Source organism: Nansenia antarctica (genome assembly GCF_963989245.1).
Source record: "Nansenia antarctica genome assembly, chromosome: 9".
NCBI classification, from domain to species: domain Eukaryota; kingdom Metazoa; phylum Chordata; class Actinopteri; order Argentiniformes; family Microstomatidae; genus Nansenia; species Nansenia antarctica.
In genome coordinates, this window is record NC_137679.1 from 25767190 (window position 1) to 25839278 (window position 72089).

The 72089-nt window shown below is 44.4% G+C and overlaps 2 protein-coding genes across 3 annotated transcripts; one reads left to right on the forward strand and one right to left on the reverse strand.

The window, feature by feature from the left end:
* Positions 1 to 958: 958 nt before the first annotated feature.
* LOC308165511 (uncharacterized protein) lies at positions 959 to 9555 on the reverse strand (the record flags this gene model as incomplete). Its single annotated transcript, XM_080539662.1, has 9 exons — positions 959 to 1111; positions 1274 to 1344; positions 1484 to 1637; positions 1911 to 1982; positions 3146 to 3244; positions 6284 to 6430; positions 8071 to 8134; positions 9112 to 9155; positions 9538 to 9555. 9 exons carry the CDS (start codon positions 9553 to 9555, stop codon positions 959 to 961), a joined length of 822 nt encoding a protein of 273 aa, XP_080395788.1.
* A 2075-nt stretch (positions 9556 to 11630) lies between these two features.
* On the forward strand, positions 11631 to 15083 carry arf5 (ADP-ribosylation factor 5). 2 transcript variants are annotated; one of them, XM_080539082.1, is made up of 6 exons: positions 11631 to 11756; positions 12514 to 12594; positions 12839 to 12948; positions 13050 to 13121; positions 13309 to 13434; positions 13532 to 15083. In XM_080539082.1, coding segments are annotated over exons 1-6 (477 nt in total). In that variant the 5' UTR covers positions 11631 to 11755; the 3' UTR covers positions 13619 to 15083. The 2 variants fall into 2 exon arrangements, with proteins under 2 accessions (XP_080395208.1, XP_080395207.1); XM_080539081.1 differs by having other exon boundaries at positions 11672 to 11865.
* The last annotated feature ends 57006 nt before the right edge of the window (positions 15084 to 72089 follow it).

A 72089-nucleotide genomic window follows, 5' to 3' on the forward strand; every position in this document is an offset into this window, starting at 1 on the left:
CTGAAATAAGGCACCTCAAGACTCACCTTCTCATTTACATACAATCTATAGGCCTACAACTTTTTATACCAATTTAAGCACCAATGCCTCTCTCTATGTAAGCTAGCTAACTATGATTGGAAATGAAGTAGTATCCAGTTGTGGAATTATATTTAGTAGTAGCGATATTCAGGGTCTGGGGCAGTTCTTATGCGCTCTGTGCTGCAGGCTCTCTCACTGCTGATGCGCGATGCAGGACAGCTGTGGGAGGAGATGGTGTGGGTGCTCCGTAACGCGTCTATATCACAAAATGTACATTTGATAAGTAAGTAAGCTAGCTAAGTAATCTAGCTAACTATGATTGGAAATTAAGTAGTATCCAGTTGTGGAATTATATTTATCACTACTTTGACTGATGTGATGTGGGTTAACTAGCAAACTCCATAACATTAGCGGAGCAAACCAAAAGTACAAAGTGAGAAACTACTCGCTGTGATGGGTTAACTTGTTCCACGTGAAAACGTCTTCCGTCAGACATACATAACCATACATAACCAGGCAATGTTCAGGCTTCTGTTCACACCTACGCCTTCCCTGTAAATTACATGGAATCACACAAGGTCCTGACCAGGGTAATTTCCCTGTAAATCTCGTTAGGGGGGTTATGTGAAATGGGAATGAGGAACTGACTTGAACTGTTATCTCTCTTAAAATCACAAGAAATGCATGTAAACATAATATAAAAGTTCATTTACATTGGAGATCATAGACAATACAGGAGAGCAGTCATTGAAGGGATTGTCCATCCAGTTTCCATGCTCAAGGTCCCCTCCTCTCTGCACTCTCCAATTGTCCAGTGGTTCAATGGTACAGAAAAGGAGTTGGGGAGAGTGAGCTTATCATAGCTCTGAGCCTATGTCTAGCTTCTATCCACACAATAGCAATGTCACAAGGGTCAAGGGAGTTCGTAGGTTCAGGGTCAGAGCGAGTTCTCCTTTAGTGATTCGTCAAAAAATGCCAGAGGGGCATGCAGCAGGGGCATCCTCTCCCCCAGAGCGGCCTCTCTGAAGTTGGGTCGCCTCCAGGCGTAGACGATGCTGTTCAGAGAACCTTGCAGAGACACTGTCACAGCCTGAAACATAGAAGGAGAATCAATAGAACAGACACTCACTGTCCAAGAAACACACAGGTGGCTAGGTATCTCCAATCCACTTAGGGCTGGGGTGATGAATATGTAAGCAGGGAGAAGGTATGGAAGTAAGAGTAGAAAACTGGTATTACTACAATACTATACCTGTATGACATAGAGAGGGAAAAGGACCTCTCGGGGTATCTTCGTCACAGACAGCACAAGAAGAAGAAGAGCTATGAGGTGAAGGAAAAAAGAAAGAAAATATGTCTGATGTGATGATATTGAATTTAAGAGGTGGTGTACGTGAGTGTGTGTGTACAGTGTGTGTGTGTGTGTGTGTGTGTGTGTGTGTGTGTGTGTGTGTGTATGTACCTGGCACCCAGCAGACGATGATGACCACGATCATATATTGAGCAGTAGATAAGATTCCTTTGAGTCTCTTTCTGGAAAGCCCATCTCGCTCTCCAGCAAACAATCCCTCCTCCTCATATTTACGGTACCAGCTGCCCACCTTGTAGTACAACACCTAGAGTACACAAGTACACACAACAACACAGAGATAGTATTACTACTAACCTATACCTTATAGTACACCACCAACAGAACACAGATACACACTAGTACCATTAGACAGCGACTACTACTACTACAACTACTACTACGACTACTACTACGACTACTACTAATACTACTACTACTACTACTACTACTACTACTACTACTACTACTACTACTACTACTACTACTACTACTACTACTAACCTACAACATTCAATTAGATAAGATCTATGCCACTTACTGTGCTGCACACAAGCACTAGTATAACAGCAATGAAGAGAAAGCTTCGGGTAAAGAGGTCATGGCTCTGCTCCTAGAAAACAAACAAACATCTCATCGACCTTGTATGTGTCATGTGCTGTTTATCATTCTGTATGAAAACATAGGTGTAGAAGTTGCTTTGCTGCTGAATCACTCACATCCTCTGAGCAATTGTCCCTCCAGGTATGCTGGAAGAGGATACAGCTAGGAGAAAAGATAATCAAGGGTGTAAGACAGTATCTTTATTTGATTTCAAACTGATGTCATTGATTTATTTTCATATAACTACAGCCTTCAAGCCCTTAATGACACATTTTTTGGTTGTTGCTTCAAACAGTTCCAACAACCTAGAGAGGGCGGTGTGTGAGTGTTCACCTGGTGCAGTATGTGATGGCATCACTGTTGATGGCGTTAGGTGGCCCCTGAACGGCTGGGAGCAGTGTGACGGTGGTAAGATGGGGACGGAGCAGCAGGTAGAAAACCGTGGGCATCAACCTGTGATATCACAGAGTATCTTCAGTCCACTGGCAGCAGAGACAGTGGGGCTACACGCTTAGCTAACAGGTTAGCCTATGACGCATACTGTACACTAGTGACCAGAGAGCTGTACACTACAGGGACAGAGAACTTCTGAATTAGGGACAGTGAAGAAAGTTAAGAACAGCAAACACATCTTCTAAGCAGTGGGGGGATAAAGGTTGAAAATCAAATAGCCTTACTTACCACACAAAGCCATATACTGGCACAGTCCCCATCCTCTTTCTCCAGTGGGACTGTGAGTAGAGAAAAGGAGAGGAAAGAAGAGGGAAGATATAGAGAGGGAGAAGCACATATCAAACGCATGTTGTAGGAAAGGGTGTATGGGGTACATTATTATGCATTATACAATGGTTTGTTCAGAACAAGGATTATGATTGGCAGAGAAGCATTCGAAGCCACGTTACCTTGACAGCAGCAGGGTTAGGGCAGCAGGGCAGACACTACCACATATAACACAGTTCTTTGTTTTGTTTTGTAACCGCTGTATTAAAGCAATAAGGCACAAGAGGGCATGCTTTATTGTGAATAAAATCACTGCTGATGGATTGCCAGCCCCCTGCTTTGCGTTGGGCCTAACCATTCCCCTGAGCTATGACTTCATTCATGATAAAGCATGGCCTCTCGTGACTTATTGCTTAAATGAAGGAGGAGTGCACAAGATGACTGGATCCTCACCTCTTCACCCTCTCTGGGTCCCTCCCTCCATCCTTGAACTGCATACTTGGACTCCCAGGCATACACCACCACCAGCAGAAATGACACGCAGTAAAATGTCTGGAACAGAACGGACACACACACATGCACACACCCATACCCACACCCACACCCACACCCACACACACACACACACACACACACACACACACACACACACACACACACACACACAGTTACGAATCTCAGTACAACTTTGCTTTGTCATGCCCAATGCATTGTTTAGAAATTCCTTATTTATGACCACTAGCAAAAACAACACAGTTGTGTCGACATGACATTTTACTGTGTGTTGTTTTACGTGTGCGCACACACACAGGGACAGTTACGAGTCTCAACTTTCTTTGTCATGCTCAATTCTTTACTCTACAAATTGCTTCTTTATGACAAGGTGTACCCAACCCTGAACCTAGAGACCAGTTCATCCAGCCCATATGTACAACATGTACTATGAGTTTTATACTGCACCTGTCTGCTGTGATGTATGTGTGTGAACGTGCATGTACTGTGTATACAATGAATAGTATCATTTGCTATAATGAATAGCATAATATCAGCAAACGGCAAACTGTCATTCAGAGCACTTTGTAGCCCACTCTACAACACCAAGTACATTCTGAATGCTGCCTGTCTTTAGCGGTTAAAGTTCAGTTAATCCTGGGAAAAAGCATCCAAAGTCAAAGATCCTATTGAGACCTTTCTATTCATTTGCTTGTCAGTGGCCTTAGCATGACTCTAGAGATGCCCCTCCTCTTCCCCTGCTGCTGCCTTACATACAGGAAACAATGTAATGCAATGTGAAGGAACAGGTTTTCTTTCTTCATTGTTTTACTGCATCGCATAGGTGATGTTGCATTTTAGAGCTGCAGTTACTCAATGGTGATTCAAATGGCGAGGTCAAATTAAGCAATTACACACAAGAGGGTGGGCTACATCGTGGATACCATATCAGAAAGGCTGTATCAGCAGAGTGCTGTCACAGCCGTTCCTACCCTTGAGTGTGTTATTGGTTTTATACAATGGGGAATTCTGTCAAGTGCTAGTGTTTTTCATGATATATTGTATTGGTTTATGCCCCATGTCTATAAAAGTTCTGGAATGAATGGTCTTTATTGTCATTGCTATAGTACAGGTACCAAACAACGAAATTTGGGAGGGGTGGCTCCCCTGGTGCTAGGAAAGAAAAAAAAACTAAAAAAACAAGAAGGGAAAGGAGCTGGTTTACATAAATAAAGGCTATGTACACTATCCACTATACTATACTGTACAGATAAGACGACTAGGGTTGTCATATCGCACATAGTGTTATTGCACATTCATTTAAAGTGTCGCAGTTTGCAGGCTTGAAATGTACACATTTGTGCCTCAGCACTACACCTGATTTTTTCAATCCAGCAGCTGCCATCAATCCGTCCAGACTGTCCAGGGCCCAGAACCTAGGTCTTTGCTGTGTTCAGGGCCTGGATGGCCCTGGGTTAGAAGCTGTGCTTCAGTCTGTTTGTCCTTGCGGCCATGGTCCTGTACCGCCTTTTCGAGGGCAGCCGGGCAAAGTGTTCGTACCCAGGGTGGGTTGGGTCTCTGGAGATCTTGGAGGCCTTCCTGAGACAGCGTGTGTTGTACAGCTCTTCCAGAGAGGGGAGGGGGGCGCCGGTGATCTTCTGGGCTGTTCTCACGACTCTCTGTAGCGCATTTCTCTCCGCGGTTGTGCAGCTGGAGAACCAGTTGCAGATGCCGTAGGTGAGGATGCTCTCCACTACGCCGCGGTAGAAGGCCACCAGTATCTCCTGCTTGTTGTGTTCCTTCCTGAGGACTCTCAGGAAGTAGAGCCGCTGTTGTGCCTTCTTGATGGTGGCTGCTGTGTTGTTCTTCCAGGACAGGTCATCCTGTATGTGCACCCCCAGGAATCGGAGGGTTGAGACTCTCTCCACGCTCTCTCCCTCGATGAGCAGGGGCTGGATCTCAGATTTTTTCCTCCTGAAGTCCACGATGATTTCCTGGGTCTTTGACTTGTTCAGCAGCAGGTTGTTAACCTTGCACAGCTTGCTCAGCTGCTCTACCTCATCCCTGTACGCCGCCTCGTCCCCCCCCGAGATGCAGCCCACCACGGTGGTGTCGTCTGCAAACTTTACGATGGAGTTGCTGGGGTGGACGGGGGTGAAGTCGTAGGTGTAGAGGTTGTAGAGGATGGGGCTTAGCACGCAGCCCTGGGGGGACCCAGTGCTGAGTCTGAGGGCTGTGGAGGTGTGGGAGCCCACCCGCACCCTCTGGGGGCGGTCGGACAGGAATGCATGATCTAATATGATTGGCATGGCAACCCAGTAAACAAATCTCTACCTGGAATTATCCATTATTGTCAGGATCCTTCCATTGGTCTAGCAATGTTTTCATTAATGAAAACAATGTTTTAAAAAAGCTACAATATCCTGAAGAGTGTTTATGGCGTATGTGTACATATCATGTATATCGGAAGGGCTGGAATGCTTCTCAGCCAATCACATGATGCATGATCTTAATTTGATCTACCTGTTGTATAATGATGCATACAGTATGCTAATATAGACTAAAGGATACCTTTGCAGCTCCAATGTTGTACTATTCACAAGTCTATTTAGTATTCGGAGCCTCAGGGCCAAAACTCAGAGGCTAACCAAGCTACTTCCTACTTCTCAGGCTCATGAACAAGCCTACTGTAGACAATTGACTATCATTCACAAGCACATCCCATGCATACGGACTACCAAAACCTTAAGCTCACAGTCACTTTACTACTCTCATTTATGTCCTGTACTATTGACACTTGTATGTCCTGTACTATTGCCTTATTGTCTGCAAATTGTCTGGATACTGCTAATTGTATCTTATTTGTCACTTATGTCCTGTACTATTGTCACTTTTTAAATCTTGAATTATGCCTATTGCCTTATTTCTTGTGCTGCAATGTCAGGAACTGAAGCCTAAGATTTTGACTCTCTTACACTTGTGTAATGTGACATAAGAATACACTTGAAACTATTCTACAGTATCAATTAACTTAATTTAAAAATAAGCTTCTTTTTTTTTTTTTGGTTTCCTGTATATGAAAGTGACAGTGTATCTTACCAGTGACAGTGGCAGTGCGTTTTTACAGATCATCACACTGTTGGTGAGGTTGTGTGTCACAGACTGGGTGAGGTTCATACTACTGGTGAACATGAGGATGAGTGCAGCCAGGAGGTCTGCTAGCGCAAGCTGTACCAGGGGCAGCCTCTACGGAACAGAACAAGGGAAGTAAGTAAGTAAGTAAAGCTTTAAATATATAGCACCTTTCATACAAGAAATGCAGCTCAGTGATACAGGATAAAAACATATACAAACATAAAATGAATATAAAAGCAGGGGAAGTATATAAAACAAAAGAAGGTATAAATAACATACAATAAAAGAAGAGAAACAAATACAACAACAAAGAAATATAAAGATAAAACATGAATAACATGGTCCTCTAGGTACTGTACAGACACACATTGTTTGCGTTACCCAGCGCAACCTTCTCCTCTTCGGAGAGACTGTGATTGGTTCCCACCCTCACACCAATTTAAAAGTCCCTTGCTTTCAAATATTTAAGAATCACTCGATTAAATATTAAGACTTGACTTTATGGAGCTATATACGTCCCTTGACTTCATGAATTCGTTTAAGAGTCCCTTGCCTTGAAAATATGACTGACTCTAAATGATCAACATCTAAATGCTATCAATTTAACAATTTAGCAATGTACAACCTAGCATCCTTAGGTACTGTACAGACACACTGTGTTAGAAATATTAGAGATAAATAGATAAAACGTTTAATGTGCAGCAGCTGGCAGTTTTTCAGTGTCTTTTTGGTTTATAAGTGGTCTTACTTTAGCAATGTTTCTAAGGTGGAAGAATGATGTTTTCACCACCTTGTTAATATGGGACTTGAAGCTTAGATCTGAGTCGAAAATAACACCTAGACTTGTAACCTCAGGTTTAATCCACGATGTCAGGAAGGAGAGAGAGACAGTAATGTCTCTGTGTGTGTGTGTGTGTGTGTGTGTGTGTGTGTGTGTGTGTGCGTGTGCGTGTGCGTGTGCGTGTGCGTGTGCGTGTGCGTGTGTGTGTGTGTGTGTGTGTGTGGTATAGAGTTAGAATTAATTTTATTTTCTGGCTTACAGCTGTTAGGAATTGTGTGGGTTCAGGTGTGATGTGCAAAGTCAAATGTTGACACCACTGGAGTCTTTCGATAATTGAATACAAAGGGCACAAGGGAGAGATACAGTGTATATGGTATATAGCAAGATACAAAGGAGCTCTGAGCTACTCAGGGGTTTTAACATTACTACAAACTACAAGCAAGTACAAGTACCAGAGACAACAAATCGAGTGACCTCACTCAGCCCCCCTCTTGCTCTCTGTCTAATCTTATGAGCTGCCTGTGCCCATCCTGTGGTCACCAGGTTTGCCATGCTGACAATAGGAATGGCAGCAGGACAGAGAGAGGTCTAATTGAGCAGCCTATAACTGATCAGACAACTTCATCATGTAACTTATTGATAAACTACAATCACTATTCCCATCACAGTCCAGTGGCTCAAAGGTCTTAGCCACCAGACATTGTGTAGCAGAGATGATTTGGAATCACACTATTGTGATGAGATATATAGCCTAAACTCAAGTTGAGGACATCAAGGATGTCTTCTTGGACTAATAGATGCCTGTGTCTTCCAAATGGGAGGCCAGGGTTCCAACCCCCGACCGTCACACGCACGCACGTGCACACACACACACACTCACACACACACACACACACACACACACACACACACACACACATACACACACACACACACACACATACACACACACATGCTCTCATTGACCCACCTGTTCCTGCAGATGCCTCCACCTTGCTATGGAAACCACCAGGACAGAAAAACTCCCAATTAAACTGCAAAATAAAACAATAATTCCGAAACAATAATATAATGCATTATTAGAGCCCCTATGCCATTCAGTATGTTGACAAAGATTGAAATGGAAAATAAAAACAATCAAACTCAATAGAAAGCGATGTAATACATGACCGAGAGGTGTTCAAAGCTCTGGTTTGTTCCCAGATAATGTAACACAGATGAAGCAGTTTAACCTGTTAAACTACATGAGCCTTTCAAATATCTAGCAGGTCACCAGTGGCAGATCTAGATAGTTTTATTTGAATGACCTTCCCAGTCATAGTATCTCTACAGAAGAAGTCATAATATAGTCATATTATAGTTATAATGTATTATACGTATATTATACGTAGTATCTCTACCTCTGTCCCCCCTCCGCACTTTTTAAAAAGGTATATTAAGGGAGCTGTCCAGAAACAGGTGCTGGAATGGGAGGCAGGGGCTTGGGTGGGTAGGCGTATGGGACAGAGCTGATGCATTAAAATGCACATACTGACTCAGATAGATCACAAAAAGTTCAACCGTTCAAGTATGTTGCGTTGAAAGAATCAAGAACTATAAGCACACGAATTAAGCAAGGCCATATACGGCATGACGTTTAGGCGGGTCTTTCAGTGCTGGACAAATCAAGCTGTTCGCATATGCGGCATTGAGAGTGAGGTAGTGCGCTGAAAGTCTACGGTTAGTCCTATATTATCACAGTAACTTGTACCAGCCTGCTTACGCGATTAAGCCTATGATATGATAACCACATAATTATGACTCAGGTCGACTCATGTCGCTCTACTGGTTTTCTCACACAATGTGAAAAATGTGAAAACTAAAAGGTAACTTTTAAACTAGCCTACAATATGAGAGGCTAAAATGTGTTTATTATGAAAAAAGAGACTCTCTCTAGTCTAATAGGTGTCTGGTTTACTGTACACTCTAAGATACGAGTGTGTACATCTATGTACAATTTAGGTTAGCTTACCTTAAAGACAGCGACACCAGATACACAGTCGAGAGAGCTTTGATCTAAATGAAGAGATTCAAAAGCATGTCACTGATTAGATGGAAAACCCTTACTGTGAGTATATTACTTCCTTAAAATTCCTACAACGTCATATTCAATCACTAGTAGCCCACGCAGACAAAGGAGCACACGATTTAAACAGCTATCTTAGTTGTAATATGAATAGTACTTAGTGGGTAAAAGATTCCATACCTGGTCTACAGTTAGTGTGTCATTCTGAGATGCCATGGTAAAATATCCACTAATTCAAAGACAACCAATATCCAACGAACATCCCTCTTCTGTCCGTGAGAAATCGATGTGCCGCACAGCTATGACTTTTTTGTTTGTTTATAGTCCTTAGTGTTTTATTGACAGACCCAGGGCATGAGTATGCGGCTGCACCTTGAACAGGGTCGTCATGTGCCGACTTTATACCTGCACAACGAAAAGTCCCCCCCCTCTCTGAAATATGTACTTTCTTGAGTTCCTATGAGTACGTACGCGCATAGTTGCTGTGTGAAGCCCATGCAGGGAAAGTTGTGATATTCCCTCTTGCTGCCTGTCTGCCAAATAATCGTATGTATTCAGGAAGAGAAGGAGGGGAACGCACACTTGGGGATTCCAAAGAATTCTAGGCTCATTAGTCTATCTTCGTTTACAGTTCAAAACTGGTTAAATTGTGGCCATGAATGTATGTCAGCAACAACACTCAAATAGGCTGTGGCATTCAAGCTATGATTGATTGGTATTAACAGGTCCAAAGTCTGTCAAGAAAACATTCCCCACACCATTACACCACCTCCACGAATGAGTTGTACATATTATATTCTGTGTTCAGTGAGTGTACATACTACATGTGTAATTCCACTTGGACTCACTCTGAAAGTAGCTGGGTCATTTTAATGAGGGTGCCATTTGGACTCCATAATTTGTGAAAAATAAATTGTTGATTTACCTATATTTTAATGTTCTATTATATAAAGGACATATCTAACTTGCTGAAAAACATAGTGGTCGAGCTCAGGCACTTAAATTGTATATTATTTAGAATACACTCTGTTAGTTGAATAGGGCTAACAGAGTGGACACTAACAGGGTGGACACTAACAGGGTGGACATTTTGAGTTAAAGTTAGCCTTTAGCCTGTCTGTGTTAGCATAATGCCTAGCATGACCATGAATACTTGATGAGGAATATCATTTGCACTTAACACTTTTTTTTTGAAATTATTCAATTTGATTGATCTCCTCAATACTTAGGCCTAACAGGGTGGACACCTTATGGTCAACCACATTAAACTTACTTGATAAAAACATCAGATGGTAAAAGAGGTAGAAAATCACACAGCTTACCACATTTGAATTTCCCTCCACTGATGTGATGTCACCTCATGAAAGTGATGTGATTGAGAAATATGTTTAGTTTTTTAAAGGGACATTAACACAGTTCAACAGAGTGGACAGTGACCGCAGGGACCAACACCTTTTTTTTTTAACCAAATTAATTTTGGGGGGATAAAAACTATATTTGATTCAATAGATATTGCTCAGAAAAATGTAATAATAATAACATCTTTGGAAAAAAATGTATTCGTTATTTTTTAGATTGAAGTTGAATGAACAACACTGGGGACAAATCCCTGGGGACAAATCCCATTTACATCGTTAACCAAAGCTTTTACACAACAAATTAGAAGCCCATATCATTGTATTCATAATAAATAACAATTGACTATACATAATAAAAACTAATGGAATTACCCAGCTAGCTCCTGACCTGCACTACTTGCTTCTCACCTGCTGCCCACCTGCATTACCTGTTTATCACCTGCACCTAAGACAATTTGAACTGACTGTCGGCACATCAACCAATACACACCATACACATGATGCCGTATCTCTCGATGAGACGAGTAGAGGCTTGTGACATTGCAACTATGTCATCAGTCACCCTGAGAGCAGGATTAGATTATCTCAGTGAATATACACAAGCACTCTCACTTTTTATTCACTTCTCATGCACATGTATTATTATTATTATTATTATTATTATTATTATTATTATTGTTATTATTATGACACTTGATAAACAAACAGGCTTTTTCACTATTATTATTATTATTCACAATAATAACAATAATAATAATAATTATTGTTATTATTGTTGTTATTATCGTTATTATTGTGAATAATAATAATAATAATAATAATAATAATAATAATAATAGTATAATACAATTGTTTTCTTCTTGTTGTATACAGCGTATTGGGTTCAAGAAATGAAATACATCTCTATAAATCCGACCCATTATTGTTATTACAATACAATTTGCAACAGTTTACCAAGAAACGTTTACTGGACTTGACTTGATTAGGTAGGCAGGCTCATAGCAAATAAACGGTATTACATAGACCTCTAGTGGCAAGTAATTTAACTGCTACCCACAAAGCTACTGTTAATAAAGTTGGTCTAAACTGATGACGTCGTTGGTTCCACGTTGGCCCCGGACGTGGCAGCAGCAGCAGCAGCAGCAGCATCATCAGAGGACAGAAACGGTGCTTGCATTTGGGAGTGATACACAAAAGAATTCAACCTTTTGACCTAATACCAGTAACGTTCAAGTAAATATTTCCTTACTAATTTCAAGAACAGTAGCGCACAACATGGGGCTCACCATCTCGTCCTTGTTTGGCAGACTGTTTGGCAAGAAACAGATGAGGATACTTATGGGTAAGGCTCAGCTGCTTAGCTAAAAGGCTAGGTAGCTAGGTAGCTAGCAGCAGCTTTGGCTAACTTTGGCAGCAGTCGGGTTGCAAACGTGAAACTTCATGTAGTCTTCATTCCTAATATGACACGTGTAATTTAATCATTAGACAAGTGGTTTAGAATAATAATAGCCAAATATTTGCTAATTGTTGTCCCAAAAAGTCGACTGAATATAGTACAATATTATCTGACTTATGTCAACAAAGTTGCAGGAAGTTCATAGATAGCTAGTAAGTTAGCTGTCTTTGATAATTCCATCTATCATATCTAGCTTTAATTGTAAAGGAGTAAACAATATCATAAAGTTGACATGCTAGCTACTTGTAAGCTATTTGTGTGGTGCTAGACTGGCCAACACCTGTTATCAGACATTGGGCCGTGTCGTTATCTGCAGGTGATATGGAGGAAGACTTCCAACTGTTGAAAATAAGGCGAGAAATGGAGTTAGCTAGCTATCTACCTAATATATAAACGTCCATGATTCTAATAGTTATAGGCTATCTAATTATGTTAGTAATCTTACCTATTATTATAAATACAATGTTACATCTTAGTCTCAACTAATTAGTTGAATATCTATTTTGATCATTAACATTTTTTTTTTCATGGCAGTGGGGTTGGATGCTGCAGGGAAAACCACTATCTTGTACAAGTTGAAACTGGGAGAAATAGTGACTACCATCCCAACCATCGGTAAGATAGCCACACCCACAGCATCAATTCAGCTACCATGTTACCTGTTCTTGCTCTCAAAGCCTGTTTGTTTATTTTAGAGAGAAGTATTAGGCTTGACAACTGATCCCGACAGTAAGCATTGATGGTCACATCCCACATTCAATTACAATCTTCACTCCATTTTGTGTGTGTGTGTGTGTGTGTGTGTGTGTGTGTGTGTGTGTGTGTGTGTGTGTGTGTGTGTGTGTGTGTGTGTGTGCAGGCTTTAATGTGGAGACAGTAGAGTATAAGAACATCTGCTTCACTGTGTGGGATGTGGGTGGCCAGGACAAGATCAGACCCCTCTGGAGACACTACTTCCAGAACACACAGGTACACGCACACAGACACACATATTCAAGTTGGCAAACTGAAAAGGAGCGAGCACAAGGCATCGTCTGACTGATTTTACTGTGTTTGTTCTCTTGGTACAGGGTCTGATCTTTGTAGTGGACAGTAACGACAGAGAGAGAGTGGCTGAGTCAGCAGAGGAACTCTCAAAAATGGTATGTAGTCCTCCTATTAATGAATGGTATGTTCAACTGTAACTGGCATGGAATCAAGCCTGAGTCAAGTGTCATTATGTTGATAGTTATGTAAGTAGTGTTATGGTTTTTCACGCCTACTTGACAGTTGTTAATATACAGTATAGTTTTGCCAGTATTTGACATTTTCTAATATTTCTTTCCACAGCTGCAGGAAGATGAGTTGAGGGAGGCGGTGTTGCTGGTGTTTGCTAACAAGCAGGACCTTCCCAATGCGATGGCTGTCAGTGACCTCACAGACAAACTAGGCCTACAGAGCCTCCGCAGCAGAACTGTGAGTAACACACACACACACACACACACACAAACACACACAGACAGACACAGACAGAACCTCTCTGTTTATCTGCCTCTGTTCTCTCTTTCCTCAGTGGCACGTGCAGGCGACTTGTGCAACCCAAGGCACAGGGCTGTATGAAGGACTGGACTGGCTATCCAATGAGCTGTCTAAGTCCTAAAGCTGGATCGACTGGAGAGAGACAGAAAGAGAGAGAGAGAGAGTGAGAGAGAGAGAGTGAGAAAGAGAAAGAGAGAGAGAGAGAGAGAGAGAGAGAGAGAGAGAGAGAGAGAGAGAGAGAGAGAGAGAGAGAGAGAGAGAGAGAGAGAGAGAGAGAGAGAGAGAGAGAGAGAGAGAGAGAGAGAGAGAGAGAGAGAGAGAGAGAGAGAGAGAGAGAGAGAGAGAGAGAGAGAGAGAGAGAGAGAGAGAGAGAGAATCAAGACATTCAATCAAGACATGTTTGATCTTGAAGCACCTGTGGCATAAAAGGACAGACCTTGTGGACAATGCAATCAATCCCTATTGGAACATCTTTATTATCCTTCTCTTTATCTTTCTTTTACTTTACTGTTACCATAATTTTTTTTTCTCTATTTGTCATTTTTCCCATTCTGATATGACAGAAGTTAAGTGATGCTTTCAGTTGCATGTTTAGCAAATGGCTACTCAGACACATAATTGAAACAGTGAAAAGAATCATGGGAGTTGTATTTCTCATGATCCTTCCCTTTGCATTGTTCAACTGGAGTTGGTAGAAGTTGCCCCTAACCTCTGACACAAGGACATTTGTTGGGACTCCTAATGGTTATGGTCTGGACTGGGGTATTGGATCACCTGATCCTAGATCTTTGGTTAAGGGCAATTTCCAAGTCATGCAATTTCCAATTTACTCTCAAGTCATGTCATCTCCAAGGGACAGGAGCATTAATAACAAGATGAAGAAGGATTAAGACAGCGATGTCATATGTTATGAATTTCTAGTGGAAGAATGGAGCCAAACATTGTGGAACTCCCAGTAGATGGAATTAAAGGAAACAATTGGTTCCAATATAATTCCTGGCATCTTTTATGACTGTTTAATTCTTTCTTATCTAATCTTAGAGCTATCCCCCTTGAAGAGGACAGAATCTTGAGTGTTGAGAATGTTTTTTATTTTTATTAGTTTTTTTAAGTCAGACAAAATTATGCAATAAAACCCATTTCCTTATTTGCTCTGATGTAAGTTGTGGTGAGTTGTCTCCAGTGAGAATAGGCACTCCTGAAATCAGAATGTTGCCCTGTTTGAATACTTTAAAATGCTTCCTTCTTTTCTTCCTTCTTATCCAATATCAGAGTAGTCAGTAAAGAGAGGAAGGATGTACCTTTCAAGTATTGACACAGGGTTGGCGTTAGCATTGTATAGTTAAGTGGCATACATTGATTTAACAGCGCTTGCTTTTGGCTGAGCTTGCTCTGGTATTTGATGGCTGATGTTGCTTGCTTTATATGCCCCCCCCCCCTTCCCACACACACAGACCTGCCCAGTAACTAAACTGGGCAGACATTCCAACCAACACTTCCAGAAGCTGCATGGAGCTGCCCCGTTCTGAATGACGTGATAACTAATTATGTTTTACAAAAAAGTCAAAATAAATAAATTCACTATATAAAGGACTGAATCTGTCTTTGTCTGAAGGTGTATTGAGAAGATGACTGCCCTGAATGAGAAATTAGGGCTCGAGAATTGTTTTGAATGTCCTTTTCTCTAGGGAGATGATGTTCAAGCAGGGTAATCCAGACAATGCAATATATGGCTCTGTGGTTCTCAAGGCCCTATGGTTTCAGAACTGCTAATTAGATTTTCTCCCTGGTAGTGATGCATGATTGGCAATACCGAATACTACCACACTCTCTTCGCAAACCCACACACACACACACACCATTTTTCAGGCCTGACCTTAGAGATGTGTCATAAGGGTGTTACCACATAGCACATCCTGCCACATCGCTTACATCCTGTCCGTAGCAATGCATCTAGATAGCTTCAGGGTGCTTAACGTTTAACTAGCCCTTGTGCTGCATTCTCTTACAGGCCAGGTTCAACTAGTCATCGATTAACCAATATAGGTATTACTTATTCAAAGCCTATGAATAGTGTCCTTGAGTACATTCATTTTGTAGTATTTCACTGGTTGCTTTTGACTAAAGCATAATTTTTCTTCGTTTTTAAACATTGATCACATACATTCAAACGTAGAAGGGATTTCATGTCAAGTTGTCTTGTTGGCTAGCTTCTAATGGAAACTTGAAATCTAAACTTAGTTAAGAAATGTACAAGGTCTAGCTAGGCAGGTCTCCATAGTCAGAGAGATCATGAGATGGCAGCATGACTCCACCAGAGGGTGTACTGTAGTTAGTCTATTGAGAGAGGTTGCAAGGCAATAATGTTTGGTATTGTCTGTTTTACTCTCTGAATAAATTAAATATGAATCTATGTGTGTATAAAATGGCAATGGAAGTGAAATAAAGATTTGGTGAAGGAATAGCAACTCTATAGTAAAGTGTAAACAAATACAGGTTCTTTGTTTTCAGCTTTGACTCTGTTTCTTATTCCTGTCTGAAAAGTACAGATGCAAAGTATGTACTGGTGCTTATGGATCTGCAACACTGTCTAGGTTTAAGGTTTCTTGTGGTGATACGGGGCGGCTGTGGCGCAACAGGTAGAGTCGGCTGTGGCGCAACAGGTAGAGTCGGCGTCTAATGATGGCAAGATCGGCGGTTCGAGCCCCGGCTGGCCACATGTCAAAGTGTCCTTGGGCAAGACACTGAACCCCAAATTGCTCCCAATGAGCGGGCCGGCGCCTTGCATGGTAGCTTGCCGCCATTGGTGTGTGAATGGGTGAATGAGAGGCCGTTGTAAAGCGCTTTGGATAAAGGCGCTATATAAGTGCAGTCCATTTACCATTTACTGAGGTGAGGTGAGGTGAGGTGAGAGGGCATGGCCATGAACAACAAACAGTCTTGGTTAGGGTGTGTGTGTTATGAAATGCCATGTCAGCAAATACAAAACAAAACAGACGCACCCTATCTGAGAAGTGAGGGAAGGCAGAGCAGAAATTAAACAGAAACAAAACCGACAGTACAGACAGACAGTAGGGGTTGATTACAGACAAAAGACATGCTTGCTAACAATGAGCACACACACACACACACACACACACACACACTGCAGCTTCAGTAAGTTAGGTGCTTTCCTGGGGTAGTTAGGCAGGGCTGGGGCCTCATTTATAGAAAGTACTCAGATACTCTGATCTTACCCGTGTCGTACGTAGAAAACCACATCAACGTAGTGATTTATACAATTCCAACGTGAGTCAATTTGACCGTGGAAACGATCGTAGCTCTACGTCGTGTATTGACCTTGCGTATGCACATTACTTACTGGTTATGCGGAGTTATTACAGGCATGTGAGCCGCACTGCCTACTGTAATTCATGCAAGTGGCTCGTAATAAAATTAACGATGTTGTTATCAGCCGAGAAAATGAGTTTAACTCAAGATTTAAAAGGAACTGATGTTTATGATTGTATTTCAGTATTTCTTTATGTGACAGGTATAGCACTAGGACCCAGCACCAGTGGTGACTGGAAGGAGATATAGGGGGGTGGGTACCTCAGACTCATTCTCTGCACCTGTTGTTTGGAAGCCACATGGTCACTGCTTCAAGCATTGTTTCCAGATTATTGCGGTATGTTTTAATCCAAACCTTTCACACAATGTTTGATGACTAGAGGAGGAATCCTGTCTAAAGTGCTAATGTATTTCCCACAGACCTAGTCGTGGTTGGTGAGGAAGGATTCTCTGCACCCATTTGTTTGGAAGCCACATGGTCACTCAGCCAAACTTTTATTGATGCTTCAGGCATAGAGCCTCAGAGTATCAAGGTATGTTTAAATTCAAAGGTATATTTATAGTCCATTGTTATTGTAATATTCTGTGGGTTTAACTAATGTGACTAATGTAATATTATGCTTTCTATAGGAGGTCCACGCTACCTTGTCCTATCCATTGTTTTTTTCCTACCCTTGTGCAGGGGCGGACTGGGATCAAAAAACAGCCCTGGCATTTGCGACACAACAGCCCTATTTCCAAACGCAACAGGCAACACGGATTGTTAACATAAAAAGTCAGAGGAAAGATGCCAAACTACCGACATGTTTGCTGTAATTATATGTATTATCAGTAGGCAGTCATCAGTCAATATCTCTTTCAATAGCCTTTTCACACCGAATGTACTTTTTTGTGCTATTTTCGGCCCAATACATGCGAATTTCGGTGCATTCCTACTTCCAACTACACTTGCTCCCTGCATCCAGTTGTTGCACATTAACTGCATCGCTCTCATCAAATTCCCCCATTCTGAACATGAAAGCAGTGTAACGTTACCTGCTGTTATAAACGGAATGATGACATGAGGTGCGTGTCCACTGGCGATATAGAACTGACTACGATAGTTATGGAGATATACTCCAGTTCTACATTGTGGAGCTCCGCCCCATAGGGGAGCTCTGCTCCTATTGGTTTACCCCGCTACCTAAAGCTCTGCTCCTATTGGTTTACCCTGCTACCTACTCCAGTTCTACATCGTGGAGCTCCGCCCCATAGGGGAGCTCTGCTCCTATTGGTTTAGGGCCCTGGGCATCCGCGATGCAGAACTGCGTGGATGGCCCGGCCGATATAAAATGTTTTGGGCCGCGGTCTGCTGAAATAAGTTATTTTCAATGAAAATTACCAGAGACAAAATTACAAATATATATATATATATTTTATATAATACATTCTGAGCGGCCCAGAGTCTCGCGGCCCTCCTTGCATTTGCCAGGCTTGCCCGGTGGCCAGTCCGCCACTGCCCTTGTGCCATTATGTTTTTAGTCTTGCAGTGGTTTTAGAGCAGTTTAATATTGAACTATCCCTGACCTGTTGGAGTGTAGAGCGGACGTGTTCCCTTATCTACTTTTCCCAGTTTGCTGTGCTTTTATACTAAAGGTTGCTTGTGTGCCGTGATACTTAGAGCCCTCATTTTATGGTTGTCTTTTGAACTCTGTGTGCCGTGTATTGCCCACTAAGAATTCCTAGCCTACACTATTTGCTGTGTTTGCATGCTCCTTTTAAGCAACGGTTCACGTTTGTCTGCCTTTAAGGATAGAGTCCACCCACAGGTCCCCCCCTTCCCCTTTTTAGTAGCCCTGTTTTTATAGGCCTTCACCATGAGAGTGATTATTGTGCCTTGGTTTATTGTTGAAGGGCCGGTTTCACAGACAAGGCTTAAGCCTAATCCTAGACTAAAAAACATCTTCAATGGAGATTTTACATTGAAAGTGTGATTTAGTCCAGGACTAGGCTTAAGCCTTGTCTCTGAAACCGGCCCATAATCTTGTAATAAACTAATTGTATTTTGGGTACACCAGCCTCTGATTCAGTTAATTCCGGACCCGTCCTAGTGGGGAACTTAGCCTTAACGAACTTGAGGGTCCCTCACCCCTACAGTGTGAGGGTGGCGTTGTCAAACAGTTATTACTGTGTTACGACTAGGTATCTAACATTTCTGTATGCCATATCTATATCCCTCCGGAGCTGTCTATCTCCCCTTCAACATGCCTAGTGCGTTCCACAACGGACCTTGCCCGGCCACGCGCTAAATTATACTGGATTTTCTCCGGTGTCTGGGAGTTCGCAAAGGGAGTTCGGCCATATTAGAATAAGACCTGTGTGGTGATTCACATTAGGTTAATAGGAGAGACATTCACCAAGAAAGGTTTGTACCTTTAAGAGTGGGGGTTAAAGGGGCAAGGGTTTCCGGTTCCGGGTAATGTTATTGTTGTTGTCACTGAGTGTATGTTAGCATGTAGCAGAAAGTGAGAGAAGTAAACAACCTCGACTCCAACCTACGTCTGTCGTCTCCTTGTTGCAACTCCCACATTGGTGACCCCGACGAAAGCGAACGAGATGTCTGTCAACGAGAACGCCGGTAACGCCGCCGCGTTGCCCACAGCGCCCGCACCGGACTATGCTAACATATACGCTGCAACCGTCAAGCTGCCCGACTTTTGGCAGCAGAACCCACAGCCGTGGTTTCATCACATAGAAGCCCAATTCCGGCTGAGAGGAATAACGCAGGATGGGACTAAATACTTCCATGTGGTGTCTGCGTTAGATGCTTCGACAACGGCACGAGCGATGATGCTGTTAGAGGGTACGATGCACTAAAGACATTCCTGCTGAAACTTTATGAGCTGTCAGAACTAGAGAAAGCAGACCGCCTGCCGTCACTCAATGGCCTCGGCGACGGCAAACCTTCGGAGTTGATGGAGAGAATGTTGTCTGTGCTGGGATCAGCTGATCCCTCGTTCCTGTTCACACACATTTTTCTGCGGCAGCTCCCGGCGCCTGTGCGCACAGCACTGGCCAGTTCCCCCCTTTCCTCCACCAAGGATTATCGTTCTCTGGCTGCGGAGGCCGACAGGGTGTACCTTGCTAACCGGCAGCAGTTTATCCATGCGCTGCTGCCCCACCCAGACCACTCGACCCCACCTCCACCCCTGGAGGACTATACAGACACCGCGGCCGCGGTGACGGCCCGACGACGGGCTCTGTTACTACCATGCAAGGTTTGGGTCCAAGGCCAAGCAGTGTCGCAAGCCATGCAGTTTCAGGGTACAGGGAAACGCCAGGGCCGGCGCTCATTAGCGGCTATGGGCGCCGGCCGTGACTGCAAGCCGTTGTTCGTCGCCGACTCCTTATCTGGCCGGCGGTTGCTGGTCGACTCGGGCGCTCAACGCAGCATCCTGCCAGCGCAGGCCATGGACACCATGGCCGGCGGACACGGCCCCCAGATGGACGCCGCTAATGGCACACCCATACGAACATTTGGCATCAGGTATGTGGAAGTGTGTTTTGGCGGGCGCCGTTTCGGCTAGGACTTTGTTATGGCTGCTGTATCCACGCCACTTCTGGGTGCGGACTTCCTCTGTGCTTTTAACCTGCTGGTGGATATTAAGAACTGTCGCCTGATCGATGCCCTCTCTTTTGCTTCGTACCCCTGTACGCTGGGGGGGGCGGGAGCGCTTTGCCTGGCAAACACGCTGGCCACCCAGGGCTCTACGCTAACCTTTTTCACTAGGAGCACATGTGCTCCTAAATGAAAAATGTTAGGGGCACACAAAGTAATTTAGGAGCACAGTGAAAAATGTAATTATAACACATTTTTATTAGTGATTTTGCCATTTTTGCACCAAAATCACACATTGGCCCATGCCTACAGCCCTACTAGACGCAGAGTTGATGGCATTGTATTATGGTAACTAGCTGTGTCAAGTTCTCCTGGTTAGCAGCATGTTCATTCATTCATCCATGTCATGCCTGTCAGCTAGCAGCTAGCAGCCCAGCCATGCTTTAGGGCTAGGTCTGTCAGCTAGCAGCCCAGCCAGGCCATGCAAAGGTCTGTCTCCATGCTGCCCACCTCCCTGCTGCTGGGTCAGGCTACATCAGTCACACACGGTGGCCAGACAACTCCACATCTAGGGGTATTAAACTACCCCACATCCAGATGACCAGTCCCCAGCCCCATGCTGCCCGGGGTGGTGACATGTGGAGGTGGCCAGCCCAGCACGGTGCCTCTGCGGCGGCTAGCTGTTAGCACACCACCATCCCCGGGGGTCCCACCTCTCTGCCACACTCAAGTACAACATGTTGCATTTTCATGCCATTAGGCAACTTGCTTCCTAGGGTTTCCTAGGATTAGAGATGCATTTGGACTTCTGGAGTACCTCCACTACTTTCAATGGGTTCTGAAGGTCTGAGAGCTTTCTACTTTCTACCCTGGGTAGTTAACCCTGGTTGTAACATTGGGTTCAAATCTGGAGTGTGTGGGACCAAATCTGTAGATGTGGTGAGCTAATGAAGCTAATGAAGCTTGAGATGAGAAAAGGGCGCTTGTCTCTTTAAGGCCCAGGAGGGAGTTAGCGATTAGCGATGTTAGCTTAGCGCCAGTTTAACAGAAGTAACTTCACTTTTAACATGACTTCCCGTGGTCGTAGCGGGCTGGCTGACGGCTTAAAATGTGGCCACACGGTTCGCGCAGATTTATTTTTAGAATAAAAAAAAAAAAAAAAAAAAAAAACTACTCGCACAGTGTGCTCGTGAATTTATTTCTCTAGTCGCACAGATGTATTTTTAGTCGCAATTGCGAGTGAAATGGTCGCACTGTCGAGCCCTGCCACCGGGGATCCATATCAACGCCTGCTCGCCGGTTTCCCTGACCTCACTACACCCACGTTCTCAGCTGAGGTGGCTAAGCACGGCGTAGAGCACCATATTACCACCGTGGGCCCCCCAGTCTATGCCCGGGACCGACGCCTCGACGCGGCCAAGCTTGCAATCGCCAGAGGGGAGTTTTCGACCATGGAGCGACTCGGCATTGTGCGCCGCTCAAAGAGCCCGTGGGCTTCCCCCCTACATACGGAGGTAACCGCAACACAAACACCACTCTCTCCAGCTCTCAGCAGCCTCACCCTCACAGAGCATGAAGTGAGACGCGTACTGAAGGCGGTGGACCCCAGGAAAGCCTCGGGGCCGGATGGCGTCCTGGGACGGGTGCTGAGAGACTGCGCCGACCAGCTGGCCGGGGTTTTCACCAACATCTTTAACCAGTCCCTGTCCCAGGCCACCGTCCCACCCTGCCTGAAAACCTCAACTATCATCCCAGTCCCGAAGAAAAGCACGGTGAGCTGCCTAAACGACTACCGCCCGGTGGCACTCACACCAATCATCATGAAGTGCTTCGAGAAACTAGTCCGGGCCCACATACTCACACGCCTCCCGCCCAACCTGGATCCATACCAGTTCGCCTACAGAGCCCACAGGTCCACAGAGGACGCCATCGCGACGACTCTCCACGCCACTCTATCCCACCTGGAGAGGGGAAACAGCTACGCGAGACTGCTCTTCGTGGACTTCAGCTCCGCCTTCAACACCATCCTTCCAGACAGGCTAGTGACCAAACTACTAGACCTGGGTCTATCACACTCTATATGTGCGTGGATCAAGGACTTCCTGACCGACCGCCCCCAGAGGGTGCGGGTGGGCCCCCACACCTCCACAGCCCTCAGCCTCAGCACTGGGTCCCCCCAGGGCTGCGTGCTAAGCCCCATCCTCTACAACCTCTACACCCACGACTTCACCCCCGTCCACCCCAGCAACTACATCGTAAAGTTTGCAGACGACACCATCGTGGTGGGATGTATCTCGGGGGGGGACGAGGCGGCGTACAGGGATGAGGTAGAGCAACTGAGCAAGCTGTGCAAGGTTAACAACCTGCTGCTGAACAAGTCAAAGACCCAGGAATTCATCGTAGACTTCAGGAGGAAAAAGTCTGAGATCCAGCCCCTGCTCATCGACGGAGAGAGCGTGGAGAGAGTCTCAACCCTCCGATTCCTGGGACATCACATGCGGGATGACCTGACCTGGAAGGACAACACAAACGGCACCATCAAGAGGGCACAACAGCGGCTATACACCCTGAGATGCCTCAGGAAAGAACACAACAAGCAGGAGATACTGGTGGCCTTCTACCGCGGCGCAGTGGAGAGCATCCTCACCTACGGCATCTGCAACTGGTTCTACAGCTGCACAACAGCGGAGAGAAATGCGCTACAGAGAGTCGTGAGAACAGCACAGAAGATCACCGGCGCCCCCCTCCCCTCTCTGGAAGAGCTGTACAACACACGCTGTCTCAGGAAGGCCTCCAAGATCTCCAGGGACCCGACCCACCCTGGGCACGTACACTTTATCAGGCTGCCCTCGAAAAGGAGGTACAGGACCCCGGCCGCTAAGACAAACAGACTGAAGAACTGCTTCTACCACAGGGCCGTCCAGGCCCTGAACACAGCAAAGACCTAAGTTCTGGGCCCTGGACAGTCTGGACGGATTGTATGGCAGCTGCTGGACTGAAAAAATCAGGTGTAGTGCTGAGGCACAAACATGTACATTTCAAGCCTGCAAACTGTGACACTTTAAATAACGTGAAAAAATACTATTGTGCAATATGACAACCCTAGTTGACTATCTGTGCAGTATAGTACAGTGGATTGTGTACATAGCCTTTATTTATGTAAACCAGCTCCTTACCTTCTTGTGATTTTATTCTTTTTCTAAAAGTTTTGTTTTTTTTCGCTTTCCTAACACCAGGGGAGCCACCCCTCCTAAATTTCGTTGTTTGGTACCTGTACTGTAGCAATGACAAAGTCCATTCATTCATTCATTCAATCATTCATTCATATGGTGACTAAGGCCGACGGGGGTTGGCGCCCCTGCGGCGATTTCCGTCGCCTGAATAACGCCACAACCCCCGACCGGTACCCCGTTCCACACATACAGGATTTCTCTGCCCACCTGGCGGGGGCCGTCATTTTTTCCAAGGTGGACCTGGTGCGCGGGTACCACCAGGTGCCGGTCCATCCGCAGGATGTGCCAAAGACGGCTGTCATCACACCCTTTGGACTTTTTGAGTTTCTGCGAATGCCTTTTGGCCTCAAAGGGGCGGCGCAGACGTTTCAGCGCCTGATGGACTCTGTGCTCCGAGACATGCCATTCATGTTTGTTTACCTGGATGACATTCTGGTGGCCAGCGCGTCCATGGAGGAGCACATGACACACCTCCGGCAGTTGTTTGAGCGGCTCAGGGCCCACGGCCTCATTGTAAACCCAGCCAAGTGCCAGTTCGGGCAGTCATCCATCACCTTCCTCGGACACCATGTCGCTCCGCAGGGAGCCGCCCCTCTTCCCGCCAGAGTGGAGGCCATCACCAGTTTCCCCCGTCCCCGCACGATACAGTCTCTACAGAGTTCCTGGGCATGGTGAATTTTTACAACCGTTTTATTCCCCATGCCGCCCACCTCATGCGTCCCTTGTACGAGACCCTGCGGGGAAAAGGGCCCAAGGACGTGTTGGACTGGTCCCCGGAGATGGACAACGCTTTTGGGGCTGCTAAGAACACGCTGGCTAACGCTGCTCTACTGGCGCACCCGTCTCCCACGGCCCCGGTCGCCCTCACGACGGACGCCTCTGACTATGCAGTGGGGGCGGTGTGCGAGCAGTGGGTGAACGGGGCTTGGCAGCCGCTGGCCTTCTTCAGCAAACAGCTCCGCGACAACGAGCGCAAGTACAGCACCTTTGACAGGGAACTGCTGGGTCTTTTCCTTGCCACCAGACACTTTAGATTCCTGTTAGAGGGCCGCCAGTTCACCGCCTTCGTGGACCACAAGCCACTGACATTCTCCATGGCCAAAACCTCGGAGCCATGGTCTGGGCGTCAGCAGCGTCAGCTCGCGGCGATCTCCGAGTTCACCACGGACATCCAGCACTTGGCGGGCAAGGACAACTTCGTCGCCGACTGCCTCTCACGGGCGGTCGTCGGGTCTGTTCACTTAGGACTCGACTATGCCGCCATGGCGGCGGACCAAGCCGCAGACTCTGACATTCAGGTCTACCGGGTCGCTCCTACTGCACTGCAGCTGGAGGACGTGGTGTTCGACGCGGCCAAAGCCACTCTCCTCTGCGACGTCTCCACCGGCCAACCACGTCCTATGGTGCCGGCTGCCTGGCGGCGCAGGGTTTTCGACACCATCCACGGCCTTTCCCACCCGGGGGTGAAAGCCTCGGCTAAATTGGTGGGGATTAAGTTTGTTTGGCCTGGCCTCCGGAGGGACGTTAGAACCTGGGCTGGCTCGTGTGTGGCATGTCAGCGCGCTAAGGTGCACCGCCATACCAAAGCCCCTTTGGCACCGTTTGTGGTGCCAGAGAGGCGTTTTGACTACGTGCATGTGGACCTGGTAGGCCCCCTGCCCCCGTCTCACGGATATACCTACCTCCTCACCATGGTGGACCGGACCACCAGGTGGCCAGAAGCTGTTCCCCTGGCCTCTACTACGGCAGCGGAGGTGGCCCGGGCGTTCATTGGGTGCTGGGTGGCCCGCTTTGGCACACCAGGTGACATCACGAGCGACAGGGGCCCCCAGTTCACCTCGGAGCTCTGGACTACAGTTGCTGAGCACCTGGGGGTGAAGATCCACCGCACTACGGCGTACCACCCGCAGGGCAATGGACTTTGTGAGCGGTTCCATCGGGACATGAAGGCCGCTCTTCGGGCCAGCCTGATGGACAGTGGCTGGGTGGACCGCCTCCCGTGGGTCATGCTCGGTCTTCGCTCTGCCCCCAAAGAGGATCTCCAGGCCTCGTCCGCCGAGCTGGTGTATGGCCAGCCACTGCGGGTTCCTGGGGAGTTTCTTCCAGATGCTGCAGCTCCCTGGTCGGCCGCCTCTCATAGAACTGTGTTCCGGGGCATTGTGAATGACCTCGTCCCCATTCCGACATCACGTCACTGCCTCCCCCAGTCAGGGGCGTGTCCAGGGGGGGGGCCAGGGGTGGCTCGTGCCACCCCTGAAATCTGATTGGCCACTCTAGGTGCCACCCTGATTGATTGGCTATCTGCCTAGTCACTCAGAGCAGAGGCCACTTCGCGCCACCAGACGAACTTTTCGAACAGAACACATTTTTGATCAGCGGTGAGGTGTGGTCTTGGCGCTCCTGAAGAAATGTGAGTACCATTAATAACGTTAGACTTTTGCATAGCTACATATAGGCTACGGTGTTGTGCTAGTGGATAAAACGTTTTGCTTAACTTGGAATCAGAGTTTAGGATAAAATTCGCTTTGCTCTGCGTTGTTTGGAGCTGTGAGAACGCACATTCGAAGTCACTCCCGGAGCAAACAACCAACACATGCTCCGGCGCTTAAAAAGGGTGGTTTCGCTCCGGTTAGAAACGACGCATCGAGGCTGTCCATAGGAAAACAACAGCGCATGCGTGTTGATCTGGATAAGAGGGGGACGAACGGGCAGTTTTCTATTTTCCTGACCAATCAACTACCACGTCTGTTGCTTCAATTGCCTATGTTACTTTGTTTACATAAAGGGCTGTGAGAATGCAAATCAGAAATAATTTATGCAACAATGTTGCGAACTCATCCGCTTGCTCTGGGTCATGATTCAGATGTTCATGTAAGAACATGACCTTAGTAGCCCAATTAAAGTATACAATGGGGAGTGGAGACAGAAATGGTAATAAAAAGCACAAAATGGTGTGTACAAATTCACCAGAATGCAGGGAATTAAGTGTTAAATTCTCAAAATTGTGCCACCCATGCATAACAAGGTGCCCCACCTGGGCCACCCCAGTGAAAAAGGTCTGGACACGCCACTGCCCCCAGTCCTACGTCCCCAGGGACCTGCCATTGGCTAAGTACGTTTTCATCCGACACGACAGCCATCGGGCTCCGCTGCGGCCCCCCTACGACGGGCCCTTCCGTGTCCTGGAGGCGGGCGCTAAGCACTTTGTGGTGGACATGGGGGGCAGGTCAGAGCGGGTCGATCCTCCACTCCTATCACCGTGGACACAGCAAGGAGCGAATTCCCGGGTAGAAATATCCCCTCGACCCGCTGTCAGCGGGAGTTCCGTCCAGCAGCGGTAGAACTCCCGAACGCCCGGTTGATCGAGTTTCGTATTAAAAGTATATCTTCTCGGGGTGTCAGCGAGGTGGTTAAGGGCTCAAAATGACCGTATACTGATGGTGAATTTAGCAATAATAGTCTTGTATTTGTACCACCTCCATAACCGGTGTTATTCACGGAGAAAGCCGATCAAGGACGCACCTTTTGCGGGTTAATAACTTTGATTCTCCGGGGGTTAGGAAAATAATTCCAACGTGTCTGGATAGAGGAGAAGACATGGAATCGAAAAGTTTTTGAATGGAGTCGATCCTCCACTCCTATCACCGTGGACACAGCAAGGAGCGAATTCCCGGGTAGAAATATCCCCTCGACCCGCTGTCAGCGGGAGTTCCGTCCAGCAGCGGTAGAACTCCCGAACGCCCGGTTGATCGAGTTTCGTATTAAAAGTATATCTTCTCGGGGTGTCAGCGAGGTGGTTAAAGGGCTCAAAATTACCGTATACTGATGGTGAATTTAGCAATAATAGTCTTGTATTTGTACCACCTCCATAACCGGTGTTATTCACGGAGAAAGCCGGTCAAGGACGCACCTTTTGCGGGTTAATAACTTTGATTCTCCGGGGGTTAGGAAAATAATTCCAACGTGTCCGGATAGAGGAGAAGACATGGAATCCAAACGTTTTTGAATGGAGTCGATCCTCCACTCCTATCACCGTCGTGTATCTTGATAGTTCTTCATGGGTGAGGTGGTCTAAATAGTAGGCAGCCGGTAAATCGCCATGTTGAGCGATGTTGCTATGATACTTTTTGCCCGTCAGGTTGGTGGTTGTGTCATGCCAAAACCTGCCGCTTGCCAAAAGCTGCCGGGGGTGCGGCCTAACGCGTCACGACCAGCTGGCACGCGCACGCGTCACGACCTGGCGACTGTGACGTCATTCTAGTGCGCTGTGTTTAATCCTCCGCACTTTACTCCACCATTTTGCTCTGCTGACGCACGACGAAACACCTGCTACACGACACACCTGCTACTACAGAGAACTACTAGAGAACTACTACAGATAACCCTATCATTTCCTTTTATACGTTACTCTTATATACGCGCACACACACACACACACACACACACACACGTACCTGCGTGGCTTGCCAGAGGTTTGAGAAGGTGAAGACTGAAGCCCCTGAGCTGAAGAGCATCAAGCCTGTTTCACCGTGGTACATGATTGGTGAGTTCTACACTTTTATATCCCAATTAATTTTTTGGGTTTTGACTTGTTTCCCACCATGCTTTCTTTCAGTATGCTCTTTTAGTGTGAATGTTTTACTTCCGCTTGTCCAATGTTAGAGTATGCCAACACATTTTTCTTGCTAGGTGTGGACCTCATCGGACCGTTCAAGGCCTCATCCAAGAATAGCAATCGCTACTGCCTCACAGCGACAGATTTCTTCACCAAGTGGGTGGAGGCCATTCCTATCCAGGTGTGTGTAACAGGTCTCCTCTCTTTTTCAGGTCCCAAGGTCCTTCTGCAGTGGCCTGATGTCCAGCAGCAGAGAGGCAGCTCAGACTGTGGGCTGTTTGCTATTGCGAACAGTCTCACATGCTGCAGAGGTGAGGACCCAGCAAGCAAGGAATTTGATCAGTCTGCTATGCGTAAGCACCTCTTTTCCTGCTTTCAGGATGGGCACCTGAGACCATTCCCCAGCTCCATACGGTGTCCACGCACGGCCCAGTCAGTGTACACTATGGACGTTAGTGTGCACTGCATCTGAAGGAGGACCATCCGACCAGAGCTTCAGGTATCCTGCAGGAGGTGTTCCAAGTTTTTCCATTCGTCTTGTGTGTCAATTAATATTATGTTTCCTAATGAATTTGTTTGTACTGCTTGTAAAGTTGTTTTTTAAGTATTTTCCAGATTGTACACAGATAGCCCTGCTACGTCCTCCGTGAGGGCCCGTTCCCCTGTACATAAGTCCCTGTCCAGCCCTGCTACATCCTCCGTGAGGACCACCTCTACCACATCCTCCGTGAGGACCACCTCTACCACATCCTCAGAGAGGACCACCTCTACCACATCCTCCGTGAGGACCACCTCTACCTCCTCCGTGAGGACCACCTCTACCTCAGGCTACTGCAAGTATGAGCCACAATTACATCATTGTTATTTTTAAATGTTCATATTGATTGTTTCATTACTAATACATTAAATGTATGCTCATTCATTCACACAGCACCAAGATGTTTTGGACAAAATTACATCTGGACAGTTACCTTTCATCCCCATCCACCCAGTACACTGGTAAGTCACATTGAATAGGGATTATTTAGAAATGTGTTTACTCACAAAATGTTATTTTGACTGTACATATCTGTGCTTGTTTGTGTGTTTACACTAACAAGATGGTTATTGCTTACCTCAACAGGAGAGCTGATTGGTGTGATGTTACCTAACCCCCCAGATGTTACCCACCAACCCTCCAGATGTTACCCCCAACCCTCCAGATGTTATCCCCTAACCTCCCAGATGTTACCCCAACCCTCCACCACCACCTCAGACACACCACCACCACCTCAGACACACCACCACCACCTCAGACACACCACCACCACCACCTCAGACACACCACCACCACCACCACCTCAGACACACCACCACCACCTCAGACACACCACCAGGATGTGGTAGAGGTGGTCCTCACGGAGGATGTAGCAGGGCTGGACAGGGACTTATGTACAGGGGAACGGGCCCTCACGGAGGACGTAGCAGGGCTATCTGTGTATTTATCTGTTCTATTATTGTTGAATTTGTGAATGATATGTTACTCCCTAACTATTATTATATACCTGATTGTAACCTGTACAGTTCTTTTGCAAACGTTATCCCCCTGAAGTGTTGTGTATTTATATATAAAGTTTATTCTGTTTTCTGAATCAGTGTGGACTTGTGGTGTGTTTGTTCATCGTCTGACATTGGCACGTTTTATTACAATATCAACTACTATACTAGTCCAAAAGTTACATATGACTGTAGTTATCATAACTGTACATGTCCTACTCTAATGGATCTTGAACGAAACGCGCATTTTTTTTATTAAGTTGAATTGCTGAGTTGCGTTTGCTACTTTATGAGAAAATGATCTGCTGATCAGACCTCCGTTTCTTTCTTTTGAAACCGGGAGCACTTAACCAATAGAGAACGGAATAAACTGGGCTTAGAAGAGATGTTGTTACCTATGGCAGTGTATAGAGCCTCTCTATGTGTTACCTATGGCAGTGTATAGAGCCTCTCTATGTGTTACCTATGGCAGTGTATAGAGCCTCTCTATGTGTTACCTATGTCAGTGTATAGAGCCTCTCTATGTGTTACCTATGTCAGTGTATAGAGCCTCTCTATGTGTTACCTATGTCAGTGTATAGAGCCTCTCTATGTGTTACCTATGTCAGTGTATAGAGCCTCTCTATGTGTTACCTATGTCAGTGTATAGAGCCTCTCTATGTGTTACCTATGTCAGTGTATAGAGCCTCTCTATGTGTTACCTATGTCCAGTGTACTAGAACCACTCTAACAGGAGTGTTTGTCCATGAATAACACCGACTATGCCCGGGGTAGAAACACAATACTATAGCTGGATAAGGTCTACAGGTCTACACGGTCATTTTAAGCCGTCGACCAGCCCTCTACGACCACGGGAAGTCATGTTAAAAGTGAAGATACTTCTGTTAAACTAAGCTAAGCTAAACATCGCTAATCGCTAACTCCCTCCTGGGCCTTAAAGTGACTAGTAATAACGTTGTGAAAAAAACCGTCAGATCAGATAGATATAAGGGTTATTTTGATAAACCGGATACATTTTGTGAATATATATGGTTACTTTCTCGCCTGAAAACATATTAAAACTTCATAAAATGACATATTAACACTTGTAGAGCCAAATTAAAGCTTTTCGCTAATGGCGGCCAAAACGGAGGTTTCAAAAACACTAGACTGACGCGTCACAGTCGCCAGCTGGTCGTGACGCGTGCGCGTGCCAGCTGGTCGTGACGCGTTAGGCCGCACCCCCGGCAGCTTTTGGCAAGCGGCAGGTTTTGGCATGACAGAGCCTTTCCCTCTGCTAAAGGATTCAGCCTAGGGGTGAGTTTCGCTTCCTTGACGATAAACAGCTGAGATGTTGAGTCTTAAAATGGTTGTTTTGTATGTTGTTCAATTTGTATACATTTCAATATCATTAGGCACATAATATCATTTTAGTTTTTCCTTTTAAGTTGATAATATAACATGACTGTGTTTTGACAAAACAGTAACTGCATTACTATATTATTAGAGTGACGTGACACAAACGTGTAGACTGCTAAAAGCTCCAAAACAAATTAATCTGAGAAATATCTCCTGTCAGAGATGGCAGATAAAACTGGTTCTATAATAAATGTACATATACTTTGAATAGGGAAGTGACAATGGAGACTCTTTAATAAGCTGTACAAGGAAGTAGTCGGGTACGTCGTCTGTGTCATATATAGTGGGTCCTTGTTTTTCAGGTATGATGGCCTCGTGAGAGGTCATTCATGGAACCCCCTCTCTGTCTGCTTGCTGTGTATTTTCTTGTAAGTATGTCACATTCACAACAACATTCACACATATCTCATTTAACAACAATCGTGGGATAAGTATTTTCATGGCATACTGTATGTTCAGAACAATTTTCAAGGCTAATGAGCTGTGTTACTGAATGTAATATGTGACAGGGCATGGTTAAAAAGTCTGCAAGTAGGGCAAAATCATTTTTCAGTTTTTTCCAGATTATGAAAGGGAGATTGTAAACTTTAAAATGATGTGTTGTAGTGACCGCTCATTAGCGAGCAAAGTATTCATAATTCACGGCGTTCCAGCCTTGTACAAAGCCTTGTTACATGTTTTTGTTTACTCAATCTCCCAGGCTGCTTAGCGGGTGATATGACGGGATATAAGTGGGACAGAGATGAATGAATGTGGTTGTTGTCAGTACGTATGCAGAGTGTGAGAATAAAGCGCACATGATTGTTTTTCTACCGGCAAAACGACTACATCGTCCAGTTATTGCCGTCACTCCTACATTGGTGACCCTGACTTTCTCTCGAACGTTTTCGGAGAGCATTGAACATGACAACAAACGCAGTTTTACTCAAGCTGCCCGAGTTTTGGGAACAAAATGCCATAGCATGGTTTGCACAAGCTGAAGCTCAATTTGCCCTCAGGGATGTTACCGTGGATAATACCAAATACTACTACGTGGTAGCAGCTCTAACCAATTCAACGGCAGCGAGAGTGGTGAGTCTTATTGAAAACCCACCGGCACAGCACAAATGTGTTACCTTGAGGCATACCTCATAGATACTTTTTGTCTGTCTGAATCTGAACGTGCACGCCAGCTCCTCTCTCTCCCTGGGCTCGGTGACACAAAACCCTCTGAACTGATGGACCACATGCTAGCTCTGCTGGGCGACCATCAACCGTGTTTTCTTTTTAAAGAGCTTTTTCTGCAACAGTTGCCAGACCAGGTTCGTTTTTCTATGGCTAATTCAATCAAAACAGACTTTCGTCAGCTAGCCAAGGAAGCGGATATATTTTTCTCAGCTGGGAAGAGGTGTTTTACAGCCACCATGGATGAGTATGGGTTCCAACCACTGTCCATCTCCGCTACTGCTGTGGCCCGCCGGGTGAGGCCGTCGGGGTTGTGCTTTTACCATGCAAAATTCGGGAACAAAGCTAAGAAGTGCCTACCACCATGCAACTTCAGTGTGTCGGGAAACGCACAGGCCGCCACTCATTAGCAGCTGTGGGTGCCGGCTAGGGGTGCAACGGTTCTCGGTTTTTTTACGGACGGTACGGTTTGCGTTCCACGGCTCAATTCACTAGTGAACCGTGACGGTTTTCGGTTTATGCTGCGATTTGGCTGCGTTCGTAAATTAGCTCTGAGAGCGCCGCAACAGTTTGAGGAAGCCCCGGATTCCTACAAGTCTGCGGTGTGGGGTCATTTCGCTTTTCCCGTTGAATACGACAATAAGGGGGGGGAAAACAGTGGACAGAAATATTACTGTCTGCAAGCTCTGCTTAAAGCGTGTGCCATATGCAAGTGGTTGCACCTCTAACATGAACCAGCATATTCGCCGCTACCACTCAACGATAACACTGACTGGGAGCAGGAAAGCCAGTCAGGTAGCGTCAGTGAGCAGACAGCAGTCTCTCTCTGATGCGTTCGGACAGACGTACACTACCACTTCAGAGAAACACAAAAAAATAACCAATGCAGTGGGGATGTTCATTGCAAAGGATTTGCAGCCCTTTTCGGTGGTTGGAGATTTGGGTTTTCGAAATCTGATAAAAACTCTCGAGCCCCGTTACAGTGTCCCCTCCCGTACATCATTCAGCACCAAAATAATCCCCGGTATTTACCAAACAACGCGCAGAGGCATTGAAGACGATTTGGCAAAAATACAGAGCTTTGCACTGACTACGGAGGGTTGGACCTCCCGGGCAACGGAGAGTTACCTCACTGTCACGGTCCACTACATGTCACCGGATTGGGAGATGAAGAGCGCAGTACTGCAAACTCGTCCACTATACGAAAGCCATATCAGCGCGCACCTGGCAGAGGAACTAACAAATGCAGTGACTGAGTGGAAGTTGGAGAGGCCAAACATAACAATTTCCGTAACAACAGACAACGCAGCAAATATCGTAAATGCGATCCATGAAGCTGGTGGACTGGGGCCACAGATCGGCTGCTTTGCGCACGTCGTAAATCTCGCCGCCAAGAAAGCAGGGGCAATAACCCCGGTGTCCCGCCTCCTGGGTAAAATCAGACATGCAGTCACTTTCTTCCACAAAAGCACCACAGCCCACCATATTCTGACAATTAAACAAGATATGTTAGACTTACCAAAACACAAATTAATCCACGATGTCGCAACTCATTGGAATACAACACATGACATGTTGGAACGCTATGTGGAAAGTGTTACTTTTGTAGTGTGAATTTGTTTTCCTCCTGTTTGTATACGGGCTACCAGCTGTCAAGGCTAAAGTGCACTTTTACTTTCGAAAGTGTTTATTTATTTTTGGACATTTGAAAGTGTTTTGTGTTTATATACAATTATATATACATTACATATACATGTGTATGTTAAAGTTCCATATTATGTATAAGCAAAATAAAGTAAAGTAACAGTTTGTAAATAAATAGTAGCATTTGTTTCTGAACCGAACCGTACCGAAAACCGTGACCCAAAATACCAAACCGTACCGAACCGTGGGCCAACTGAACCGTTGCACCCCTAGTGCCGGCCATTCTGCAGGCTTGCTGTACGTCACTGACTCCCTCTCTGGCCGCCGGTTTCTATGTGACACGGGGGCCCAGGTGAGCGTGCTGCCTGTATCGGCAATAGACATTAAAACAGCGAAACGAGGGCCCTCCCTTGAGGCTGCCAATGGCAGTGCAATCGCTACCTTCGGCAGGCGCACTGTGGGTTTGTGTTTTGCTGACCAGCGTTTTACCTGGAGTTTTGTGTTGGCCAAAGTGTCTACTCCCCTCTTAGGCGCTGACTTTCTCTGCGCTAACAGCCTCCTGGTGGACGTGGGGAACCGCCGACTCGTCAACGCTGAGACGTTCGGCTCCTTGTCATGTGAGCGCAGTGATGCAGCCACAATGAAGCTGTCCAGGTGCTGTCTCGCCGGCTGATGAGTTCTCCCCTCTTCTATTGGAGTTCTCAGACATCACAACACCTACCTTCTCGGCCGCTGCCACCAAACACGGCGTCATGCATTACATCTCCACGGAAGGCCCACCAGTGCATGCCAGGGCCCGTCGCCTCGACCCACACAAGCTCACCATCGCGAAAGAGGAGTTTGCAGCCATGGAGGCACTTGGCATCATTCGCCGTTCTGACAGTCCCTGGGCCTCGCCTCTCCATCTCGTTCCCAAGTCCAACGGAGGCTGGCGTCCGTGCGACGATTACCGGCGCCTAAATGATGTCACCACACCTGACCGTTACCCCGTTCCACACATTCAAGACTTTTCAGCCCATCTAGCGGGCGCGTCTATTTTTTCTAAAGTGGATTTGGTACAGGGATACCACCAGGTGCCAGTTAGCCCTCAGGACGTCCCTAAGACAGCGGTTATAACACCATTCGGACTGTTTGAGTTTTTGAGGATGCCGTTTGGCCTCAAGAATGCCGCCCAGACCTTTCAGAGATTGATGGACGCCATGCTGGGCAACCTGCCTTTTGTGTTTGTCTACCTAGACGATATCTTGATAGCCAGCACGTCCAAGGCAGAGCACCTATCCCACCTCCGTCTCCTCTTCAGTCACCTCCGGGAACATGGAATAATCATCAACCCAGCAAAGTGCCAGTTTGGACTGCCTGCCATGGATTTCCTCGGCCACCACATCACTACTGCTGGGGCGGTCCCGCTGCCATCAAAGGTGGACGCTGTGCTGCAGCTCCCACGCCCTACCAGCATTAGAGCTTTACAGGAGTTCCTGGGGATGGTGAATTTCTACCATCGATTCATCCCTCAGGCTGCCCACCTAATGCGCCCCCTGCATGGGGCTCTCAAGGGCAAGACCCCTAAGCACATCATCGCATGGTCCGACGAAATGTCAAAGGCGTTCTCAGACACCAAGGAAGCCCTCGCGAGCACGACCATGCTGACTCACCCCGTGCCTGAGGCTTCCGTGGCCTTGACAACTGATGCCTCAGATTATGCCGTCGGAGCCGTTTACGAACAGCTGGTCAAGGGGGTTTGGCAATCCCTGGCATTTTTCAGCCGACAACTCCGCTCCAGTGAGCAAAAATACAGCACCTTTGACCGAGAGCTCCTCGCCCTGTACTTGGCAATCAGGCACTTCCGGTTCCTGCTGGAGGCTCGGCCATTCACGGTTTTTGTGGACCACAAACCGTTGATTTTTGCCATGACTAAGGTGTCGGAGCCGTGGTCTGCCAGGCAGCAGCGTCATCTGGCTTATATCTCCGAGTTCACTACAGACATTCGGCATGTGGCGGGAAAGGACAACCCCGTAGCTGACTGCCTCTCTCATGCCACTATCGGGGCTGTCCATCTCGGCATCGACTACGCCCGTATGGCTGCGGATCAGGCTTCGGACCCAGACATCCAGGAATGCAGGACTAAAGTTTCTGGCCTCCAGTTGGCGGACATCCCTTTCAGCGACGACGGCACGACGCTGCTTTGTGACGTGTCCATGTAGCAGCCGCGCCCAGTGGTTCCACATGCTTGGAGACGGCAAGTTTTCGAGGCCATACATAGCCTCTCACACCCAGGCAGGAAACCTTCGCAGCGCCTGATTGCAGCGAAATTCGTCTGGCCCAGGATGAAGGTTGACATTGGTGGGTGGGTCAGGACCTGCGTGCCATGCCAACGGGCAAAGGTCCATCGTCATGTTAAGGCCCCGCTGGAGCGGTTCACGGTCCCTGAAAGACGCTTCGACCACGTCAACATTGATCTGGTGGGTCCCCTTCCCGCCTCCAGGGGGTACACTCACCTTCTGACGATGGTGGACAGAACCACCCGTTGGCCAGAGGCCGTCCCACTGACGGAGACTACCACAGTTGAGGTGGCCCGCGCATTCATCGGCACCTGGGTCGCCCGGTTTGGGGTCCCCTCAGACCTGTCCTCTGATCGGGGGGCCCAGTTCACTTCTGGCTTATGGACTTCAGCAGCTGGGTGTCTCCCTCCACCGCACTACGGCTTATCACCCACAGGCTAATGGCCTATGTGAACGTTTTCACCGGTCCATGAAGGCTGCTCTTAAAGCCGATCTCCGGGGCGGCGGCTGGGTCGACAGGCTTCCTTGGGTGATGCTGGGACTCCGTACTGCACCTAAAGAGGACCTTCTTTCATCCTCTGCTGAGCTGGTGTACGGCCAACCCCTCCGGGTTCCGGGGGATTTCCTCCCTTGTGCTACGGTCCCCTGGTCAGCACCATAACAGCGAAGTGCTCTGCTGGACAAGGCCAAGTCGTTCCGGCCGATCCCTACCTCATGCCACGGCGTTCCTAAGGTACGTGTCCCGCCTGATCTGAAGGCAGCGGGGTATGTCTTCATCCGCCAAGACGCCCATCGAGCCCCCCTGCAACCGCCCTATGATGGTCCCTACCGGGTCGTGGAGACAGACGACAAATTCTTTATTATCGACATGGGGGGTAGTAAGGAACACATCTCGGTGGATCGCCTTAAGCCAGCTCATCTGGACTTGGACCGTCCCGTCGAGGTGGCCCTCCCGCCCCGCCGCGGTCGCCCCCTTGTTAAAACAGCCCAGACCCTAGCTCCTGCAGACCCCCTGCCCTGCCTTCCGAGGCCGGCCAAACGTTCGCCTGTGGTTTTTCCCCTGCCTCGGTCTCCTGTGCCTGCTCAAGGGCGCCAGAGTCGCTTTGGGCGAGTTATCAGAGTCCCTGACCTTTTTTGGGGCCGGTTCTTGTGAATTCTGGGGGGACGTGTGTAGTGACCGCTCATTAGCGAGCAAAGTATTCATAATTCACGGCGTTCCAGCCTTGTTACATGTTTGTGTTTACTCAATCACCCAGGCTGCTTAGCGGGTGATATGACGGGATATAAGTGGGACAGAGATGAATGAATGTGGTTGTTGTCAGTACGTATGCAGAGTGTGAGAATAAAGCGCACATGATTGTTTTTCTACCGGCAAACATACTACATCGTCCAGTTATTGCCGTCACTCCTACAGTGTCATACATTGAAATCTGAAACAAGTTGAAGAAGTAATGGATATTTTAATGTTGATACCCTCCAAATGACCATTTTGAGAAAACCAAGCTCAAAGGCTGTGTTCGGAATAGCATACTAGCATACTACTCATACTAGATATGACGTAGATTTGAGTAGGCGAGAGCGTTCACACTGTACAGTATGCGAGATTTGAGTATGCAAGAAATTTAGTATGCGAACAATATTTCCGGAATAATTTAAGTATGATACGACTGTACACTTCTGGAGTACTGATTCCCCAAAATGCATTTCGCGTCCAGGGTTGCCAGATGGGGCGGGTTACCGCCGAATGGGCTACTGGATTTTGAGGTTATAGAAAGTTTTGGCTGTAAATTGTAAATCCCATCTGGCAACCCTGTACGCTTTCAGCCTCGTCAAACTGCGTCATACAAACTTGTCATACAGCTGTTGTTTACATTGTCCGATAGCCTGGGTACCGAAAGCTTGCAATAAACATCGTTTTTTGCACAGATTTGAGTGTGCAGATGCTGATTTTTTGCACTCTATTTGATACTCTTCAGTTGCAGCACCCCAGCTAAGTCTGATCACGGATGAGCGGTGGTATTTTCAGGGAATTAACATGGTGAAATGCATTCTTAGACAAGGCTACGTCGTCATGATTACAAATATGCCACTTGAAATGCATGAAATCCAAGTTTATTTGTGTCTTACACACATGTTCACCTAGTATTTGACTGCTTGTAGCCCAATCACGAATGATCCCAGTATTGTAGCTTCAGACGGACAAGTTGGTTGTAGTGCTTGCTGCAGCAAGCCCACGATATGTTATTGCTCATATATATATTTATTTTAATCATGTTATTTTACCAACTGTTAAGACAACAATATAGTAAGCTAGTTACTTGAGCTAGCTAAAGATATTGGCCCCCCCAAATCATTTTACAACTTGTTGTAATTATGTTACAATGTTTCTGTCGAACTCCGTAAGTAAGCAACGTATGTAAGCAACGCAGGGTGCGTTCGTAAATTCGCTCTGAGAGCGCCGGAGCGCACACTGGGTTCAACATCATAGAGAAGGGTCCAGCTGCAGACATCAAATCTATCACCCGGAAACGTGATGGACCATATTTGGTTGGAGTAAGTGCGTCGGTAACCGCGAGAAACCGCGAGATTTTGAAGGATCTTAAAAACACGGCGACATTTTATAGGACATTTAACGAACAATAATTTGAACACGCAATTGATAAGAAGAAGAAGAAGAAGAAGAACAAATACAATGGCAAATGCAGCTCAGGTGAGAATTTCGAAATATTATTAATGAACATGTTATAGTTTTCAGATGTGTATTTATTATTTAGGTTGTTGCATGTGTTACGCGGCTGTTTCGCACGTAGTTTTGTTCATCTGGCTTGGCTAATTGGGTAATCCTATGTGGTTTAGCGTTATCAGAGATATTAGAGAGATATTAGATTCAACTTTATTGTCATTGCTGAGTACTTAAGTACCAACAACAAAATGCAGTTATGCATATAACCAGAAGTGCAAATAGTGACAAAACAAAGATAATGATGTACAGCTGGCAGGGCTAAAAAAAACGCTGCGTTGTCTTCAACCACTTAATGTAATTTAAAAGTTCACAATAGATACATTCTCAGATGTCTACCGATTACTTATCCTAGGGTGTTAGGTACCAATTTTAAAGATTGCTTCTGCTGGTACAATTGATATACATTGTTCTAGAGCATACTCTCAGGAGCACAGAGCACTTTGTTTTATGATGATAGGACATACGGTTGCTGAGATACAACCCATTTTGTGAACCAAGACAGGTCAAAAAGGTCGCGCACCTAACAATGGACACCTGTCTTCCGGAATGGCACCAAATGGACCTTTTTATCACTATATTTTACATACTTTACTTCATAGCTTAAGATAGGTTGGTCACACTGTAATGACATTTTTAGGGATGATAGAAACTACTATGCATGACATTTACAACAAATAAATATAAAAATATTATGCTAATTTAATGAATAATATGCAAATGTATGTGTTAATTTACGCAAATCGGTGGGAAAATCTTGATTAAAAACCGTTTTAACAGCTCCATTCACCCCAATCACTTAAAATAAAGTGTTAACTTATTATAGTATACTATTATAGTATAATTAACAATGCTCCCTTTGTGTTGATTTGAAGTCATATGTGATTAATTCATAAATAATTGTGATTTAAAATCCATATTATGAAAACTATTTCTATAATAGGCGAATCAGTATTGTGACCATGCATGAGTTATGAAAAGCCCATTTTCATATAGGCTATTTATTTATTTAATAAACAATGAGTTATAATCAAAGATGATATATGATCAAAGGACAGCTATGAATGAATGAATGAATGAATGGATGAATGGACTTTATTGTCATTGCTACAGTACAGGTACCAAACAACGAAATTAAGGAGGGGTGGCTCCCCTGGTGTTAGGAAAGGAAGAAAAAAAAAACTTTTAGAAAAAAAGAAAAAAAAATCACAAGAAGGGAAGGAGCTGGTTTACATAAATAAAGGCTATGTACACTATCCACTGTACTATACTGTACAGACAGACGACTAGGGTTGTCATATTGCACAATAGTATTATTCCACATTTATTTAAAGTGTCGCAGTTTGCAGGCTTGAAATGTACATGTTTGTGCCTCAGCACTACACCTGATTTTTTCAGTCCAGCAGCTGCCATCAATCCGTCCAAACTGTCCAGGGCCCAGAACTTAGGTCTTTGCTGTGTTCAGGGCCTGGACGGCCCTGTGGTAGAAGCTGTTCTTCAGTCTGTTTGTCCTTGCGGCCAGGGTCCTGAACCGCCTTTTCGAGGGCAGCCTGGTAAAGTGTTCGTACCCAGGGTGGGTCGGGTCCCTGGGGATCTTGGAGGCCTTCCTGAGACAGCGTGTGTTGTACAGCTCTTCCAGAGAGGGGAGGGGGGCGCCGGTGATCTTCTGTGCTGTTCTCACGACTCTCTGTAGCGCATTTCTCTCCGCTGTTGTGCAGCTGGAGAACCAGTTGCAGATGCCGTAGGTGAGGATGCTCTCCACTGCGCCGCGGGCCCGCGGTAGAAGGTCACCAGTATCTCCTGCTTGCTGTGTTCCTTCCTGAGGACTCTCAGGGTGTATAGCCGCTGTTGTGCCCTCTTGATGGTGGCTTTTGTGTTGTCCTTCCAGGTCAGGTCATCCCGCATGTGCATCCCCAGGAATCGGAGGGTTGAGACTCTCTCCACGCTCTCTCCGTCGATGAGCAGGGGCTGGATCTCGGACTTTTTCCTCCTGAAGTCTACGATGATTTCCTGGGTCTTTGACTTGTTCAGCAGCAGGTTGTTAACCTTGCACAGCTTGCTCAGTTGCTCTACCTCATCCCTGTACGCCGCCTCGTCCCCCCCCGAGATGCATCCCACCACGGTGGTGTCGTCTGCAAACTTAACGATGGAGTTGCTGGGGTGGACGGGGGTGAAGTCGTAGGTGTAGAGGTTGTAGAGGATGGGGCTTAGCACGCAGCCCTGGGGGGACCCAGTGTTGAGTCTGAGGGCTGTGGAGGTGTGGGGGCCCACCCGCACCCTCTGGGGGCGGTCGGTCAGGAAGTCCTTGATCCACGCACATATAGAGTGTGATAGACCCAGGTCTAGTAGTTTGGTCACTAGCCTGTCTGGAAGGATGGTGTTGAAGGCGGAGCTGAAGTCCACGAAGAGCAGTCTCGCGTAGCTGTTTCCCCTCTCCAGGTGGGATAGAGTGGCGTGGAGAGTCGTCGCGATGGCGTCCTCTGTGGACCTGTGGGCTCTGTAGGCGAACTGGTATGGATCCAGGTTGGGCGGGAGGCGTGTGAGTATGTGGGCCCGGACTAGTTTCTCGAAGCACTTCATGATGATTGGTGTGAGTGCCACCGGGCGGTAGTCGTTTAGGCAGCTCACCATGCTTTTATTCGGGACTGGGATGATAGTTGAGGTTTTCAGGCAGGGTGGGATGGTGGCCTGGGACAGGGACTGGTTGAAGATGTTGGTGAAAACCCCGGCCAGCTGGTCGGCGCAGTCCCTCAGCACCCGTCCCAGGACGCCATCCGGCCCCGAGGCTTTCCTGGGGTCCACCGCCTTCAGTACGCGTCTCACTTCATGCTCTGTGAGGGTGAGGCTGCTGAGAGCTGGAGAGAGTGGTGTTTGTGTTGTGGTTACCTCCGTTTGCCCCTCGTCGAACCGGGCGTAGAAGGTGTTCAGCTTTCCCGCCAGCAGGGGGTCGTCCTCTGCGGCTGTGAGCCTGTTGGCTCTGAAGTTTGTCATCTGCTGAACCCCCTGCCTCTGAGTTCGTACCTGGATGTCTGCCAGACCTCTAGCTTCAAGCAGAAGCTGTGATTTCAGCCAGTTGCTTGGGATCTTTTGGACATCTTGCCCAGCCAACCTGTTTAGCACAGTCTTAATCACTGCATCAACTTTTCTCATTGAGACGTTCATCGATAAGAGAGCCATTACGACCTCCCGGATTTCATTGGTGTATCTCCCGTCTTCAAAGGTGATAATTGTGTCTATGCATTTAAGTTGCTCTAACTCTTTTTTTTCTTTTTCAATTAGTTTTTGCTTTTCCTCCAGCTCCAATAATGTGTTATTCAGGTCTTCCTGGTCCTGCATTTCCTTGGTCTGTTTGTCTGTCATTTTTCTTTTCTTTTTGCGACAACTGTCAACAGAGGATTTCATTTTCCGTTTGAGTTCATCAAGCTTTCTCTCTGTTTCTCTCTGTCTTTCCTCAAATGTTGTCTGTTCCTTCTCTGCAATTTCTTTTTCTTTCTCTGCATCTTTTAACTTTTGACATAATCCTTTAATGGTTTCTTTTAGTGTTTTTACCTGCTCTTCTTTTGTCTTTAATTTTTTGTTGAGGTTGCGCACCTTGCTTGTTGCAACCTTTGCACTCACTCTAGCTACTTTATTTGTCACGTCCAATGTTGCTGTTAATGTCTTGCATACTGACTGTGCTTTCTCCAGTTCTGATTTGTCCTTTTCTACAGTGCCCTCCAGCTTAACCTCCAGATGTTCCTTTTCCTCTTTTAGTTTGGAGTTTTCATGTTCTAGCCCTGTGATTCTTTTCTTCATTAGTTTTCCTGCTTTGTTTAACTGTGAGTCTGTTTTTTTTTTATCTTGGCCTTTCTCATCGTCTTTCCTTGCTACTGGGATTTTAAATGGCTGTTGGAGATATCTTGTCACCTCCTCTTTATTTTTCCCTTTCTTCAACTGAGTGACGGCTTTGTGCATCCTGCTCACACACATGTATAAGGCAGGATCATTAACCTCCGTTTGAGGTATCAGCTGTCTCACTGCATTGTACAGTTCTTTTGACATCCCATGTTTATTTCGCAGACTGAGCACTGTATCATTGGTAAGGCTGCCTGACTCCTCAGCGTCACTGGATGCACAATCCATTGTACCCCACCAAATCTGGAAAAAGGAGACATGGAAACGTTCATGATCATACAGTTTTTTGTTTCGATTTTTTGTAAGAATTTTAATTTAAGGTCAATAATCAAACATCATTGTTATGCATTGTGTAGTGAGGATACATATGATTTAATACAACAACCTTTCTTTAACAAGGGTGCCAATAATTTTGACCACCACTATAACAACAGTCAGAATTGCATTAAACTGCTTTAATGTGGCATCAGGTTATACTTGGATAATCAGTCAGATCAGGTTTTTTTACATTTATTTTAGATACCAGAGATCTCACAGACCAATTCTCTCTCTCTCTCTCTCTCTCTCTCTCATTCACAGAGCAGAAGCGCGTCTCTCTCTTGCTCTTTCCCTCTCTCACTCACTCAATCGCAGAGAATAAGCACATCTCTCCCTCCCTCTCTCCCTCTCTCTCTCTCTCTCTCTCTCTCTCTCTCTCTCTCTCTCTCTCTCTCTCTCTCTCTCTCTCTCTCTCTCTCTCTCTCTCTCTCTCTCTCTCTCTCTCTCTCTCTCTCTCAGCAGAAGCTCCAGTAACTAATATATCTAGCTAGCTACAGCTTTGTATGACAGTGATTAGTTTAGCTAAACTAAACATTAAATATTTTCAAGTCAAGACTAAAAACCCCTCTTTAAATTACTAAATAATTCAATGATGATTTATATAATGATTAAAGCACTTTGAGCTGAAACGTTTGCAGGAAAAGAGAGAGAGAGGGAGTGATATGATGCGTTTTGTGTAGCTATGTGCAAATGTTGGGTGTCTATCGAATATAGCAATACTCATGGTTTGACCTTAAGCATACTTTAAGTGTGTCCACTCTCAGGACATAAACTGGCCACTCTTAGTGAACATGATTTGCTGTAACTGGACCTGAGCCAAATATAGAGACCACAGCTAGTGGGGACCAGTATAGGTTCCCAGTGGTCAGCAAGACAGAAACGCATGAACACAGGATGGAGACTTATATGGGTACTGGGGTCAATAGATCAGTATATTTGGGAACGGTCGGTCAGCTGACTGAGAGTCAGGTAACTGCTGACCGGAACGAACAAACCGTTATGGTAGGGAAGCAGAGGCAAGCTGGCTTCTAACTTTAGTATGTAAACAACATGTATGACGGGTGACTGGTGATTGGCAAGGTACAGCTGTTTCCGGTGTCAGCGGAAATCTAGCATATAAGCCCACTGCAAAGTGTCATTCGATGCGTGCCTCTCCTCGTTGCTTGCCGTGTGTTGAGAGGCTGCCCAGCGCTGTATGGAATAAATCTATCTTAATTGTCTACTTGAGCAATCTATTAATTATTCACTTAACGGGGAAGGAACAAATCTAGGTCGCCGCCCTCTTCTGAACATTCACCTATTATCAATTGGCGTCTACGAACAGGATCAGCTTCAAAAAGGTAGGAAATATCTAAAACATATTGACTGCCTTCCCAGCTGAACAAAAAACCTGTAATTTTTTCCTTGAATGAAGGAAAGGGGATGAATTTGATGATGGGGGGGCTAATGATTAAATTGGACTAAATATTAAAGCTTGAGTATTGCTGTGTACATGAAGGTCATTGATCCACATATAGGATAATACGTTATAAAGGACAGAGATGCTAGGTGTCACTCTGGAGGTGAGATACTGATACTGGATATTGATTAATTCATAGAAGAATTGATTAAACGGAATTGGGCATTCCGTGGGGTTTTATTTATGGTTATCTGTAAGGTACAGACATATTGAGGTATTTGACAGGAAATAAGGTGAACTGCAGAGCACGCTTGAGTCAATTGAAACTATGAAGTAGAATGTTGATTAAGATGGTTAAATGAATAAGGTATTGACACGCAAGTGGTTATAGTATGTAATTTGAAGTGTGATTTAAAGAAAGTGTTTATAAGTGGTCTAGTAATGTGGGTATATTATGTAGAAGAAACAGGATAATGAAAGATATAGGTCAGCGGTAAAAAGACAGTTGTAGGACGATAAGAAGTTGAACGGATACGGCATTTGTGTTAATGTTAAAGCGCAACAGATTTGAGTGACAAGATTGATTTATTGAGACAGGAGAGAACAGATGAGACGTGGATTTAAATGACCTTGATGAGACGCAATGCAACAGACTGAATTAAAGTATATAGTAATAAAGTAATCAACACGAATGGTGTAACTATAAAGCTCTAACGAGACAATTTAGATAAAAGAATTCCTTTTTACTAACATTGTGTGCAGTGTAATTAATCAAACATGGGTAATCGAACGTCTAGGACGGCAAATTGTGAGAAACGGATTATTAAGTATAAATCGGTTAGGGACCTGCCAAGAGGGGAAAGACAAGCCATTAAGAAACTATTGGAAATTGATCCACACATAATTGATATTCCGATAAAATACACTGATACAGTGACACCAAAAGGATGGATTTTACTTAAATTAGGACCATTCTATGCAGAACCATTTCTAACAAAGATTGCGGAATGGAGTGACGATAATTTCCCAAGTATCGGGAGTTTTGAAAAGAATAAACTAAAGATTATTGACGAATATTTGATATCAAACAAAAGCATTTGCGACCCATTATGGGATATTGATTACATGAAAGAAGTCTATCAAGCATGGGTAATAATGTCTAATCAATGGCCTGGTAATATTGTCAGAAAGAAGGAACACAATAGGTCTAACCCTGTACCCAAGATAAAGGAGGTACAGAGCGTGCCTCCTCCTGTACAGGCGGAACAGGCGGAGCAGGCTGTGACACGCAGCGTGATCCAGGTGCAAGCGCCACTGCTAACTATAGAGGAGAAAGTCCTGTATAAACCATTAACCATATCTGACGTATCTGCAATCATAGTCGACGCACCCAGACCCTTGATTAACCCAAAAGGATTCATAAATTGGTATAAAACAATGTTGCTACATGGTAATTTGAATGGCACGGATTTAAGATACATTCTGATCACGTTAATGCCAGATGTTGAAATTGATACTTTGATAAATGCTTGTGAAACTTTGAATGAAAATAATGATGGGCCATGTAGAGGAAAAACAATTAATGAACGATTCCCATGGTTTAATAAAGAACACAGGTTGACTCACATTGAACAATTAACCAAATTTCTAAACGAACATGCCAGCCAAAACCGTGATATCTCACAAATTCTGAACTGTAAACGTAAGCCTAATGAAACAATGTCTGACTTTGTAATCAGATTCCAAAATACCTGGAGAGAAAAGGCGAATTTGGAATTAGAGGACAAACCTAACGCGTTCTTTACGAATATGATTCTAGATGGTATTGGAGACGATGCAAAGAACTTCAAATTATCAACACCAGACATTTTCTCAATGACACCAGCATTGATTGAAAAACGAATAAGGGAATTAGAAGCTTTGGGATTGTTTAATAAGCGACACCAATCACAAGTCTTGGAGCTTGCGCAATACACGGACCTAGAGGGATGGAATGAATACTAAGCATTATGGGTAATGAAGTCTTACGTGAAGCATGGCGAGTGATAGAGTTATAGAGAAATCATTGAGTTAAGTAATAAGAATCCTTGTATTGATTAACATATTGTAAACAAATGATAAAGAGTGAAATGAATAACTATTGTATTTTCAGGACAAGCTAAATAGCTTAGCACGAACAGCGAAAAGTGGTAAAGAGACGAGGGGTAAAACACTGCTCCACAAAGCTGCACCAGAGACGACACTCGGAACCTACACTATTAATAGAACTGCCCTTGCCAACAAGACGCAGCTCGGTGACACAGAGACACAGACACGCGGAGAACACATAGAAGTGTTAGACATGAAAATGTAGTTGTCTCTTATTGTAATTATCATACAATTCTGCATTGACTCAGTAAACGTAACATTTGAATTTACTTAGTGAACAGAGATAAGACCATGCATTGATGACTGTTGATGTTCACACAAGCAAAGAGCAATATGTGACATTTTGATTGATGAATAATCCCGAACGGACAACACAACTCTTGCCAATTCTATCTCCTGACAGAACCAAGAAAATGCAGAGAAACTGAGCGACGGACTAAAAAACGGGGGCGTTGCTGAGGGCCAATCTAACAGAAGTGGGGGCTGAAATGACAGTGAACGATTGACGGATGAGAGAAAGGGGAAACCACAAATAATAATTCTCTGTGTAACTGTAAATGAAAATGTTGTTTTTCTGTTTGGAAGCGGAAACATGATAATGACATGACAGACTACAGACTTTGATAAAGCAATTACACATACGAATATGACAGTACTTCACAATCAACAGTGTTAATCGGCCAACAGCTGAATGCACGAGCATTACACATTAAAGCAACATTTATGATAGAAAACCATTCACACTGACTCAAGAATGTCTCTGATAAATCTACTAAAACCAACGGGTGATTGACTGAGAAATATTTGATTATAAGAGAGGGATAGAACATTTAAATGTTCACAGCAAATTTACACCTTAATGCAAAATAAGCTCATAGTGTACATAGACCAACGGGGAAGTATTCAAGCCATCAGTAACGATTGTGATCAGAATTTTTAACATACGGGTAGAATAGAACCTATCTACCTCATTAAAAGTATGCTTATGGGAATTGACTCAGATTGCACATTGACAGTAAATAAACTAAGTATTGAAGAACTGATTTGGATATTAAAGGGACGGTTCACGGTTTTTCACAACACACGTCCTAGTTTGATACCCATGGCATGAACCTCAAATGACATCCTTTTGTTTCCTCTAGGAGCATTGATGAAGGACGAGTTAACCATTTTGAGAGAAACTAAATGTCTGTCTACCTGTACTTAACGATTGTGCAATCCCTGTATCTAAAAATGTCTCAGCAGGCAAGTGCAGAACTCACTAGAGGGGGGGGACCACAGGGAGCCCAACCCACTCTCGACTCTGACGATGAGACCCAAGCAAAGGGGAAAACACGTATTATGACAAACGATTACTGATTCCAGTATCATAATGATGACTATCTCTGCTATTAACAATTATTCTTGATGTTGTTGTGAATTAAGATTGAAACTAGGACAAGAGATACCGGACAGACGATGCGTGCCGAGAGAAACCGTGTGATCCTGGCCTCATTGTGGATAAGATGGATGGCCACAATTTTATCGGTTCTGTATACGCTCTGGGTGTTAACTAACGAAACAGACTTTACTTTAACTGAAGACTCTGACACTAATCTTGTTCGCATGCGTCGTGACATCCAGGGAGTTAAACCAAATAGCGCACTAGACTCAGTTGCAGGAGTTTGCCAGTTTGTTGACAATTGTTGTACGTATTCACCACAACAGGATTAAACCTTTAAGATCAGACAATGGGGACATAGAACAATAGGGGAGAGAAAAGTAGGGGGTAAGGATTTAGAGTTTCAATAACACTGTTAAAACATTTGAGCAAGCATCATGATGGTGAATGAAATAATTTCTACTGTGAGTCTCTCAATAACACAGCAACAATACAAGAGGACAACAAGGCGAAAGCAGACAACAATGGAAGAATGTTCCACCAGCATCTCAGATAGTGCCTCATTGCGACCGGAAAAGCATGATGGTCCCTCTGTTGAAGATCGACCTAGGATATCGAAGAACCAAGACACCTAAAGAAACTGATTGACGATATCCCTATTTGTTAAAAATGTATAATTATGTAACAAACTATGGAAAAACATTTGATTTGACTTAATGATGGAAATGATACCTACTTCATTTGTAATGAGTAGTTATGTCTCATAGTAATGAGAAACCTATTTGGATATTTTCTCCTTCAAACAACAAAGGTTTTTATCCAAAGAAGGTGATTATTAATCAGAGTAGTTAACCACAAAGTGACCTTTTACTCATGCCAAGTCAATTGTGGAGTGAGATGTTTGTTCACTTTGTCAGGCCACATGACTGAGGAATTGTATTTGTCTATGGGGAAAGTCCTTTGATGACAATTCCGGGGGAGGAATGCAAGATCTCAGCCATGTGGAAAGAAAGAGAAATAATTAAAGTTACTGTCCATTAGAGGAGAAAAAAAAGAGTGAGCTGATATGATGCGTTTTGTGTAGCTATGTGCAAATGTTGGGTGTCTATCGAATATAGCAATACTCATGGTTTGACCTTAAGCATACTTTAAGTGTGTCCACTCTCAGGACATAAACTGGCCACTCTTAGTGAACATGATTTGCTGTAACTGGACCTGAGCCAAATATAGAGACCACAGCTAGTGGGGACCAGTATAGGTTCCCAGTGGTCAGCAAGACAGAAACGCATGAACACAGGATGGAGACTTATATGGGTACTGGGGTCAATAGATCAGTATATTTGGGAACGGTCGGTCAGCTGACTGAGAGTCAGGTAACTGCTGACCGGAACGAACAAACCGTTATGGTAGGGAAGCAGAGGCAAGCTGGCTTCTAACTTTAGTATGTAAACAACATGTATGACGGGTGACTGGTGATTGGCAAGGTACAGCTGTTTCCAGTGTCAGCGGAAATCTAGCATATAAGCCCACTGCAAAGTGTCATTCGATGCGTGCCTCTCCTCGTTGCTTGCCGTGTGTTGAGAGGCTGCCCAGCGCTGTATGGAATAAATCTATCTTAATTGTCTACTTGAGCAATCTATTAATTATTCACTTAACGGGGAAGGAACAAATCTAGGTCGCCGCCCTCTTCTGAACATTCACCTATTATCAGGGAGGGAGAGAGAGAAAGGGAGAGGGAGGGAGAGAGAGAAAGGGAGAGGGAGAGGGAGAGAGAGAGAGAGGGAGAGAGAGAAAGGGAGGGAGAGAGAGAAAGGGAGAGAGAGAGGGAGAGAGAGAGGGAGGGAGAGAAAGGGAGAGAGAGAGAGAGGGAGAGAGAGAAAGGGAGAGGTAGAGAGAGAGAGACAGAGAGAGAAAGGGAGAGACAGAGACAGAGAGACAGAGAGACAGAGAGAGAGAGAGAGAGAGAGAGACTACAAATAGAAGTTGTTTTTATTATTATTATTATTAGTAGTAGTAGTAGTATTATTATTATTATTATCATCAAATTGAAGCAAGCGAACGTTATCTCTGCCGGCCGCTAGCTTCTGCCGCTTTGATCCACTGACAGCTCGTTTGTTTCAGCGCTTGCTATCACATAGAAAACCCGGATTGCATTACGGATCTGGGTCAACCACTAACAACCTGTATATCAAAATGTAGCTTAGCACTTGCAGTTTCTAACAAGCTATGTTGTGAATACATATCTGTAAAAAATCCTGTCATAACATCGAAGTGAAATGGTACTTACCTTGTATTTCAGTCAATATTCGTTGTCTGCTTTCACAACACACTTGTGGAGGTCGGGATGAGTCTTGCCAAGGAAAACTCACTTGACTCCAGTCCAGGTTTTATTACTGCTTTTTGCGAAATAAAGATGTCTGACCACACTAGGTTTTGCGGCGATCACTAAAAAGTGAAATCTCACGAAACCGAGCGTTCGACGGGTCTGTCGCTGTAAACATAATCTCATAACTTGTGATTATTAAAACGGATGTTGACGAAATAATACAACACTTAAAAAAACATATATAGGTATATTTTAATGTTGAAATGTAACAATATATTGTCATATAATTGCCACAAAAGTGCATTTGATATTTGTAGTTCATGTTATTTTTGTCGAATTCTTCCTAGCGTCCACATTCTGTCACGTGACCTAACACCCTACTTATCCCCCTATTTTTATTGCTTGTTTTCTTGTTTTTGAGAGCTGACTTTTTGCAGGCGCCGAGCTGTGGTCCCAAGCAGAGGGACGACTGGCCACCAACGGAGCTGTCCGTGTCTGACCACTGGGGGTTGGACACAACACTGAACACTACACTGGACACTGGACACAACACTGAACACTACACTGGACACTGGACACAACACTGAACACTACACTACACTGGACACTGGACACAACACTGAACACTACACTGGACACTGGACACAACACTGAACACTACACTACACTGGACACTGGACACAACACTGAACACTACACTACACTGGACACTGGACACAACACTGAACACTACTGGACACTGGACACAACACTGAACACTACACTGGACACAACACTGAACACTACACTACACTGGACACAACACTGAACACTACACTACACTGGACACTGGACACAACACTGAACACTACACTACACTGGACACTGAACATCTGTCATTACGTGAAGCGCATTGAGTCGCATCTTGTAAGAAATGCGCTATACAAATTACACTTGAATTGATTTGATCCCTTGTACACTTTTTTGGGCATTTGTGTTGCAACACACCTGTACATTGTGCACTCTACCCTAGGCCCTTATTTTACTCTAGACAGAAGGGTCGTAACACTTGTTATTAATTCCATTTGGTATACCTCAAACTTTCTTGCATTTCTGGTGTTTGCATTTGACATATTCTAAATATATGCTATCTACATGTCGCACTGGATGGGGTTAGTGCTGTTGACTCATCAGAAAGTAAAGACTAATTCACAGAGTGTATGAAGATTCCAGTAAGGGTTTTGTGAAGGAGCCCTAGTGCTGTTGACTCATCAGAAATAGAATGTTTTATTTAGCTCATCAGTGGGCACTCAGCACCATGGACACCTCCAGCCCAGCACCTTGCACCACGGTTCCTGCCCTGCTCCATGGATTACAACGATGATCGCCTGACCCTTGCCTGACTCCACCAAGTCCTTTGCCTGACCCCTCAACCCTGTTTGACCTAATAAAGTCCCACACCTGGGGTCATTGACATTCTTTTATTTATATACAGTTAGGTCTGGAAGTATTTGGACAGTGACACAATTTCCATAATTTGGGCTCTGTATGCCACCACAAAGGATTTGAAATGAAACAATCAAGATGTAATTGAAGTGCAGACTTTCAGCTTTAATTCAAGGGGTTGTACAAAAATATTGTATGAAACATTTAGGAATTGCAACCATTTTTATACACAGTCCCCTATTTTCAGGAGCTCAAAAGTAATTGGACAAATTAACAATCATACAGTAAGTAAAATGTTCATTTTTAATACTTTGTCGAGAATCCTTTGCAGGCAATGACTGCCTGAAGTCTGGAACACATGGACATCACCAAATGCTGGGTTTCCTCCTTTGTGATGCTTTGTCAGGCCTTTACTGCAGCAGTCTTCAGTTGTTGTTTGTTCGTGGGTCTTTCTGCCTTTAGTTTTGTCTTCAGCAAGTGAAATGCATGCTTGATTGGGTTGAGATCAAGTGATTGACTCTGGCCATTGCAGAAATTCCACTTCTTTGCCTTAAAAAAGTCCTGGGTTGCTTACACACTATATTTTGGGTCATTGTCCATATGTATTGTGAAGCACCATCCAATCAACTTTGCTGAATTTGTCTGAATCTGAGCAGACAGAATATCCCTAAACACTTCAGAATTCATCTGTCTGCTTCTGTCTTCACATCATCAATAAACACTAGTGACCCAGTGCCATTGGAAGCCATGCATGTCCATGTCATCACACTCACCAGTGCATTATTTTTTTCTCAGAATGTACCAAACAGTTAATTTGGCCAGTATTAATGTTCCCACTATCTCTCTGATGGATTTTTGTTTTGTTTTTACAGCCTAAGGATGGCCTGTTTCAGTTGCATTGAGAGCTCTGTTGACTGCATGTTGTGCGTATACAGCAACAGCTTCCAAATGCAAATGCCACACTTGGAATCAACTCAGACCTTTTACCTGCTTAATTGATAAAGAAATAATGAAGGAATAAATAGCCCACACTGGCCCATGAAACAGCTTTTGAGTCAATTGTCTAATTACTTTTGGTTATTATATATAAGAGCTATAATTCATAAACCCTTCCTTCAATTTGGATGTGAATACCCTTAACCTAAAGCTGAGAGTCTGCACTTTAAGCCCAGTAAATTCTGTTGGAAATCTCATATAAGATACGTTAGATCCAAAGTATCAAGGAGTATTGCAGTATTGTGCAGGGCAAAACATATTCTGGAACAGAGGATGTTGTATACTCTACATTGTTGTCTTGTCTTACCCTATTTGAGTTACTGTGTGGAGATATGGGGAAATGAATATAAAAGCACTTTAAACCCATTGATTACACGACAGAAAAAATCTATGAGGATTGTACAGAAGGTCGGATATCGTGATCACACTAATAACTTGTTCCTAATGTCAAAAATATGAAGGAAAGCAGAAATATTGCTCTATTGCTCTATTTTTAAAAAGGTTTAAATTATTTTTAATGAAAAAGTATTAGAACGGATGATACTGAAATATATGTATTAATTAATTGGATTATATAATGTAAGCATAATTGTTAAGTATAAACAGGGGTAGGACAGGCTTCTTCCTACTCCTTTTCGAACAATTGGTAGGACTGTTCTCTACATATTAGTTATTTGTTATTTATTATTTTTATTTTTAAATCATGTTCGAAATAAAGATTAATTCATTCATTCATATGCATTATATGACTGTAACTTGTGTATGACTGTAACTAGTGTTGTTCCGATACCGATACTAGTATCGGCATGGCCACCGATACGCACAAAAATGCTGGTATCGGTATCGGCGAGTACTAACAACCGTATTTTTTTTATTTATTTTTTTTATTTTTTTTTAAAGTACCAAAGTTATTTTGTTTGTAAATGTTCACTTGCTGTTGCACTACTACTACGACTGTTTTATATCTTAAATGGATATTGCACTGATTGGCATCTGTGAGAGCCACATTTCAGGTTTTATAAGGGGTTGATTTTCTTGTCACCATACCAGGTAGACAATAAAAAAAAGTTCTATAGTATTCACTCTCTGTTGGTATTTTTTCCTGTTTTACAAAGGTTTTGAGCAGTGCCAGACTAAGTGTTAGCAATAATTTTACATCGAGGTGAGTATGCGGCTCAAAAAACATGTTTTTTTGTTTTGTTTTTTCAAACGCCGTGGTATCGGATCGGTACTCGGTATCGGCAAGTACTGCACGGTCAGGTATCGGTATCGGTATCGGGATCAAAAAATGGTATCGGAACAACACTAACTGTAACTAAGATGTTTTGGTAAACAGCTAAAATAACACAAATTCTGTCTGTGACCAAATATATATAGGCCTAACTGTAGAATCCATTGCTGGAAATGTGTTCATTTGGTTTCGTTTGCACCGTAGTAAGGCGATGACGTAGTCTATGCAAATATGCAGGCGCGGTATGATGACGCGCTCCAACCACTCTCCATCACGTTTCCGGGTGATAGATTTGATGTCTGCAGCTGGATATACTTGACATCATAAAGGGACCAGGTCATTTGATTGGACAAGAGGCATTCCATCAGTGCTGATCAGATTTCCAGGGCGAATTTACGAACGCAGCCGTAATGTAGCTAGGAACAGAAGACGAAAAAAAAAGTCAGATCAGATATATAAACGGGTTATTTTGATAAACTGGACACATTTTGGGAATATATGTGGTTACTTTCTCGCCTGAAAACAAACGTCATAAAATGACATGTTAACACTTGTAAAGCCAAAATTACACCTTTTAGCCAATGGAGGCTTAAAATGGAGGTTTAAATCCCCCGCTCCCGGCGAAATGCATTCTGGGAGGCAGTATGGATACTGTGTAAAACGGTCGGCTGGTTTTCGTATACTTATTATGAATTTAGTAGGCAGTATGCAGTATATACTCATTGAGTATGCTAGTATGCAGTATGCTAGTGTAAGGCGATCAACTTCTCCAGAATTGAGTTAATTGCGTCTTTACTTACAAGCGAGTTCGTTTGATCTCAACGAGACGTCCTTGATATAACTTCTAAGATAAATTGATCCAATCAAATATTCGGCACCACTACTGAACTGTTCTTTAACACTGGAACCGCGATGACGTCAATTGGGTTGACGCCAAGTGGGTTTTTCAATTGTACATAACTATGTTTTAATAAAATATTGAAGTCCCCCCGTCTTTGACTTTTCCTAAAATGGTGTTGTGTTGCACTTCCTATTGTTAAATATGGTATAGATACATCTAAATAAAAAACACAGGCCTATACCTATAACCGCCACGGCGTCAAATCGACCCACATATAAAAATGCATTATAACCAGTGATGTGAATAACGGCGTTAAAATAAACAGCGTTACTAACGGTGTTATTTTTTTCAGTAGCGGGTAATCTAATTAATTACTATTTCCATCGTTACAACGCTGTTACCGTTACCGGTAATTCAATGCGGCGCGTTACTACTGAAGCTTCTCATTGTCATCCGACCTCAGTCACAGCTGCAAAGGTGTTTTTTGTTTGTTTGTTGGTGAGGGGGGAGGGGAGGGGCGCGACAACCGCTTAAGTGATCATGATTGGCTATGGTAGAGAAAATGGCATGGTAAGCCAACCATAGTTCAGTGTTGTGCGGATGTTTCTACACACAAACCACACGTGCGCACAGCATCACACACACACTCAAACTATCAGAGAGATACACGCAGCAATGGCGAGTCCCGAGTGTTCTGAGGTGAACGTGGCGTTTTCACGGTGGAAGTACAGGCACTATTTCAACCTCATTGAGGTAAAATGTATGTGTACTTTAAAAATGTGATGTGTACTTTATGTCCCGGAGCTAAATGTTTGTCCACGTCCGTTGTAAGCAACTCTAACCTAATGAAGCATCTCTCAACGGCACACGCTTCTACAAAACTAGTGGCTAAAAACACAGTTGACGATGATAGCAGGCCAGGTGTGGCTAACGTGAGCTCCGCTAACAAAGAAGGACACGGAGCCACGCCTTTGAGGATGAGGATGACCCCTCTGCTACTGCTGAAAGTGAAGTTGTGGAATATCTCAAATCAGGAGGACAAGGGATGGACACTCTTAATGGATTTCCACTGATAAAGAACATTTCACTCAAATACAATGCAGCCACTCCACCCAGCGCCCCCGTAGAGAGACTGTTTAGCCTGGGGAAGCTCGTCTTCACTCCAAAGAGGAACAGGCTCTCTGACCAGAAACGCTTCTGCTTTTAAGATACAATCACTGGTTTAATGGCTAGGATGGTTAGATGACTGGGTTGGCTGGATGAATGAATGCATGCATGGATGGATGAGTGTTAGGAAGGAGTGTATGGATGGATAGATGAATGAATGAATGAATGTTTAGGAGTTAAAGTTGGATTTGTCCAAGAAATTCATGTCTTACTTTTTCAGTACTACTTTAAAAGCACTTCATTGTTTAACTGTTTACTTTTGTTGTGTTGAAAATACTTGAAGTTACAGTATGTCTACCAGTTGTCTGAAGTTGTGTGACAGTTTGATTTATTTAATTTACACTACAAAGATTTAAAAGCACTTCATATTGTTAAATGTTTACTTTTGTAATGAAGAAAATACTTGAAGTACAGTATGTCTACCAGTTGTGGTCTGTTGAAGTGCAATAAATATGAAAAGTTCCCTGCTGAAACCTGCTCAGAAAAAAAATCCTGATAGGGACACTTTGGTCCCCGAGATGGCACATTTATCTTCTAATCTGGCAGTGGGTAAGCTTTTCCTTGTCACATTTGGCTGACTGACCTTAACTTGTCAGCTCTACACCACGGCTAGCCCGCTGCACCGTGGTAAAAAGTAACGCAATAGTTACTTTCCCTAGTAACTAGTTACTTTTATAATGAAGTAATTCAGTTACTAACTCAGTTACTTTTTGGGATAAGTAACTAGTAACTATAACTAATTACTTTTTTAAAGTAACGTGCCCAACACTGATTATAACCGCTATAGGCAACGGCACAAACAATAGTCCCTCTACGCATTGCATTGTTTATGTCGTTGCCTAGCAATTACAATGATATGATTCAAAGTCTACTCATTCTCTCCGAGGGACTGCGTGGTTGGTCTGCTTGTATCCTTACCCAGGTATGGGAAGCCATTCAGCAGGTATTTGCTCTCAACATCTGCTGCCAGCCAAAACTTAATTCCAAATTGATCTGGCTTGTTGGGCATATATTGCGTGAACCGGCACCTTGTTTTCGTCGGGAACAGCTGTTCATCCACGGTGATGTCCTGCCCTGGCTTCTAGCATGAGATGCAGTTTTGCCTGAATCTATCCCACACTTCAGCCATGAGCGCAAACCTGTCGGTGGTCAACCGGGAGCGTCGGGTCTCCTTCCTGTCAAAGCGCATGATCTCCCATTGTGAGATAATGTGGAGTTTAAAAAGGCATTTCCCCATTTCTCCGACCAGAAACTTTCAATTTCAATGTTTTTTCCGGCAGTATGCACCCCTCACATATAGCAGAGCAATAAATGCCTTCAGCTCAGCGACTGAGACATCCCAGGAGGCGCGCTTTCTTTCGTCACATTCTGTTGCAACATAGGCCGATGCTGTGGTTATTATTAGGGATGCACGATATTATCGTTTGTATAAAATTTTAGGCGATATTTAGCCGATAATATGAAGCCGGAAATATTTCTGCTTCCGGTTTCCGCGCTCATGCTGCTGCGCCTGCGTACAGGCACGCAGTGTATAGACGAGACGAGAGCGAAACATGCCTTCCCCGGTGTGGACATTCTTCACAGTTTCTGAGGCAGATAGTGCGTTTGCAATTTGCAATACATGTTCGACAAAAGTTCGGAGAGGAGGGCAAAGGTCTACGAGTTACAACACAACGAATCTCATAAGTCACCTTAAGATTCACCATTGCAAGCACGCTGTATGGAAGGAATATCAAGCACTAGTAGTAGTAGCAGAACAAGGTAGCCTAGCCGCGAAAAAAAAAGCTGCTGTGCCTATTGAACACGCATTTGAAAACTGCAGGAAGTTCACTCGAGACAGCTCAAAGGCTCAAGCAATCAATGAAAAAATAATGGAGTTGATGGCCCTCGACGACCAGCCTTTCTCTGTAGTAGAAGATAAAGGATTTCGCCAGCTAATTTCACATTTAGAGCCCCGGTATACACTCCCAAGTCGCCGCTATTTTGCAGACGTGTGCCTGTATGCTATGTATGATACAGTCGCCACACACATCCATAGTCTGATCGATACTAGCGTAAGCCAGATAAGTTTTACCACGGACATATGGACTTCTGACGTTAGTCCAGTCAGTATGCTTAGTTTGACGGCCCAGTGGCTGGATGAGGACTTCAATATGAAGAAGACACTGCTGCATGCGCAGGAGTTCTCCGGTTCGCATACTGCGACAGCCATCCGCGGGGCTTTTGAAACCATGTTTGGAGAAGGCTTAGGTGAGCCTTTTTTGTTTTCATAAAAGGAGGCCAGATCTTGGCTTAAAAAAGCATTGTGCACTGTCTATAACAGATTCTGTTTGTTAGAGGAAATAATAAATGAACATTTGAAGAGTCAGAAGTGTTCTCTTTGTTGTGTTAACAATAGTGATGTAAGTTAGATTTGGTGAGATCACTATGGAATATTAAATCATCAATCTTTGCTCACTACATAGCCTTTCTTACCTTCAGGTGTGCATGAACTACAGGTTATCAACTGTGAAATTATATCTGAATGGTCTTTATTGTCATTGATATAGTACAGGTACCAAACAACAAAATTTGGGAGGGGGGGCTCCCCTGGTGCTAGGAAAGATTTATTTTTATTTTTATCGGTTATCATATATGTTATCGGCCACGAGAAGCGGGTAAACATCGGTATCGGTATCGGTTGGAAAAAATGCATATCGTGCATCCCTAGTTATTATGGTCCATTTGGGGTAGGTACTTTGTTAATTTAGTCTTTTTATGTGGTGAATGACGTTTTACGCCTATCACACCACCCAAATATTCTTCTAATAGCCTACCCATTTCCAGTGTTATTTTTGACTGATTTACATTGACGTACAGGCAAAGCGATGAGTGTTGTCAAAGATACTTAAATTATAAAACAAGAGGACCAACACCATTTTATGACTTGAAATATTCATTTGTGAACACAATGCCTTAATACAATGACAGAGTACATTTTGTTGTAGGCTCGGATACTAGAAATGCCGTAGCCAGGCACAGACGTCAATTTGACCCGTTGGCGGTTTTAGGTATACGGCGCCCTCTGGCGGTTCTAGTGTTAAGAGAATATTTATTCGAGCACATCAGCAAGCAATAGCATCAGCAAGCAATAGCATTTCATTCCATGGAAAGGGGTCTTATCTAGCTTCACCTCCGCAGGCCAGTATCAGCTAGTCGTCAATAGGTTAACTGCAGAAGCTTCACCAGACAAGAGCCCCGTTTCGCCTTGGTGCATAGTCTTTATACATTTTCCTTAACATTTAGGGATGGGCTGTCCCTCTGGTAGGTTTTATGGTAAGCGTTTGTTCTATATCGGTATGTGGCTTTCGACTTCTTTCGGTGTCCGTGCGAGTGTGCTGTGTGTCATCTTCTTCTTCTGACCCCCCGGTCGTTTGTCATGGTGAGAGTGTTCGGACACTCTGTCGGCAACGGTATCCTGAGCAGCCTAGTCTTGCGCGGCGTTAGACACACACATTCTGTTATGTTTTTTAAGAAACCAGTAAGCATATGCACACAGTTATGTTTTTAGGATGCAGAGATATTTTGATAGTTATTTTGGGTGTATTCTACGTGCGTTCTAAAGCACTAATTGGCCAGTTAATTGATCTTCAAACACATTCCCTCCTGACTAGGTCAGTAGGCCCTATGTCCTTATCAGGATCGCTTGTGTAAACATCACTGTTGCCAGGCCCACAGAGTCCCATGACTTGGGATTCGATTAACTAGTTAAAATACAGTATAGAAGAATAGACTTATCATTAATCATTAGTTATGATAGTATAAAATCAGTATAGGAAAATAGAATATCATAACAGCAGGTACAAAATGGTTGTTAGCACATAGGTAATAATAAGCAATCTACAGGCGGTTTGAACCACAACACTTTCTCCCAGTCAGGAGCCCCTTCCCCCCATGTCGCTCAAATGCAGAACCTCTCTTTTATTTGGCTTTGTGAGACCTCAACTGACCTCAGTCACATATTATTTAAATGAACATGCAGTACTTGATTTATCACTTCTAGTTATTTTAATACAAATCCCTAACACTAGTATACAATTCCGAACACAGCCAAAGTCTTCACAGAGTTTTTTCACAGAGGTAACAATAGCTGTTTAACTCCACCCTAATCACACCCTCAAGACAACCACTCCCCCATTACACTACCTGTCATTATCTACCTGTCATCTGTCAGTGGGGTTGTCAGCTAACCCTCAGGAAACAAAATTGCAGGGCTGACATGTTTAAATTGCTTAATAATAAAAGATTCATGATTTTTTTTATTGCCATGTGTGCCAAAAGTTTATTACATTGTATTACATACAAATGTATTACAAGTACAAGAGAGTAAAATTCATGGCAATGGAAAACATTTGGCAAGATACAATGTGAGCACAATGTACAGTGTACAATAATAGAATGGTAAAAAATAATAATGTTGTGTCCGTGTGCATGCATTTATCATTATAGTCCATAAAGCATCTAGTGGGACTTCGGTGTAGTTCCTTCCCATCCCATCTGGGCATCAAAGCTGTAATAAAAAAAAGAAGACAGTACATTTAAAATGATTGCCCACTGTTACCAACACACCACTTTTACGAAATACTACTATCTTCATAAAATAGAATTGCTTATACAATGACAAATACCTGAAGTGCTGGTGACTCACATCAAGGTGTCATCTCTCAGAACCTCTCACCTCATCATTCTGTAACACTGATTTCAGGTCAGAGGTGTGGACACTTCTATAGTGTAGGTTTTCCATACACTCTCAGTGTACTGTACTTGTACTCGAAGTAGGCTAGTGAAATAATTTCAATTCACAGTATTATTCTACAGCAAATCTACATATCAATGAATTAATCATTATTTTTGATTCCACACAACAGTACCGTTCATTACAAAAGCATTTACTTTTTCTATAATCTATTATATCTCTAACAAAGCTAGCTAGCTAGCTAACAAGCTAACACTTGTTTGGCTAGCTGGTACACACAAACACACTAAAAGGGTGCATGAAACATATTACAGTGTGTTTCACTGTTTAGTAGGTCTGCAACAAAAGGTTTACTGTTTAGTAACCCATGTTTAGTAGGTCTGCAACAAATGTATTTATTAATTATGTTTTATCTTTGACAACCTATTTCTTCCTCCCACCATCTCCTATTAGTTTTGTAGAGGGGTGACATAATTGTGGTGAGCAGTTTCAGTGGTTTGATAACTGATGCTAACAAAGGCGCTATCTACCTCACTCACAAAACCACAAATAACTGTTTGGCTATCCTAAGTAAACAACACAAAATCCTAGTAAACAACACATAAACTCACTAAAACTTACCCAAGAACACAGCAGAAGGTCTGTCTGCAGACGACTGTGCCATAGTGAACTGATGTGGAGATTAATGTCTGAAATTCCGTTGTCTTCTTCGTCAGATTCGGTGTTCGGAGTTCCCGTTATGTATAGTCCAATATGAAGGAGTTCATTAATTGCCCACTGTCGATATTTCTGCCTGCTTTTGAAATTCTGTTGATAGCATTAGCGAGAGCTTCAGCATCCATCTTGTAAACTTGTCAACAAACAGGTCCACACGCACATGGCTACTTACATACAGCTGGGGTGGGTGTGGCTACATACACTGCCACACTAATACCCCCCACCCGACTTTGCTAACTAAATGTAGCTATTTAGTGAATGTAAAACTATTGGTTATGATATCGAGTGGGTTCTTCATCGCTTTATTTGTCTTCCTATGCTAAAAACCGGAAAACATTTTTTTTCACAACAAGACTTGTTTGGCTTGCGAGGTTTCACAATTCCCGACATGAGGACCTTTTAATGAAACAGTGTCACATATCTTCCCACAGTAACGAGGAGGAGGAGAGGAGGAAGAGTGGAAAAGCCTGCTCCCAAGGGCAGGTCACTGGGTCCCCTGTACAGACCTGAGAGGGTGTGCTGGGGTTTTTATTCCACTGTGTTTTCAAACCCTCAGCATATCACCTAGGTGGGTCCATGTGTGCAGAGCCAGGGGCTGCAGATCTGCCGATTTGCAGCGACCGCCTCGACGCACTGAACCCAAGCACAAAACACCCGAAGTTACCAAAGACCACAAGATGAATACATCCCAAGCACAAAAGATATGCTTACCTAAATACTTAAATGCACGTTACCTTGAATGCCGCCAGATGAAATATTCTTTTTTTCTATTGGTTGGCTTCTGGTTGTCTGTGTTGCTTGGTTCGGCAGCCCGAGGGGGGGCCTGCTGAGTAAAACGCAATCCTAAATACACATTAAGGCTAAGCCCATGATTTCTCAAAATAACAAAATTAAAATAGTTAAATAAAAACAGAAAAAAACTTAACATGAAACACTCTCCTGTCTTTCTTTGATTGTTTTGTAAGTGTTAGACGAGGGCACCTGTAGAGGCCTACTTAATAACCAACACAGTATAATTGCAATTGCATAATTGTGTTTATACTACAGTCTAGGCAATATCCTATTTAAAAGAGAAGACGTCTACATTTAGTAAAACATAGTCAAATATGTGATTGTGACAGGATCTGGTGAAAAAGTCCTCATGTAGGGCAAGGTAATTTTTCAGTTTTTTCCAAACTATGAAAATAGTTGAAGAAGATATGCTTATTTGGATGTTGGTATAGCTCAAACCAAATACCAGAGAAACTCCTCTGAATCAAAACAAACTCAAAACAGCTGCTAGTCAAACTGTTTGTATGTTGAGTGGTCTCTTCAAGACAAACATTTTTCATAATATGCAATTCTTAAAAAAAAAAAGTTTAAAGAAGCTTTTTGGTCATTTGCACGACTTGAGAATTGCCAACATGCGGACCTTTTCACCAGACCGTGTCACATATAGTAAAACAAAAATACCAAAGCCATTAGCAGCGACCCAACCACCAACCTACATAATTTATTTTATATCAACCCTATGATAATTACGTCTTATAATGCGACACTAGAATTTTTCCTTTTGTATCAATAGCTATGAGAAGTACGTCTTATAATATGACGAACAGGACAGGTGCTTGAACTTCAATATTTGCAGGTTATGATACAGGGCTGTAATAGCATAGGGCTAGTTGTTTACTTCTAAGCCACATGACACATGATGTGTCACACATCCATACAATTATTAATTAATAACCATTAATAACCTCTGAAAACAATGGTATATGTTATATCAAAGCTATGTGACACACTGTCACTTTCAATGCATACCATCCATCCACTATTTTCTTGGTGTATACTGTATGTAGCAGATTCTCAGGCACAGAGGGAGGTCGACACAGAGGTTTGGTTCTGGGCACTGCCTGTTTATTTAACTGTCCCGACACAGGACAAATAATAGTTTGCAGTGATTCAACACTTCTCGGCGTTGCAGCGTCTGGCTCTTTCAGCCCCTCAGTCTGTTCACACCTCACTCGCCCGTCACTGCCTCGAGGGAACAAACACACGCAGGTTAAAAAGACCATTTGGGATGATGAGTGATTGAGGACACCTGCGTCAACTCCACCATACCCACTCCACCATAGTCTGGCTCTACCTGCAGGCCAGAACGTGCCATGCTCCCCACAGTATAGTTTTAGATATGTTACCTGTTTCTTGAAAATTACTTTCCAATTATACTTTTCCATTTCAGTGAGGTTTTCGATCTATCAATATCTTTCAGTTTAATTTGTTAATTTGTTATAATAGCGTTGATCTAGCCTTGATCAAGCTACATGTACAGTCGTGAAAAATAGAACTCTGAATTAGAGTTTTTTTTAAAAGAAATATGGACATATCAATATTTGATCTTCTTTCAAACAATATCTAGATAAAGGTGATGCCAATTCCTACTGAGGAAAAAGTAGGACACCTTATGCCCTATTAGATGGTATTGCCCCGTTTGGCTGACATAACCTCAATTAGACGTTTTTCTCACTCCTCCTTGCAGAATTCCTTCAGCTGTGTGATGTTTGAGGTGTGTCTTGCCTGCACAGCCTCTTTCAAATCACCCCACAACATTTCAATAGAATTAACATCTGGGCTTTGTCTTGGCCATTCCAGAACTCTCCATTTCTTTCTTTTGAGCCATTCCTTGGTGGATTATGTTGTTTCTTAACTCAAGTAACTTGTTTGAGATAGATCACAAATACACTTCTGAGTTCTAAGACTATTTATTAAACAAAGGTACAGTTTACAAGAACAGCTGATGCTGGTGGTGAGGAGGTGAAGAGAGGTTGCTGGAATGACAAAGAGACTGGGGTCAGCCCCCTGGTTCCCCTATTTGTAAACAATTATATGTAAATACAGTTTCAAATAATAGCCTATCTCATTTACTGTAGACATGACCCAGGTGTGAAAGAGGGGTTGTTCCCCAGTTAGGTTCCATTTTGAAATACAGTCACTCTAGGCTCCATCTTGTAATGACCATTTGGCTTTTTCAGAACAAAGAGTCATAAACCGTAGCCTACCCCCCACAGTCAGGAGGATCCTTATCGCAAAAGGCAAACTATGTAGTTTATACATTCTTACACAGTTTATATGGTTTGTGTGTCTGTGCCAAAATATACTATATATTCCCCCCCCCAGCCAGCACGCCCACGTGGGACCCATATGGGTTCAATGCGGGCTACTTGGGTACCAAGTGGGCATGGGCTGGAACTGGGCAAATTATGAGGGTCCCACATGGTCTGCATATGGGCTAACTGGGCATGGGATGGAAGTGGGCAAGCCCATGTGGTTCCCACGTGGTCTACATGTGGGCTAACTGTCATGGGTTGGAAGTGGGCAAGCCCATGTGGTTTCCACGTGGTCTACATGTGGGCTAACTGGCACGGGTTGGAAGTGGGCAAGCCCATGTGGTTCCCACGTGGGCTACATGTGGGCTCACTGGCATGGGTTGGAAGGGGGGGGGGGGGTTAAGTTAAGACTTTGACAGGGGGCCATTTTCGAAGTTTTGAAAGTGAGTAGAGTTTTACACTCCTTTACTCCTTTGGGTAGGGCATTCCACATTTTTGTTGAATAGCATGAGAACGAGTTCATTCCCTTAATTGTTGAGTCAAATCTGGGTTGAACATGATCAACCCAGATAATAATAATTAATAATAATTTATTTTTCTGCCATGCAATCAACTTCACAGTCAATTGTTAGAATTCTTGTTCTTGCTCTAGGCAAGGGGTCAGCCATATTCGGCCTGGCCTGCTCTATTGTAATATTGAGCAACATTTTAAATTCTAAATGTGTGTCAATGTATGGCCAACGGATGGCGGATATGATTTTTTGCCCCTCAGGGCGCCGGAAGTAAATGGACAACTTCTTCTTTATTTAGGCAAAAGAAAACAATTATGATTGTTATTCAAACTCAGTGAGTTTGAATTTCGGTGACCTGTATGAGTGAGAGAGAAAGAGAGAGAGAGAGAGAGAGGTGGGGGGAGGGAACTGGCTGGTCATGACGACAGTCGAGAGTTTGTGGATTATATGAGATCAATATCATCTATAGAAATGTATTACAATGTACCAGGTGAGCCCAATGTTGTTCTAGGGGTTAGTACTCATTTAAGTAAATGTACTTTAGTTAGTTAGTAGTGTGTGTGTGTGTGTGTGTGTGTGTGTGTGTGTGTGTGTGTGTGTGTGTGTGTGTGTGTGTGTGTGTGAGTGAGTGAGTGAGTGAGTGAGAGAGAGAGAGGTGGGGGGAGGGAACTGGCTGGTCATGACGACAGTCATGAAGCGACCAATTGCGCGAGCCTATGTTTAAGGTTTAAATATCCAGAGCGGTTATATACACGACACACACACACACACACACACACACACACACACACCGCAAGTCCTGCTGCTTTGCTCCATCAACAGAACACGGACTCTTTTACTGTCTTTTCTTCATTTATTGACCATTGGAAACACATTTAATTAAGGTAAGAAACTTGTGAAATTATATTTGTCATATCATATGTATGTAGCCAGGGCCGTTTGGGAGATATGCGAGGCCCTGTGCGAAGTCAGATTTGCGAGGCCTTTTATAATGATGTAGGCTACTATTATAACCGCGCGACACGCACGCACCGATATATTGCAAGAAATGCGCTCACATGCTGTGCTGATAGACAATAGAATATCTACTTATTTAGATAGTTTACAACCATGTTTGTTTCATTTCAAACCTTTTATACTCGTAAAGGATTAGGATTTAGGATAAAGCAGTCATCATAGCCAACATTAAATACGCACAAGCCATTATTGACATGAATAGAGATGTTACTCACCATGTAGGCCTATCCTTTATGTTGAAAAGCTTACAGCAAAAGCAAAAATACATGTCCCGTTTTTGAGAGTACACAAGCCACTTTCTTTCTATTTTTTCCCCATTTGGTAGTTTTCGGAGAAATAAAGTTTCACTAAAGTTTCTGTTCTCATTATTTTTAGGATAACTAAATCCAGGTTTCATCTTTGGGGGACCTGTTCTAATGACCATTTCTGTCTACACACTATGTCACTAGTAGACAGAAATTGAGCCATCTGAGTATTAGTAATTACAAGTTTGAAAATGGCTGATGTGCTCCCTTAAGTTAACTTTTCATGTTTCATGTTTAATGTGCTAAAATGTATGCTTTTATCTGAATAGGCCATCAAGCAAATACCAGCGTCATTCAAGTGAAGACGAATCTGACTCTTGTGGTGAGGATGACTTGCCCCCTAAACCCCCCCATGGACTTACGCCTAGTGTCTCCCAGGGAGGGAGGCACTCCACTGTCCCCCCAAGTGCATCCCCCAAAAGGCACCACAGTGGACGTCAGAGTCCAATCGGTGTGAGGAAGTCCCCGAGCATGAGGCGCTCCAGTGGAAGCCAGAGTCCAAGCAGTGCAAGTGAGTACCGAGTGAGGCGCTCCAGTGGAAGCCAGGGTCCGACCTGTCCCAATTGCCCTGGACCAACAGTTTATCGAAGCCTGATAGACCACATGGAGAAACAGGCCGAGGATATGGAGAAACAGGCCGAAGACATACGAGTGATAAAGACTATGTTGAACCTGGTGCTGAAGCAACAGGCTCCGCCTCTGGCTGTGTCGTTGCTGGTACCACCTGCAGGAGCAGACTTCCCACTGAAAACGAATGAAGACCTCGATTCCATGAACGAGAAGCTGAGTGACTCTGCGTTCATGTCTGGAGTTGTAAGTTTGAATCTTTTATTCACTTGAAAATTTGCTTGTATTGTGTTTGTACATGTGAGTTGGGGGAAATGGGGCAAGGCTGTGTCGTAGCTGGAACCACCTGCAGGAGCAGACGTCCCACTGAAAACGGGTAGAATGGGGACATAAGTGTGTTTAAAGATAGAATGACTGCTTGAAATGTATATCTTGCTGTTCACTTACAGCTTTTCCTTCCTGTGATTTTTTCCCCCCATACACTCAGGTTGCCATTGTTGGAGATATCGGAGGTACTTCACTGGATGATGCTACCAGAAGAATGATGCCGTACCTCCTCTCAAATGATCTGGCAGTCCAGTTCAACCTTCATGGACGTCACAGCAAGAGGAAGTTCAGAGAAATGCGCCTTTATGATGTCATATATGGTAAGTTTGAGTGTTGAATTGCTCAGTCTAACTTTTACATTTTTAATTTGGCAACACATTTGATGTATACCAATAGAAGGTATGCCACAGCAAAGACAGTATATACAGCAATGGAAACGGGGGACAACAAATCTTCAAAACATTTAAACTGATGTCACTCAAGAAAGTTCCATAATGCTATAATTTCTAACAGTTGGCCTCTTGTCATTTCTATTAGGGGGACTAAAGAAAAATGCCCTCACTCAAGAAACCAACCACAAGGATGCAGAAAAGGCTCTCTCCAAGTGGTTCACTGGAGCTCGCGATAGAGGTGGAAAAAGAGTTAGACCTCAGACACAGCTTCTACAACTGGATGATGCACCAACCCAGTAGGCAAAGTCTCTGTCTCTCTTTCTCTACAATGCTGCCCTGTGGTTGGTTCTGTCACTGGGGATTAAAACCGAAAGGCTGAAGAGACACGCACAGAGGGCCCAAGATTTTTTTTTTATTGCACTGCTTGGACACACCACACCACACCACCCCATCCTCGCGGGGCGGAAGAGCAGCCACAGCTGGTGGCTCATCGCACTGCCAGCAGGTACGAAGCGGTTCAATAACTCCTTTGTCCCATCAGCCATTAAACTGTACAACTGCTCGGTGGGCAGCAGGTTGCAGGCTTGGGGCAGGGTGGCGGGTGGTGACTCCACCACTACCCCCACCATCACCACCAACCACCCACCTCCGCCCCCCCCCTACCCTGCCACACCCCCACCGAACTGGAACTGTACCGAACTGAACTGAGTCACTGAGTGAACGGCCGTGACCTGAACATACGAACACTTCAGGAACACTACTGTAACTGCAACTCAACTGTACTGTACTGAACAGAACTGAACTGAGTCACTGAGTGTACTGAGTGTATGGACGTGTCTGAACTGAACTTTTATTATCTTGTTGTAATATTGTTTTTAATAAATTTGTCAAAATATATATTGTCTATTTTCATCCTGGTAAAACTTAAGACATGTAAAATGTTATACCCAATTTTTATTTTAGGTGTGTTTACAAGAATTAACACGGTTCATGTCAAATACTGCTTAATCTATTTTATTTATATTTAAATCTTATTAGGACCCACATTGGAAATCAAAGGAACCATTGCACAACCAAACCCAGTTAGGACCCACCTCGGTCCCATATAGACTTGCCTGGTTGGGGCCCACCTAGGGCCCAGGTAGAACCCACCTAAAGCCCACATGGGCATCCCAGTTAGGACCCACCTCGGTCCCATATAGACGTGCCTGGTTGGGGCCCACCTAGGGCCCAGGTAAAACCCACCTAAAGCCCACATGGGCATCCCAGTTAGGACCCACCTCGGTCCCATATAGACTTGCCTAGTTGGGGCCCACCTAGGGCCCAGGTAGAACCCACCTAAAGCCCACATGGGCATCCCAGTTAGGACCCACCTCGGTCCCATATAGACATGCCTAGTTGGGGCCCACCTAGGGCCCAGGTAGAACCCACCTAAAGCCCACATGGGCATCCCAGTTGGGACCCAAGTGGATCCCGCTAACATTGCCGACATGAGGCCCATATGGGTTAGCCCACCTTGAAACCATATGGGACCCACGTGGGTGTGCTGGCTGGGCCTCGGAACACCCAGAGGGAGTTCCGAAAAGAAAAACAACCACCAAAAGAAAAACACAACAACAAATAAAAACAAAAGCCCACATAATGCAGCCAAGAAATTACAAAAACACACGAGCAAAAACTATAGCTAACCGATAAAAACTACACCACCACACAACACAATAAACCCAACAACGCAAACCAAACCAGCTCCAGCACCAGCAACTAACAAACAAAAACATAATGCAAATACAAATTAACCATCACAAAAACAAAACCCCCAAAAATAACAATCAAACCTAAACCTAAACACATTATCCCATACATATTACAAGTTAAAAAGCTTTCAACGGTCGAAGTCCTCCTGGGTCTTGCATCTTCAGGGTCAGAGGTTACTAGCACTTGACCCCTGTTGGAGAACAACCTTTACCGCTGTCTCAATTAGATAGAGGATATAGAAGAGAGGGATAGATAGAAACGAAAGAAAGTCAGTGGTGTGGGGAATGATATACTGTATGCACTGGTCAAAGGGGAGAAAGCATATGCAGATGAATGTATGGGTCTTCACCTCAGATGAGGACTTGCCTTCTGAAAAGTTCATCAACGCGGACTGAGCAACTGATGTTCCTAAAAAAGTAAATGAGGCCTTGTCTCCTAAAAAAGTCAAAAATCTTACAAGCTATAATAGCTGCTCCTATCTTAGAAAAATAAGTGCCACATGCCCCCGTTTCCAGCCATGCTATCATCTGGAGTCCATTCCCGGTACCCTCCTTGACCTTCTGCTTCAATATCCTATGCTTATTCTTCAATCTCTTCCTAACTGGTTGTCGTCTGTTAATGTCATTTAGGTTCAGGCGGTCGTCTGGTCCCCTCTCATGCTGGTCAAGGTCTGGGGAGTGGCCCCCAGCATCACCTGAAGTATGATGCAGGCACTCACCAGCATCCTCACTAGCACAGGTGTCCAAACTCTGGACACTCCCTGGCTGGACCACTGAACTGTCGATACTCTCCGTTTCATTGGTTTCTGGAACATTGGCTTGTGGACAGCTTTCTACTGTCACCTCAGTTTCTGGTATTGCTGGTATTGCCTCTGGCAACGCCCCTGCATCTCGTTGCAGCTCCTCCTTCTCCGGTTCTCTGGGAGCCTCGTTACCTGGCACAACATCCTGCCTAATCTGTGCATCTACCCCCCTTCCCAGCACCCGCGGCTCAATAGGGATAGGGATATGCCCAGACACCATTGGTGTACCCACTCTGATGTTGTTTCTCAAACAGACCCCACATCGACCTATAGCACGGTCAATCTGTTCCATTAAATAAAAAACCCATATTCCTTTAGGATCTTTCGTCTTACTTTCCCCCTAGCCACATGTGCTAAGCCATGAGCTTCACGTATTAACATGCCCAATAAATCTGGGGGTGCTACAACTAATCCCTCATGATTCCTCCACAGACCTGTCTCAGACCTTGCCCCCCTAGCTAGCCATACGTTCTTCTCTAGCGTAGTTGCCCCATCTTGTAACATCAGAGAATCTTCAAGTGTGACCCTGCCCTGCAACTGCACCTCATGTGTGACCAGAATAACTTTTCCTGCCTTGTCTGCTCCTGTAATAGACTTAGCTGCATCATCTGCAGCCCTGTTGCCCTGTGTGACATGCAATGAATCAGATCTGTGAGCTGCACACTTCGCTATGGCTAACTCTTTTGGTTTCATCATAGCTTGTAACAGCTTTATGATCTGTGCGTGGTGCTGTATAGGCGAACCATCAGTTTTCTTAAAACCCCGCCCCTTCCATACAGCTCCATGCAAATGACATACATTATGTGCATAGGCAGAGTCGGTGTACACTGTTACTCTCCGTCCTGCTCCCAAATTGCACGCTTCTGTGAGGGCAATCAATTCAGCCAACTGAGCTGAGCACGGCTGAGGAACTGCCTCAGCTTTCTCCACCACAAACTTAGAATCTTGTGCTTTAACAATGGCATACCCTGCGCACAAAGTTTCTCTTACCCGGTAACATGAGCCATCAGTCCAGTACTCTACATCAGCTCCCTTTAATGGCATAGCTTGTAGGTCTGCTCTAAGCTTAGAGTACCTGGTGGCCTCCTTCACACAGTCATGTGGCTCCCCATCCTCTGGGGTTGGCAAAGTTTCTGCCGGGTTAAGTGTGTTACATCTTGCTAATGTTACATCTTCCCTTTCCAACATCCTGTAATAATCCCTAATCCTAGGCATAGTCAAAGTGTACTTGCCTTGATTCAAGAGATTTCTCAGACTATGGTGGCAGAGAATAGTTACGGGACACCCCATAGTTAAGGCTGACGCCTTTTCATACATAAGATATGCCCCTGCCATTGCTCTGTAACATGTAACAAGACCTACAGTACAACTGCTTAAAAGTGCCTAATTTCATTAAGGTGTTGTTTTTTTTTTTTTTTTTAAGTCATAAAGGAAACCACACGTTTTATAAATTGTTTATTAATTCATCATCAGATGTTCCTTTAATAACCAGTCACTCACTCAATACACATCTGAATAGATATATTACCAGTAGTAATAGTATTGGGCATACTTAAATGAACTTGGGCGCTGTTTCACAAGTCTAGTAGAGCAGACCATCGTTACACACTCTTTACTATATAGCCACATTAAATACACTCTTTAAGGTGCTTAGCATGGTCCGTAGGAACATTTCCCTGGTGCAAAGTAAAAAAAAAAAAAGGGGGGGGGGGTT

Bases quoted from the DNA above. Each gene is read 5' to 3' on its own strand.
- arf5 (XM_080539081.1), top strand. From the start codon at position 11,799: ATGGGGCTCACCATCTCGTCCTTGTTTGGCAGACTGTTTGGCAAGAAA. The intron at 11,866-12,513 runs GTAAGGCTCAGC...TTTTCATGGCAG, and splicing joins ACAGATGAGGATACTTATGG to TGGGGTTGGATGCTGCAGGG. The intron at 13,435-13,531 runs GTGAGTAACACA...CTCTTTCCTCAG, and splicing joins AGAGCCTCCGCAGCAGAACT to TGGCACGTGCAGGCGACTTG.